Below are 70,865 nucleotides of genomic sequence, written 5' to 3' on the forward strand. Positions count from 1 at the left end.
GAGCTGCTGCGGGCGTCTCAGCAGTTCTCTGACCTCTCCAGGACCATTACATATAAAGGCATTTGGGAGGTGGGAACAAGTGTGTAGCTATGGAGTTAGCTGAGTTTCCAGAGAGCAGGCACTTGCGCAGACCTGTGGGTTATATGAGGTGTGGGCTGTTAGAGGACGTCAGTTACACACCACATTATAACAGAGGAATCTTGTCATAGCTGAGTTTAATATTTTAAAATATTTCCTTTCCTTCCCCAGCCTAAACAGCCTCCCAATTTTTCCCAAAACATCAGAATAATTTCTTTAAAAGTTGACATTACTTTTTGCACATACCCCATGAGGAAACAACACCTCTCTGGATGTGGCAAGAAATTGTTAACAGCCCTGATAGTGTCCCATACTGCCTGACAGGTGGACATTTTACATGGAAAATATGTTACACGTGAGAGCAGAGCTAGGCTGACTCATTTAACTCCATGCCAAAGGCACTGCCAAAACCAAACTCCCCGCTGGAACCGGTGCCCCTGTGGCATCCCTGGCGCTCCAGCTTCAGAGGCTGACAGTGAGGCAGCTGTCAGATGGGGCAGTTACAGTGTCTTTTGTCAAATTTTCTTGTTAAGCAAACACCGATAAAAGGGTGTATCGTGCCTGCTCTAATTAAGGAAAAAAAGTTTAGGAATTCTCCTTCCTGGAAACATTGCAAAAGCTACCAACTTTCCACCTCTGCCTTCCCTCCCACGCTATCTGCAGGCATTAGTGTATAAAACAAAAACAACCAAGACAAAACAGCAAGTAATGAAAGAGAAAAACAGCACAAACAAGAAGCCTGCATCACTGCCAAATTATACAACAGTGATTCCCACTGGGGATAGCTTGGACAACTTGCCTCACTGAGGCCAGCAGGTCTGCTGAGAGCACTCTGAGGCTCCTGCACCAGGACCAGGACCGGGACCGGGACCGGGACCAGGACCAGGACAGGGCAGGCAGCCCCTGCAGGCAGCTCGCCTGCATCCGCTGTAGCTTTCCCCGCCGCTGTGATCCAGCCTCTGGCCACTGCTTCCACCGAAGCTAGTAGGGATGGAGTGATTCCTAGCAGCTCGTAGGATCAAGCCTTTGACTCACTATAACTGAGACAGTCTCAGTTTTCCCACAAATAATTGTCATGGGAGAGAGGGTGGCTTGCCTTTCATTTGCTTGTAAAATAGCACGTGCATCTATGCCATGAAAAATCCTGACTCCTACTGTCGCAGCCTGCAAAGGGCTGCCATGGCTTTTTTTCCTCTCTGCTGTTTCTCCCCACAACTTGCTCACAATTTACAAGAATGAAGCGATGCCACATGTGTGTGCTCAGTACCCTAACTTTAGCTGACACAGCAAACACTTCAAATCCTCCCCTTCAGTGTGCCTTCTCTGTTAAAAACCTGTGCGTATGAGCACCAGAGAGAGGAGGAAAGGGGGGGGGGGGGGGGAGAGAGAGACCCTTTAAGCTAATGGGTAAGGAATGTGCATTGAGCTGTGCGTGGACGTCTGATGTCTCCAACTATTTGTTAAAAGGCAAAAGCAATACTTCCGACAGACGGCCCTCCCCTCGCCTGCAATAGGCTCCCAAGAATAGCAACAGCCTGTGTCACCGCAAAGGGCAAAGCCTTCTGAAATAGCAACAAAGTTGTTCACAAACCACTTTGTGGTTTGCATTTGGTTTCAGCCAGCTTCAGCAACTTGTTGCCATGAGGAGAACAACCTGCGCTCTCCACGCCGGCCAGGGAATGACCGCTGCCCTGTGAAGTGCTCCTGCCCCAAGGTGCAAAGGGGGTGGCGATGGTACCTGGGCAGAGCACGGAGGACCTCGGCCAGCAGAGCCAGACGATGAGAGCAGGGGAGGATGAGGAGAGCAGCCGGGGCAGCCGCCGCAGCAGCCACCGCCACCTCCGCAAGCTCCCGGTTGCAGCAGGTAAAGCCGCAGGAGCTGAATGCCAGCTGTTAGCCAGCAGCAGCGTGCCCGCGTAGCTAATGCTCGGGGCTGGGGATAAACAGGCCCGCAAAGCCAAGGGACTCTCGGGGCACGCTGTCTTCGATTTCTAAAAGTGCGAGAGGGGAAAATGTGAGTAAGGAAGGGAAATGCCAGCTTGAATTTTGAATGAAGGTTTATGTGATACTTTTCCCAAAAGGCCTCAGTCCTACTGTTTGTGCATGTGCTGTCTGTTGTGTAAATCCTTTTCCTTTATGAAGATCAGTCACCTGAAAAATCGGAGAATCCGCTGCCGTCTAAGATAACAACGGTGCTCCAGTCCTTGCATGCTCGGGAGCAATTCAGCCTTTTTCACTGAAGTGGAGGGAGGCCAGGCAAGCATTGCACCTGCTCATGCAGGGGGAAAGTACAGGGCAGGGGGACGGGGACTCCCTCCTGTCTTTTCTCCCCTAGCATTTCAGGAAGAAACAGGGTTTCTGTGCTGATGCCCTGACAAATCAACTGTAGAATTTCTTCTGCAAAAGATTTTTGAGTGCTGAACCTGAATTTTGTAGCTCTTCACCTTTGCTGTCCTACCCAGACAGTTTTTCTAAGTTACAGCATGGTTTTGCATCTTGAGTCTCATTCACTGATGATAAGATCAAGGGGAAAATGACCCACAATCATGACATTTCTCACCCACAAGACAGCTGTACCCAAACAGGAAAGCATGGTTGTAAGCCAGAAATGACTATGTCCCAAGCAGGTTTTGTTCGCTTAAAAATGAATGAACTGACTAACCCATGAATGTTCAGATACCGTAGGCACAAATGCTTTGTTGGAGTGTAATAGAGATCAGTCCAGCAACATCTACTGATACCTGGAAGCAGAGGTTAATCAAGAACAGAAAGCCAGTCGGTGTGCAGATTTATTTAATATTACCTTAGGGTATGGGGGGAGCAATGCAGATGGTTATAAGATGGCATTATCAAAGGGAAGCACAGCAGTTAAAATAAACAGACAGCAAAGTTGTTACTGCAGCACAAAGGCCACCGTTAGAAGAGTATGTGCAAATTACACACTTGGCCTTACCCTCAGAAATTAAAGCAGTAACCTGAGGAATTTATAATTACCTAGCTAGGAATTAAAAGAATTTGTTGATTCTTACTGGAAAATAACAAAACCCAAATCCCATTTAATGTAATGAAGGGCCAGGCTGCCTGTTGACATAATGAAAATACATGGCAGAGCACTAAGAGAAATGGAGAGATAGCCAGGGTGGGTCTGTCCAGGATCTGCATTCCCTGTCTTTCCATCAGTGCCAGGGGGCTTTTGTTTATGAAATTCAAGTATTACTCACACAATACATTCATGAGGCTTGTGCTATACAAAGTATACAATGCTTCCCACCATCGCAAGAATTTAGATGTGTGAAAATGTGCGATGCATTAGTTTCCTTCTGCCTTCTTTTTTAGTTCAATTTACAAAATATTTGTTTTGGGTTTGCCTTTCACACTCGGGTGGGAGGAGTCACATTTGTCAAAAGGTCACGATCTGACATGGCCCTGACACTATTTTTGGGTAAATCTAATATTTTCTGAGATTTTCCAGCTCTGCTTGCAACATAACTTTGTCCCAAAGCCACCATTGGTTTCATCCCATAGGGTCTTGTTGGGTAACTAACTGTTTTAGATCCCATGCTAGACTTCTAGATGGACAGTTAGATCAGATGTATCCTAGCTAATAGGAGAAATGCACCTATTGAGCAGCTACTGGATCTAAAGAAACCTCAGGCTTTAGAATAGATCAACAGGGTAACATATATCTCTTTACACCAGACAACTGGATGAGACAGAGAAAGTGACTGTGACAGTGCAGCAAAGATCTTGATGGCATGAAAATGGGGTAATCACCTTTTACGAGAAGCAAAACCGTGATTTAATTATGCAGCAATTCCCAATACATGCCATTAAATATTTATCCTACAAAACCATGTGATTCACCTCTAAAGACAATTTGGGGAATTTTAAGCACTATTTCCCTGTAAAGGCAAACTTTTTGTATGTCAGACAGCACTCAAATGGAGAAGAAATATGTTGTTAAAGATAGCTTAAAATTTTCAGATACAGATGCTGTAGTTTTAAGATTTATCATGGATAAAAGTAGATAACTTGTTCTATTGAAAAAGGGAGATTCCATACTGTGGATTCATATCTATGCAATGCACTCAATTCATCGTGATTTTCTAACCTGTTCTTATTAATCAAGAGTTGACAGAGCTTGATTTCACCTCCCAAATGTCTAAATAGATCAAAGAATCCCCAAGGATTTAAAGAACATATATTTGACCTTCCAGAAAAATACTTTCCTTCCCTCCCAAATTGAGACATTTCTCACCTCATATTAAATCAAAGTCAACAGAAGAAAACACCATGTTGGAAGAGACTATTGAGTCCCCTCCTGTCAAAATAGATGTATTTGCACAGGTCACATAGAGAAGTAATGTCCCCCCTCACGCCATCCCACTAGTTTTCTGTACGCACACTGGATGTTCTCTTGGGAGAAAGGAAAGAAAAACTACATCACAGAAATCTCAGTGTCTGGACTAATGTGGAGCATAGTAGTGCCAAGGTGAGCTGGAAAGGGCTCCCAGGCACCTTTCCCGTAGCTCTCCTGCACATGAAGTGGGGGAAGAGTGGTGTTTCCAAGCTCAGCCTGCTTACAGATCTTCCCTGGTACAGATCATTTATCTGTAATGCCCATAAAATACATGCACAGACCAAATATTTTGCCTTTGGAAGGACTGTATTTTCCCAAATATGTGCTTGAAAATAAGTAAAGGGGCACACCCTTACTACTTGGCCCCATCCAGTCTCATCAGCAGTACACTGTGCTATACTACAACTGCGTTTGGTCTCCTTTTCAGGAACCAAGCATAAACATTTCCAGCAAATGTTCTTAAAGATAAGTTTGTTTGCCAAGTAGTGCTGGGTTTGACCTGAGTAACAGTTGTGAGAAACCATTTTGTTTACATGGGGAAACTAGAGAATAGACTTCCCGATCACTTGTCACATACCAGCCACACACTCATTAGCCATGGTGTTTGTTGCAGGCAGAAGGAGAAATTTCTCTGGAAGCCATCATTAAAATGTTTTATTCCCCTGGGCTGCACACTGCCATGTATTTTGCAGGCATCTCATAAAAATAAGAGGAATATACATTTTAAGAAGCTTTTTTTAAAAAAAGGAATGCCTAAGAACTGCCAGCAACATCATTAAAAGTGACATTTTAAAGGATTGAGTACAACTACAGCAACATGCTTTATTTGGAAATGTTAAAGCAAAACCTATGCTGAAGTCAGAGGGAATTTTGTCTGGAGGAAGACCATGAAGGAAAACTGAGCAGAGATTTCAGGGTTTAACTCAGCAGGCAGTTCTGAGCAGGCAAGTCTTAGGCACACCAGTTACAACAAAACCTCATAGTGATGTAAGAATGTTTCGCAGCAGAATAGTGCCTGTGAGGGACAAGGGACACCAAGTTAATTGCTGAGTTTGCTGCTGCTAATGCAGAAAGACAATGTGTCTCCCTCTGCATCACATCAGAATCTGCTTTTCATTCAGGGGTCTGCTTTAGTTACAGCCCTCCGCTATTTCTATATGACTGTGAGTGTGTGTCACTGGACACATGAACAAGGATACCAGTTGACCCAGTAAAAACAAACCAAAGAAACATTAAAACATTGGTCAAGCTGCTGTACTTGGAGAAGCAAGAAATACATGGGCTTGAGTGCTTCCGTAGCAACTTCCCAGGTGTCCAAGCTCCACACCCAGCTTGTACAGCCTCTCGGATTAAAAATAAATAATCACCTTGGTTGCTCTGATCTGAGGACCACAGGCTGAGGAGAGCACAGTCTGGATTGTAAAGAACAGTGCTGATGGCGGACTCGGTCAAGATATTTGACTTGGCACTGTCGTTTTGAATCAGAAACTGGAACCATACAAAACTGACAGTCGCACATTTAAAGAATTAAAAGCTGTGCGGGACACAGACCTCAAAGTATCAATAGGAGACACTGCCCACACTGCTGTGTTTCTGCTGGAGAGCCTTAAACTCAGTTTTTGTCCCCCTGTTACTTAACTTTTTTTGTCAATTGCCTGGAAGAAGATAATAACAGATTATTTGCGGGTGATAAAGGTGAGAGGTGATTAATAAGTGGGATATGTCACTGGCTGAATGCAATTCAGATGGCTTGGCCTGCGAGTGAATGTGCTGTCTGGGGTTCCTCTCTGCTAACTTTAGACATCTGCATCTGAGCAAGCCACAGATTCCTTTTATAGGCAATGGAGAGAAATAGGCATCTGACCTACTTCAGACATCTAGAAGTGCCTATTTTTCGCAAGTGGTTACAGAAGAAATCTAGAGATGCTGTAGATCTCTCACAGTTAGGTAAGTTGAACCCATCCTATGTGTTTTAATACAGACAAATGTAAAGTGATTTGTATTCCTAACTAGGATGCAAGAAGGCAAGCCATACTTAAAGGAAAGGCAGTGCCTTGGAAAGAACCCAGTCAGAAAAGAAGTTGGTTGTCCTGGAGGATAACCAGCAGAAGATGAGCTCCTGTACACAGCTGTGACAATCCTTAGACGAGTAGAGGGGGAAATGTCCACCAGGAGTGGGACAATTATGTCAAGTTCCTATCTGGCACTGTGGTTACTGCAGGAGCACTGGGTCCAGCCCAATTTATTGAAGAAGTTGATAATCTGGATAGAGTTCAGAGAACAGGGCTTTGAATACTTAAGGGACTGGTAAACTTGTAAAGCCTCACAGGTTAAGTAGCTTATCAAGGAGAGGTCTGTGGGATGACTCGATGACAGGCTATAATTTTGTACTTAGTGAACACAGTTAAGTGCAGGCAAATGGAGAATGGGATCTGATGGCTGGAAGCTGAAGTTGCAGAAATTAAGTCTAAAAATAATTTACAGATAATTTACAGTGAAAGAAATTAACCATTGGGACAACTTACGACAAAGTCATTGGCTTTCAACAACTAGCAATTTTAAAATCAAAGCTGAATATTTTAAATGGCCTAGTTCAAATAAAATGTCATTTAAATGTGTCTGAAGGGTTATGTTGTGCTGTCCATGCATGTCAGACTGGATGACCACAATGGTCCTTTTTGGCTTCATAATATACAAATTAAAGCAAAACTTTAGGTTAACTTTACATGCCTCAATGACATGAAATACAGAGTTATCCAAGAAAGCACAAATATCAGCACTGAGCAGTAGTTTGGACAGAGAACTGTGATCAGATTAGCAGTGTAGCTTCTGATACCCAAGCTTATTCATTCAGCACAACACTGTGTTGTTACCAGCCCTGATTTCCAGCCAGGATTCATTGGAAGGGTATATTTTCCCCATCTAGTAATATACAGCAAGCAGGCAAATCAAAAGTACAAAGGGGAGGGAGAAATTAGGTTTTGCAATGATAAAACGTATATTGCGTGCATGCATCAGAGGATGGAGCACACAGCAGCTTAACTGGAGTCAGTAGTGCTTCCACTGAAGTGCTGTTCAGTGTGTGAAGGAAGTACAGCAGGACCTTGCCCTAACCCATGCACTAACTTCTGTTTAAAATAAGTGCAATGATCTCGGATACTGCAGACAAAAAGGAAGAAAAGCTTTAGACATAGTACAGACATGGACAACAACAATATAAAAAAAGATTTTTCCATCACCGGAGCATCTTGCAAATGTGTTTCCGACATTTTCTTCAAGCTGTCCCACCTCCATCACAATAAATCTATCATCCACCCCCACCTTCTGAAAGACTTTTCACAATACTCCCATTTCCCCCATGCCCTTACAGCCCATCGTAACAAAACCATGTGTATTTCACCCGTCTCTTGTCTATCTCTGGTTTGCCAGCCACCCGAGCCCAGAGGCAGAGTGGGCTGAGGCGTGCTGGGTGCACTCAATAGCTCCGGGCTGCTGCTGCTTGGCTTCTGCTTGGCTCAAAGAGAGCCAGGTAGGAGAGCTAATAGGCGATACTTATCTTAATAGACTTTAATGGGCTTACACATCTCCCCTGGCCCTGGAGGCACAGCTTACATTCATACAGTTATACTCTGCTACCCTCCAAAATAACCCGATCTCCTGTGGAGTGGCTGCAGGGTGAGATGGTGGGCTTACGCTGTGAGCCAAACTGCCTCTGGGAATTGTTAGGAGAGCGTGAGATGGCTTGGGGCATGACCATGCCAGGGACCATGCCAGCAATTTAGTAGGATACGTGGCCATGTGCCAGGGTCCGGCCCTGGGCTCTGACACTGTTTATTTTAGTAGTGCAGATGTACTGCTAGGGCTGCCCTCCTCCTCTCTTTTCACGATTTGCTTTAGAAATGTAATATCCTCTGTCAAATGGGACTGATCCTCACCGATGTGCTGAGAAGTTATTGGCAGGGAACTCCAGGCAGTCAGCATGATCAAAGAGCCTTAATGCCTTAGAAAAATAAGCTAAAAATAAACAAAGTCTATGTATCATTTTCAATTAGACCATATACCACTTTCCAGCCGGAAAGTGCTTGTTCCAGGAGAATTAACTGAAATACGGACTCTGTTATGCTGCAAAAGCTACCTCTCCTTAGACACGTCCTATCTCTCCAACTAACTGGAAAATCAGAAGTCAATTTACTCTTTTCCTAGTTGTGTGGCAGCCAACATCATGAGAGGAAAATCATGCTGGGAGAAAGAACAAGACCAACAATAACAAACTGATATATTCCTCAAGGTTTAGGGTGCAAAAGGCTTCACAGTTAGTAGAATACGATCAGTCAAATCTATCTTGTAACAATAAACAATGAATCGCAGTTGTATAAAATGAGTTTGTTTTAAAGTGGACTTTCAAAGGCATATAATCTCCATTTGGTTTATGTTTTCACCATCTGTTTTTTTATTCCTGACATTGTGGCTGTCATAAACTATGCGAAATATTTGATCCTGATATACAGAAGAATCTGAGATTACTGATGAGCAAAGCCCAGAAAGTTCATGAATTTGTACCTCAAAGATTGGTTTCCCTAGAATATCCCAGCTATCTGGATCAGCCTGGTGCTCAGTGGATGCGTTTCCATTTGGCAAAATAAAAACAGTGGCACCAGCAGCCTTCATGGCATCCTCAGGTGAAGCAAAGGAATTAGTAAGTGGCAAGGGAAAGCTTGTTACTTATTCAAGTCAAGGTTGAAGCAATTTGGCTGGGAAATTACTGCTTTCCTTGCCCATGGTACACTAGTTGGGTGGACAAGATTTCCTCAATTCAGTACAGGAAAAACACTGAGAAAGTCTCAAGGCAAAAATTGCTTTCTTACCAAAAGGTTGTATTGTCAGTGTTGCCTTTTGCAATGATATGCTGAGGCAGAAGGTTTAATTATTTAGGGCCTGATCAAAACCTTTTTGACTGCTGATCAGGAAAATAAGGAACCCAAAAGCATTAAAATTAAAGAGAGTTTTACTTTTTTTTTCCCCCCCTTTTCAAAAATAGCCTTTTATGTCACTGCTGCTGCTGGGTTTGTATGCACCTAACTGCGTTGTCAAAAAGTTACAAAAAGATTTTTTGGACTGGTATATCAAATAAAGTTATTATTAGTTGTCAGAATGTTGCAGAAGTCACACTTTCAAGTTTTTGTGTTTTTTCTCTTATTTCAGGCTGTGGAACATTTACTTTTCTATCTTCTGCCTTTGCTGCCGTAAGTGGACTTCTGATGGGTTATGAGTTGGGCCTTATCTCTGGAGCTCTTCTTCAGATGAGCAGCATATTAGCACTTTCTTGCAAAGAGCAGGAAATCGTTGTAAGTTCCCTGCTTTTTGGTGCCTTATTTGCATCCCTTACTGGTGGATTCCTGATAGACCGATTTGGAAGGAGACTTGCTATTATTATTGCATCTTCTTTACTTGTGTTGGGGAGTCTGATTTTACTGCCCTATGAATCATATGGGATACTTATTGTGGGACGGATTGCCATAGGTATTTCCATATCATTATCATCAATTGCAACGTGTGTGTATATTGCTGAGATCGCCCCACAGCACAGAAGAGGCCTCCTCGTATCATTAAATGAACTCATGATTGTGACAGGCATTCTCTTTGCCTATATTTCAAATTACGCATTTGCCAGCGTATCTCATGGCTGGAAGTACATGTTTGGCCTTGTGATTCCATTAGGTGCTTTGCAGGCTATTGCCATGTATTTCCTTCCTCCAAGTCCTCGGTTTCTTGTCATGAAAAATAACGATGAAGCTGCAAGAAAAGTCCTGGAGAGGCTACGGGAAACATCAGATGCTACTAAAGAACTTACTGTGATCAAGTCTTCCCTGAAAGATGAACATCAGTATAGTTTCTTGGACCTGTTTCGTTCAAAAAACAACATGAGGGCCCGAATGTTGGTAGGACTCACTCTAGTCTTTTTTGTGCAAACAACTGGGCAACCCAACATTTTATTTTATGCATCGACTGTTTTGAAGTCAGTTGGGTTCCAGAGCAACGAAGCTGCCAGCTTGGCTTCTACTGGAGTTGGAGTGGTTAAAGTAGTCAGCACAGTCCCAGCCACGGTTTTTGTGGATCAAGTTGGAAGTAAAACTTTTCTGTGTATTGGCTCTTCTGTTATGGCAGTATCGTTGGTCACTATGGGCTTAGTGAACCGTAACATACATGTGAATTTCACCAACGTTTGTAGAAGCCAATCTCCAGAGGATTTCTTTCTCCGGAGACCGGGAAACCTCACTGGTGTCACCAATGGGAGTCTCAAGGACCTCTTTGGTAGCATGGCTTCACCAGAGAGATTGTCATTTGATGCACAGAGAAGCCCAGATGTTGCCAGGACAGGAGAACTGAACAGGACTGCCCTGGCAGGAGGCAAAAGCACAACAGGGTCTCACATGGAAAGTGGGGAGGTTCCCGTTGTCCTGAAATGGCTCTCGCTGGCCAGCCTGCTTGTTTATGTTGCTGCATTTTCCATAGGTCTTGGACCAAGTAAGTGTTTCATTTTTCTAACTCTTTGTAATGATTTACTTACAAGTGGATTAAGTGCTGGGATGACATGCCCAGCTTGGCATCAGGCAGTTCTCAAGTTGGGCAAAGCAGTGTTTTCTGCTAATAATGCACTGGTATTGTCACAGACCATCCTGGTGGGCCTGGGGTGTATTTTTTAGGAAGAGGTCCTGCCCATTAAGGTCAATGACTTAATCTCCCTTCAATTCAGTGAAATTAACTGCTCCTCTTCAGTGAAGAACTGCTGTGAGCTTTGTACAACAAAATTATGGGGCCCCTGGCTATCTTTCCTCTTCCTAGTCTCTTGTGTCCTTACATTGGGAAGGTTAAGATGTAGGTATTTGCTGCTGCTAACTCATAAACCCAAGATAATGATAACCTCTAGACCTCTGTACGGTATGACACCATCAAATCCATGAAATGCCAGCATGCCTGAGTCCCACTGAGGATCTGGCCCCCTGACTATATAATAGTCTTCAGATATAGGAAAGACATTCAAGGTATCATAGTTCATGAGCAAACTGTAGTGTCATCGCCACTACCTGTGCTGAACAGCACAAGTGGAAGAACACAAAGGCGTGTCACTGTCAACTGAGGTACTGCCACAGCTGCCATCACACTTGCATGGTTCCCCTTCTCTCCAGAGGAGAACATCTGCCATTCCCAGGGACTAGCAATTAAATCTCTCCATTTTGTTTTGTTTTGTTTTGTTTTGTTTCAATAGCACTTGCATATTATTGTACCTTGAAGGGGCTGATATTTAAGCCACACTGCAAAACCCACATGCACAGAGTCCATTATTTATTAACAGACTTTATGTGCTTTTGTGCCCTGGCTCAAACTTGCCTTGAAAACACACTGTACTCCTGCTGCACTATTATGATAAAAAGCTTGCCACAAGAATACAACCCAACAATTGCACTAACAGCAACTCCCCTGCAGTATTTATTTATTTTAAACATTACTCACTGGGAGAGCAGCGTGAGATAAGCAGTCATTGCCAGGGCAGCGAGATTGACTGTGTTATTGCAGCATTATTCCCTCCCTTGCAGACTGTCTTGGGGCTGGATTCTGCTTTCGATGACACAGGTTCAAAACCAGGGGTGCAGCCCTGAAAAGAAAATGTTACTTGAGCTTTTACTTGGGTGTTTCAAACACACATTTAATGACCCTCAAGGCAGGGGCACGTGTTCAGGCTTGGCCTCCTGTTGAAAGCTGCTTTCCTGTTGACCTGGCTGTAAATGGGTTCCTGGTCATTTGAGTTGGCATAATGTGAAGTTAATGATAACGATGACTACTTCCTTGAGGGCTACAGAAACTGAGGTGTGTTTGCCAGGCTAATCTGAGAAGTCTTTGAGGCTCGTGCTTGTTTTCTGACCTCTTTCTTGGCTAAGAGCACAAACACTCTCAAACAGCAAATGGGAAAGAACAGGCACCGACTCAGCTCCAGCATGTTGATATCATGTATGATAAAGCCACGGTGAGACAATTTAAAAGGCCAGATGTGTTTGCGTAGCAAGTGAAGGCCAGGTCTAGGAGAGATACAGGTATTTCAAATTGCAGATAGGTACTTTCAAGACATTGTCATGCCTTTAAAAGTACACTATTCAGTTAAAATTGACCATGTATAGAAAATGCAAGGGTCAGAGAATAAAGAGATTGTTGGAATCTGCAAAGGATCTATTGTGGTTAAATAGTCTGGGTTGGGAGGCGAGGTTATGATTTGTGTCTTTCATGCAGTCTTCAACATCTGCTGCTTGGAGTCCAAATCTTTGAATGTATTTTAAAAGCCTAGCTTTCTTATCCTCAGTGTGCCTGTCTTAGTGCAAAGAAAAAAAACGAGGGCCTCTGCTTATATAAAGTAAGCGGTTTTAGCATGTTTACGTTATTCATCTCTAAATCTGGTCTGTGGTCTGGACCAGATCGTTAGTCATTGTCTACTCTGCAACCGGAGGGAGGCATCGAGGCTGCACTTGCTGACTGCTGTGGCCAGGCGATGCCTGGGCGCCTGGGGACAGAAGCACTGTAACTCCTGCACCACGGTATTTTCAACGCAAAAATCTCATACTCCACGCGATGTCTGCTCATCCTGCTGGCAAAGTTGAAGGCAGTGTTGGGGATGTGTCTCTTTGTAACCTACAGATCAAATCAGCCTCTTTTGGACAAAGAGCAGAAAGGATCTTCCTCTTTTCCCTCCACCCCACAAGGTCATTTCTGGAACAAATTCACCCACTTTATTTTGAGTCCATGCTGCATTATGTTCTGTGGGGATAAAGGAGAGTCTATGTAGTGCCATTAGGAAAACGGCACACTCTTCACAGGGCAGACCACGCAACCTGAGCTCTATCATCTTTTTTTTAATTACTTTGTCCTTTTTTTCCCCCTTCCTTTTTTGGGATTCTGGTCAAAGAGCTCATTACAGTCCAGATTTGCATAGCAGACATTTATAAATGTTGTATTTTTCCATGATTTCTCTTTTGTCTTCAAATTACATGAGGTAGATGGATTTTTAAATGAACTAAACATATGCTAAATACATTTATTGCCATTTATCAAAGCACCCAGGCAGCACAGTGATGAGCACTCAAAAATAGACAGTGAGAGATAAAAGCCATTTTTGCATTATAAAAGAATTCACAGACTAGCAAGCATCTGCTTAGTCACTTTTTTGATTCTGGGGTGCTCTGTATTTATATCATCAACCCTTAGGCAAGATAAAAGGAGTATTTCTGCTGCTCTGTTTCGGATTAATTATGTTTGATGAACTGCGATTCAACTGCTTGTTCACACTCAATTTCACACAATTATGAGGACATTTTGTAGGTGCAACAAATCAGTGTTGCATCACGTCGCAGAACAGCACATGCTGTCTCTCCAGGGGTGTTTGCAGAGGCGTTTCAAGGCAGTTATTAGCTAAGGGGGCATACTTGACACCCAGCTTTGTCTTGAGTTACCTTTGTCTGTATATCAGAAAGGTCAAATGAGGATCAACCGTTCTTACCAGAGAAAGATGCCTGCAAAGCCCAAGAGAAACCTCTCTCTGGCTGCCACGTGAAGGGTGAGGAGTGCGAGAGGGGCTCTTCATTGTTTTCAGCGCATGTTTGCAAGAAGAGGCATTCGAACCTGCTGTATGTGGAGAGGGGAACAGGAGAAATCTGAGCCTCACAGAAACGTTGCTATGCCTTGCACGGGGAGCAGTGAGTGCAGGCTAATGGTATGAGTGCAGTGTGGAGGTAGATCACCAATTTGTCACCCAAGCTAAAAGCTCAATGTCACCCTGGAAATTAAATTGACACACAGGACACACAGAGAAATTCTAGTCAGGGCCACGACCATGCATGACCATTTACTAAATGACACAGAGTTAACTGAAATAGTTGCAGAGCATCTCATTTGCCAGATGCTCTGTTCAAACCACTTGAGGGGCAAAAAATAGTGGTCCTTTCTTGTCAAGAGGTGTCACCTCCTTCACTCATCACTGTTGTGTGGTACAACATGTTGAGATGCAGGAACCAGGAAAGCCAAACTCCTGGAGTATCAGACTTATTTTCCAAAATAAGGCTGTAAATGTGGGACTCTTGAGGTTGGATGGAGCACGTGCAAGAGAGTTCTCTTCGTTAACAAGTGTAGGGCAGCTCTAGCCTTTCTGAAACGGAGTGGGTGCCCAGAGCCCTGCTGCTTTCCTCACAGACCTGACGAACAAAATTCAGATTCAGGTGTCAAATGGCACCCGTTACCAAAGATCTGCTTCTCTGCCCTGATCATCTCCTTTTGCACCATTTAGGATCAAAGACTAAATAGGGACAACTTCCATCCATATTTTCCTATATATCCCCTGAGTGAGGAGGTGTCACTGGGTGATCTCACCAATCAGTAGCCGAAAGAGAGACAGTAGTACCATACACATTAATACAGGGATGCAGTCTGGTCTGGAGGCAGTCCTCTTTATCGAACAAAAATCAGAGGGGCTCCAACAAGTCCTAGGCTGAGAAGCAAGTAATGCAAACTCAGTCTGGACCCAACAGAGCTTCTGTTTTCCCAGTCTGAATTTGTTCTAGCAAATAAAAAGCAAGTGAGCAAAACAGGACTTGGGCAGTACCTCTTTACACATATTGTGGGAGCGCATTTCAAGGGGATCCATGCACATCACAGGGATTTTTTGCTGTGGAGCAGGGAACACTTTTATTGAGAGGAGGATGTCAAATGTGTGCATTTGGACTGCATGTATGCGATTGGTGCCTTGCACAAAAGAGCTCTTCCTCCTCTGTTAGTCCTTTAAACACGTTTCTGTATAACTGCAAAGGTGTTTAGGCAGTTGGCCAATGAACTTCGGGATAATCCACTGGTGCAAATCACATCAGCTCCGCTGACGTCACGGCAGTTCATGCTGAGTTTGTGGATGCAAATCAACAAAAGCACCTACAAGTGGGACTGAGGGGCACTTTCATGACATGAATCATCCTCAAAACCATTTAGATGCATAAAGTCCGAAGGTATTTATGTCTCTGCCAACCTGGGACTGAAGACATTCTATTACTGCATGTCCTAGAGCAGCTGCCAGCTTTGTGTGGCTCTCCAAAGCCAAGGGCCAAACTCTCAGAGCTCTTCTCTTGGAGGCCATCACAGGCTCCTCTTCAGGGGCACTTCTCGGAGCTGCAGGGATGCCCGGGCCCCAAGCACTCAGAGCCTGCTTGGCACACACAGAGCTGTGGCCACAACACACCTGAGGCAGATCAGTGTCTGCAGCTGGAGAAATGTCTTCTGGGTTTCAGGGCTTGGCACAAAAAATACCATATATACCCATCCATGCAGAAACAAAATCTAAAAAATATTTTTAACATATTTGTCGTTGACAAAGTGCATAACAGGGTGTTGGAGGAGGGGTTTAGAACTTACTGCAAACCTTGCTTTTACACATAGCTGTTACAGTCCCATTGAAGCACACCTCCCGTGAGTGGGTGCTTGTAGGACTGGCAGTACTTTGGTATTTATGAAAACCTGTTAAATAGTGGAATTAAATACCCATAGGAAGACTTCTCAGACTGCGATATTATGCCCTCTGTTGTCATCTGCTAGCCTCAGCCATCAGGTGAATATTTCTGATTGGAAAACTGGAAAAAAATTGCATGCTCATCACTCCATTCACAGCAGTGTTTCCTTTTAACTTCTGAAGTGAGCACGTTACCCACAAACCAAGGGACCAGCTGGCTGTGGGAGCACCTCACCAGTGCCCAGGGCTGCGAAGTCCAGATCTGCAGTGGAGGCAAAGCATGTCTGAGGACCATGTACTGGGGGAGGGTGAGCACAGGACCCACAGAATGAGGGGCAGTTTTGGGGACAGCGGTTCCCCCCAGGGTGTCTCCGCGATGGACTCTCAGCCACTGACTCACAGCCACTTCGGACTAAAGCTCCTCCTGCATTTGGGGACCCCTAACATCTCCCTGCTCTCTCTGTGCGGGTGCAGAGGCACATACAACTGCCTGGCTGCAGTTAGCAGGCAGATTCAAAGCTGTTGGAGCAGGCACAAGAGAGGGACGGACAAATCCCCGCCTGCATCCACATAGATTAACAAACCAGCAGCTTGTGGTCACTACAGTCACTTTCTTCATCAGGAAACCTGGTCTCACAGCCAAGGCTCAGAAAGGAAATGGCTTCCCTTCTGAGTTACCTGTTGCTAAAGACTTTTTTGTCTCTCCTTTCCATTCAGCTTTAACCTGGATGCTTGGGCCCCAGGTTTGAGCACCCATACGATCCTAGTGCAGGGAAGGGTTGCAGGCCACCAAGCCGCCCTTGGGTTACTAGTTTCACACTGATGAAATTCCTCCCACATGACGGACCTGGGATTGTGGCTTCGTGTCCCCCAGGCTGGGTCCCCCCATGAAGGGGCAGTGACTATGCTCTCCAGCAAGCCCTGCTGTGATGCACCATCTCACTGCTGTGGGAGCCCTCTGTGTGGGTTGTCAGCCCTGTGAGGAACAAAACCCATGCAGGGAAGTCAGTGATGGCAAGCCCCTAGTGAGCGCAAATCTTAGGAGCAAATTTTTACTGATGAAAGACTAGTTTGGGATGAGACATGTCGATTTCTAGTTTAAACCTGGGCAGATTTGCCATATTGAGTATATCGGAGTTAAATGTATATCTGCTTGAACAGATGTTTTGAAACTGAGCTAATTTATACCTAAAATGGAACAGATGTTTCAACATGTTTGGAAATTTAACTGATGTGGGAGCCAGATTCCTCAGATAATCAACAGAGGGACATATTCTCCCCACCTAAGGGGGGCTTTCAGACCCCTACTCTGTGACCTCTTCTTTGGCGCAGCCCTCCTTTCCTCACTGGCTATTGAGGGAGTTTAGGGTGATCAGAAAGCTAAATTTGACTGTGTGACAGCATTCCACATATAACATGCTTTAACTTTTGGTCAGCCCTGAAGTGGTCAGGCAATTGGACTACATGATCATTGTAGGTCTCTTCCAACTATTCTATTCTCGTCTAGTCTAGTCTAGTCTATTCCCATGTAAAAAACCACTTGTTTTGTCTACATCTTATTGTGAGTTCTTGAAGTCCTTTAAATTCAGCTTTAAACCCCTGTTGGGGACAGTGAGGAAGATGGAAGAAGGATCAGGCAAGAAGGATCAAGGAGGATGGAAGAAAGCTCAAGGGTTCACAAGAAAAGTGAAATACATGGAGGTTAGGAAGGAAATAAGTCCCTCTCTCAATTCATCTGTGTCCTTCTTATGCAATCTTATGTGGTCTGTGGTGGTGTTTCTTTATGTATTTTATTGGATTAAGCAAGCCAAAACCTAGAGCTGGAACATTTCCCTAAAGCCCAGAGAATTACACTAGAGACAAATTTAGTCCCCTTGACTTTGCTCCTGTGATTCTTAGATTAACTGGCTACCTGAGTTAAAGCATGATTCATTAGCACAGTTAAATGCAGAACCTTTTATGTGTCTTTCACCTCAGTCACTAAATGCATCTGTAACAAATCCCAGAACAGCTGGTTTCACATATGACACTGAACAGCCCAGGGACTCGATCACAGAGGTCATACCTCTTGCCACCTTTATGATCCAGATTGCATAGGACTGCTTTTTCTCTACCCCAAAATGCTCTTGGACTTAATCTTGGCCACCAACTGCTCTACCAGAAACTGGAATATCTTGTGGGAAAGAGAACTGTCAGTGTGGAAATTCTGACCCTTCATGGATTTAGTTGGTTGTTCCTGTGTTTTGAAATATTGTAAGCTGTATGGTCTTGCACTAACTTGGAAAACACTGGTAAAAGATAGGGGTGTCTAGAATTCACATCAATACCTTTGACATTAGAGCAATATTTCAGGCTTTTACAAAATGTGGTTACTGTATTAATTTATAGTGCACATGAATTTGATGTTAACAGGCATTCATGCTCAACATTGCCTTGCATGACATTTGTTTACAATGTTTTATTTTTGAGCTTCTACATTTTGCAGAGCAGCTGTGGCCTGGCCTTAAATTTCACAGAAATGAGCAGCATCAATTTTCTGTTGTTTTGTGGTTTACTCTGGAAAAGGAGATAGTGGTGGGGATTAAATCAAATAGTGAAAAATAAGCAAGTGCTTAAATGCTTTGTTGGATCTGAACCAGGATAATAAACCTTGGAAATGTGCATGTTTCACTGATGATCAGTACAGAAAGTCCTATTTTAGTTAATTAAAAAATGATCTTGGATTCTTTATTTTATGACAAGATTCCTAGCACTGTTCGTTTGTACTGAATCATCTTTTAATGCATGCATCCATGTGGTTTGGTGTCGTGGCTTAACCCCAGCCAGCAGCTAAGCACCACACAGCTGCTCCCTCACTTCCCCCCCACCCTGGCTCCCAGTGGGATGGGGAGGAGGATCAGAAAAAAAAAGGTAAAACTCGTGGGTTGAGATAAGAATGGTTTAATAACTAAAGTAAAAGATAATACTAACAATAATAATAATGAAATATAATAATAATAATAATAATAATGAAAAGGAATATAACAAAAAAAAGAAGAGGGGGGGAAAAAATAGGAAAAAAACACAGTGATGCACAATGCAATTGCTCCCCACCCGCTGACCGATGCCAGAGCTGCGATCCACCCCTCCCAGCCAACTCCCCCCTGTTTATATACTGGGCATGACGTTCCATGGTATGGAATACCCCTTTGGCTAGTTCAGGTCAGCTGCCCCGGCTGTGCTCCCTCCCAGCTTCTTGCACACCTGCTTGCTGGCAGAGCATGGGAAACGGAAAAGTCCTTAACTTAGGATAAGCGCTACTTAGCAACTAAACCATCAGCATGTTATCAACATTATTCTCACACTAAATCCAAAACACAGCACTGTACCAGCTACTAAGAAGAAAATTAACTCTGTCCCAGCCAAAACCAGGCCATTTGGATACGACACTCCTAGTATTTATCCAGTTCCTTATTCCTGTACTATTCAAATGGTGCCTCATGTGGCCTTTGTTTCACACTGCGTCTGTACTACCAAGCTGCAGCAGAAAGACAAGGCATGCCAAAATGAAAAATAAAATAAGGATTGTGAATTGCCCACTTCTCCCTATTTCCTTGCCCCAGACAAGGCTTATCTAAAGCCCCTTGTCAATGTGTCAGCTAACCCAGGAATCGGTTTGCCTTTTCACAGGCTGATTGGTAGTAGTGAAGTGCAAGCCAATTTAAGATATTTGTGGATAGTTGGATGCCGAATTACAGGATTTCAAATTGCAGGAGGTGTTCTCTAAAATACCAGCCAAATAGGTTAATCTTATCTAACTTGATAGAACCTACAAGTTTGGGAGGCTTTTTTAGGTGTGAAAAAGCTCATAATAAGGAAAAAAATGCTTTTGCAGTAATGAGACATGGCAATGTCAGTGGGAACTTCTCCTTAATTATTTTAGGACTCCATTTTGCAAAGAACAGAATAGCCTTGTTCAACTCTGAGACTGAACTTAAACTATATACTGAGATACACACCTGAAATCTGGGATGTCATTTTCACTGACATCTGTGTTCCTGTTCATAACTTTACTTTTAAGTATGTGAATGAGGGGAAGTTTTGGCAGATCAGGCCAAGGGCTTTGCCTTCTGAAAGACAGAGCCCTTGGTACTGTGAAAAGAGGGAGGGACAACATCATGCCCAGCCAATATTCCTGTGTCTCTGCAACGGTTCAATCTCCTGTTGCTGAGCACAAAATTTGGCCCTCCAAGAACTACTTAGAAAAGGTAAGGGACTACCTGTGTTTTGGCATACTATGCTCCACTTAAACAGCGATTTGAGTTAATATTTTGATCTTGGTGCTCTGGATTGTATAAATATCTCTCTACTAATAGTTGTATGTTAATAAACCTATTGACACTGCTTAAGAGGAATGGCTCCTGTGCTTAAAATTAGGCATAGTTTTAAAGTGCGACTCAGGTTAGTTAGTAGCCGCTGGCCAAAATGAAGCATTTTACCTCCAGACCCACTTTATTAAAAAATCTAGAGAATTAATATTGCTGTGATTCTAACTAGTAATTGGGCCTAACAATCCTCTTTTGTTCCATTATCTTCTGTAAAGTGGTGTACTGTCTGAGTCTAGCATACCATCTTGTACAAGCTTTCATATGATAATCAAAGCTGCCTATCATTAGCCAAATTTGCCCTTCTTACTTTGTAGGTCAAGTGTTGCATTTAAGCATTCAGTAAATAATAGCTGCCTCTGATAATAATATCAAGGACAATGAAAGATTTTTACATTCGTTTCCTTGACCTTGTTCTGGGAGAGAAGATCATTGTGACACTGAAATCTGTGAAAAAGTCTATAGGGCATGTGTCAAGCTTCATAAAACCCAGTTTCCTTTGGGAGAGAGGGCTGGGAGGAATTTTTTAGAGGCAAGCTGATCGGGCCAGCTTTGCGCAAAAACTAGAACTGTCAGTAGGACTTCAAGTGCAAAGACAGTATTTTATTTCACTCATAAAGATCATCAAACTAAAACATGTATTATAAAGTATGAGAAAATAGTTATGCCAGAAAGGTAAAAATGTGCAATCATGTAACTTACTGGCACTGCTGAGGAAGGTGCAGACTGGCAGCCAAAGTGCAGAGAGCATGGCCTGATGGTAAGTCAGTGCATGAAGTCAGGAGACTGGTTTCTCCCCGTGGCATCTGAGTTTCTGTGTCACATTGAGCTCTGGGAGGAAAGCCAGGAAGATTTTCAGGAAGGGAAAGGAGACACAGGAGGGCACCCAGCTTCTGTTGCCTTTGAAAATCAACCCTAAGTGCAGAAAACGCTTGTGAAAGAAGGACAACTAAAAGACACTTTGTGGCGGGTGGACCCAGAGCCTTCACACCTTCCTCCCGGCTGCCTCCCTCCAGCAGCAACCAAAGCACAGCATAAGCAGCAGTGACCAGTGAGGGACTTAAAAAAATGGATCACTGCAGGCCTCTCGCTAAATAAGTCACTGTTGTAAAAGGTTGCTTATCCTTTCCACTGGGGGTTTTGTAAAGCATACACACAAATCTCTATTTTGCAAGAGCAAAGGGTTAAATTGCCCCCGATTGCTGTGTCCCAACAGCTCTTTTCTGTTGTGCACCCCCTCAAGGACCAATATTAGCCCTTGCATACTGGAAAAACAGGTTCATTTACCCCACCCAGCTGGGTAATTTCTCCTCTCCATACTTTTTAGAAGTGAAATATGTGATAATCTGAACTAATTCACGCACAACTTCCTCGTGAATTAGAGCCTCTGGCTTCTGCAGTCATTCCTCTGCAAATGCCTCAGAGGATTATCCTGGACTCAATATTCTGAACAAATAAACACCTACAAACAGGAATACACATTTCAGGTTTTAATTAAAAGGCCTTTTTTGGATGGCAGTATGTGATTTATTATAATAAGTACATTCTCCCTTGAAAGCTTGTTTTATTTTTTTCTTTTTCTCTCTCTTTTTTCCTTTTTGCTTGCCCTGCAAGTTGTTCTGTCTTGACGGGACAGTTTGAGTGTCCAGATAACAAAGGATGAGAAAGAGAGACAGTGGCTGTGAAATCCAGTTTCAAACGGAATTGTCATCTCATACATGAGTTCAAATCAACTTCTATTAGGGGACCTGAAAAGAGGTACAGACTATTACATACCTGCCTACAGTAAAGCTGTGATGCATCCTACTGATATATTTGCTGCTGAGTACTGTTATTGGGCAAGATGGGCCACAAATCACATTAACTAAGACAATTCTACCATTCCTAGATCCTTATACATCTATCACTTCTTGCCCAGCAATCCTTCAGATGGGAATCACTGTCTATAAGAAAGTTCTTGTTTGTGACTATTCTTTCAAGCTGAAAATGGATGGTAATTGAAGATCACTGAAAATAGATTTAAGAATATATTGAACAGCTTGCATGAAACAGGAAAACTCATACCAGGCATTAATTTTTTTTCAAGTTCATGGAGATGAAAATTCCAATAGTAAAAAAAAATGTGTTAAAATGCAGGCTCATAGTGGACAGAAGGTTAGGGGAGGAAGGATGGCTGGGGAAAATGAGAGGTGAAGTACATCTCACTGCCCTCCTTCTCAAGTGGCCCAGAAAACAGGGGAAGGAGGTAATGCATTGGTCTCACAGTCTCTTCCCCCAAACCCTCCTGTTTGTCCTAACATATGTTACTTCAAGGAGTCAGCCTAAAGGATTAACCGTTAGAAACAGAAATGTAGTATACCAGAAAAAAAGAAAAAGAATTTAAGATTTGCCACACCACATCAGCTCCTTTTGGATCATCAATGGTATCAGGTATCTTGCAACCAGTAGTCATAAAGCTGCTCGGAGAGAAGTGCCTCAGAAGCTGTAGTATGAGGTACATATTGCCTTCGCCTGCAGAGATCAGGATGCAGCCAGAGGCATGAGATTACCTGAGGCTTCTCCTGACTCCCCTATCTCTCAGCAATAGAGCAATTCCGCTCCTTTTAATGTGCGCACACAGGGTTTGACTTGACCCTTGGCAGGTTGGCGCTCTGCTGGCAGCTTACACGCTCTCCAAAGTAATATAGCCGCTCTGTATTTGCCAGTTATTAATTTTGAGCAGCCACTTCAGTCTCATATTATGTGGCAGAGCCAGAGAGACAAATGGCTCTCATTAAGCAGAGTCATTGATTTTTAACGCCAGTCGTGATCGTCTGCTTTGGCCTCTTGCACAAAACCATGGGCAGAGTTTCAGTCCACTTTTCGTGCGTCATATCTCTTTTACCTGCTTTGGAAGAGGACAAACTCCCTCTCACCCTCTCTTCTTTCCAGCTTAAGCATCCCTTGCTTTTGCCAGCCCCCCAAATCTCCTTCACCGGAGCTGCTGCAAAAGCCTTTGCAGGGGTTGCATTGTGTGGGTGCTGGGAGCAGCGCCGGGACAGTGCTGGTGTGTTACAGCAGCAGGTCCCCTCCGCCCCAAATCCCAGCTCTGCCCCAGCGCTGCGTGCCCTCACGGGTACACGCCTCATCACCATGCACACCGTGAAGGCTTGTGCCGTCCCCTGCAACGTGCCCTTTGAAATCAAGGCAAACCAGCTCTGAAGTTGGCCTTTTGTGAGAAGTAGTTGGCCATCTGGCTGTTTGTGTTAATACCCAGCAGAGCCAGAAACCAGGTAAATCAAAAACCTGTGGGGTTTCATAAGCCTGCAAAAAAATCTGGTCTTGGCAAAGCCAGTCATTAGCCATGTCCTTTGATTTCCTTCCTCTCATGGCAGCTTCGCAGTGGCTTGCTTGCATCCTTCCCCAACACTGATCATTTGTTACACGTTCTTAGATGGTCTGCCTGCATTACTGGTGGGATAATCCCTTTCTTATCTTCCCTTGGACCTCGTGTTGCTAACAACCCATTCCTCCTTTTCAAAGTGTTACATACTTCTGCCTACTTCCTTCCTAAACTGTAAATCCACTTAATCTCTTTCCAGAGTTTATATCTCAGAAACTTGAATTCTTTCAAGTATTGCAACGGCCGCTTTCTAAATCTCACCATAAAGAACTTGATCTCACACAATACAGGTATAGGAAAGGAAAAAATGCTAAGCAGCAGATGAATACCAAGGGAATCTAATATTTCATTAATGAGAGCTGCTGAGCAGCTTCCAATTTGCTTCTGCCTCCTGGCAGGAATAAGGTCAAAACAAAGACATTTTTCATTCATGTACCTCACTTGAATGTTGAGTACCCTCAAGCTCACAGTATTTCTCAGATATTCTCAGATTTTTCTGCTAATCTGATGTAAATCTGTTAATTTTTTAAAATTATTTTTTATTTACTGCATAGCTGTAAAGTAAGGCAGGAAGGAAGAAATCACATGAGGGTTTGAGACATCTCTTTGCTTAGGGCTCAAATATAAAGCTCATTAAGTTGGCCATGTTGGCTCAAACAAAAGGGCCACCAATCAATCTGTTACCCTGCCTCCGACAATAGCCAGTAGCAGATGTTGAGGGAAAATACATAAGAAAAGGCCCATGCAGCATGCACAGCGTGTCCTTCTGCCTATCTGTAGTTTAGGGAACTTTAAGAAAAACCTTGGGGATTTATTTTTGCTATTGTGAACAATAGTTCTTGATGGATCTTTTTCCACACATACAGAGAAATAATGTTTTAACACCCAGCATTTAATCATTTTAACCCACTAATATTTTTCACATCTGAAGCATCTTGTGAAGGTGAGTTCCATACTGGAAATATGCATTGTCGGAAACAGCACATCCTCCTGCCTTGCCTAACTGCTGTCCCTGGTAACTTCACTTGGATTCTCTTGGTTGGTGTCTTTAAAAACGAATGAAAACCTCTCCTCTGTTCTTCTCCACTTCGACTCTGTTTCCCTCTGCTGTATATTAACTAAGCTGAAGAATCCTCGTCTGTTCAATTGCTCTTTGCAGAGCCCATTACACACCTTTCTCCGTGGCTTATCTAGTTCTGAGTTGACCAAATCTGCATGCAACGTGACAGATACAGAGGCACGACAGGCATGCTCAGTGGCATATTCAGTGTTCCCTTCCTAATAATTGCCAAGCTTCTGTTTGCATCCACGACCTCTGCCTCGCAGGAGCTGATGCTGTCCCTGAGCTGCCCACGGAGGCTCCAGCACTTCTGCCCTGAGCAGTGCTGGCATGCTGGTGGGGGTACTGGTGGCTAGTTTTTCTCCCTGCGTGTTACTTTGCATGTGTTGATAAGGAATTTTTTGGGTCATTTTTTCAAAATATTCAATACTTCATGATCCTTTTGCAATTCTTTATGTTCCTTCTTCATTTTTATTACCCTGAATATTCTTCTACCATCAGTAAGTTTTGCACGTGCATTCACCTCCCTTTCCTGAGAGAACTGGAAATAAACTGAGCAGATCTAGTAATCTCCTTCCACTGTGAAAACTGGCCTTGTCCTTTGTTTCCTATTATAAACAGTTATTGATCTATATGAATACCTTCTCTTCTATCCCATGACACTTCACCAAAGCTCTCTGAAACTGAAAAGCACAGTGGCTCATTTGTTTCGATCTCCATGTTACTTAATTCTTTCAAAGAGACATGGCTTTCCTCAGCAAAAACTAGACAACTTTTCCTCAAGACACTGTACATATCCTCCTTTCCTTCTTCCAGCTGAGATTACTTAGCTTTATCCTAGCTCCAGCCAGCGGCTCGGTACAGAAGTCTACCAGGGTGACCCCTTCGTGCATACCCATGGAACATTTTCTTCAATGCTGGCATGTGTCACCTCCTCTGTCCCTGGCCTCTCACCCTCTCAGCCAGCAGACTCTCAAAATACTTGGCTGCCTGATGATGGTATTGCAAGTAACTTTTCAGCAATTATACTGTTTTCTTTGTTTGGACACAGCATACACCTTTACGGAAGGCATATTTCTGTTCCTAACAGCTTTCTTCATTCAGTTGTTTATCTGTGCTGAGCTATTTCTTTTTATTTGGTTGTATGTGTATTTTAAGCCTCTAATCAGGTAAGTTAAACATTCTCCGTAACACCACTGAAGCATTTACCCTGATTGTCCTTTTAGTTTCTTTATAGAAAGCAGGCTTATTCTAATATTGTTCTCCTTTTGAAACAAAATGTGGTAGGCTCTTGGCTCTTCCATTTCTACAAGAATATTGAATTTGAAATTATAACCAATATAACAGAGCATCTTTGTGACAGTTACATCTTGAACTACCCATGCTCAGCACTGAAGCAAGATTTGCTTTTTTTTCTATTATTAAGTATCAGGCAAAATGCTAAAAGAAACCATCATCTATGGTATCTAAAATGTAGTCCCAGCACTGTGCTCCATTATGCAATTTATTCAGCCTTAATGGGAACAGCTGAAATCTTCCATTATTCTTCTGTTTTCTGCCTTTACAGCCCCGTGACTTTGTTTAGAGGTGAATGTCACCATCCTGGTCAAGGGGTTGTTTGTATACCTGAATCCTCTGCTTTTCCTACTTGGGCAAGGAATGTCAGGGCATTGAGTTTCTGTGATATTTAATGAAACAGTTAAGCTTTCTGATCCAATGCAATATTTTCTTCTGCATTTGCAATGGGTGTTCTTTTGTCTAGATTGTACCATAATAAAAGACCATTCAACTGTACAATTTTTCTTAACTGCTGTCAACCTACAACGCACTGCAGGCCACCAAACGTGAGTTATTACCTGCAGCCACTGCATGAACAAATCCCGCAGTTGTTGAATCTAGCACAGAGACTCATGCTGAGCCCTTAGCCTCATCTCTTACCCACATCTGACCTGGAGAGCACCAGCTCTTTTCCCATCTGTACCACGAACACCAGCCAACGGTGGCCGGAGCAGACACTGAAAACTATTGAGTGTGCAATGTGGTTACTATCACAGCATCCTTTTGAAATAATGTTATTATTTCAGCAGATGGAGGGGGGGGGGGGGGGCGTTATTTGGACCCTCTTTTCAAGGATAGGCTGATTTCCCCTGTAAAATGCCACTGCTTAGGCTGGTGAAGGCAGAGCACATTGTTGACTTTGCAGTGACTTTGGGAGCGTGCAGGTTAAATTTCTGCAGCCCCGCGTGCACACAGTGCACAAGGTAGCAGCAGTCATGATGAATGGGAGCCCGAACCTAGTTACTGGCTCCCCAAGAGAAAGCCACATCCCCGCCGTACCTACAGCAGCTGCTGCTTTTTGGCAAAGGTACAAAAAGTAAAAACAATCCCAGAGAGGTGCTAAAAGCAAAGAATCGATCGTTATCGCTGCCTCAGCTTGGGGAAAGGGATAAACAGACTGTAATAAGTGTCAGATTTCTACAACTGCTCTTTCTCCGCGGGGAATAAGCCTATCCACTCCTCGCCAGCTAATAAGAGGTCAGGGCCATGCCAGAGGAAGTAGCTACCATTAGCAGACATGAAGAACAGATCTGGTGTGTCGGTGGGATCTGTCTGAACTAAATGACTGTTTGAAATAAGAGCAGCTAACCACTATTGCGGCTGATGCAGATCCTCAAGTATTTTGGTTTCTTAACAGGAAAACGATATGTTTCAAACCTCCAGACAAATTGTAGTTAGCCTGAAAGGGCCAGCCTGTCCTTGGAAAAATGCATGGTATTGGAGCTGCCGCAGTGCCACACATTTCAGCTGTGGCATGAGCCGTCCCCCAGTGCCCATAACGCTGCTGAAGCTCATCTAGCTCAGGGCTCGCCCAGCCTGGCGGGGCTGCCGTGTCAGTGCACGGGACTTGATCCTCCTCGCTCGGTGCCCCTCTGAGCAGCCACTGCAAGTTGCATGAACGCAAGAAGTTTCTAGAAGAAGCAAATACAGACCAAAGTACCCACAGAAAAAGTTTATTCCTGGAGGTTGGTTTATGCCCAGCAGAAAGTGGGTTTGAATTCTTTCAAACTTCATTTTAATCCTGTCTAATGTGACTATGAATATCCTCTTTGCCAGTCGCGGTATATAATCATTTTTCCAGCCAAGCTTGGGTTCTGGCTGCCAGGCCATCCGATGGAGACGAACTCCACGGGCTGTGCACGCACCGCTCAGAAGGGCTCCTTTGCGTCTCACTTACTTGCTGCTTGGCATTTCGGCTAGCACTCCCTGTCGTGACATGTTGTATTAGCTGTGACTAACGATACTGGTTTCAACAGTCCTGATGCTGAGGAGAAGCAAAATACAATCATGAGAACCCCATGCATTGGCAGGGCCTGGTTTTGCTCAGGCGCAGGGCTAGATGGCTTGGCAGGGAAAAACACTTGCTTGAGAAGCCGGTTCTCTTATTCTTTGCTCCCCTATCATGCGTAGACACCCCACAGAACATGCTCAGGGCAGTTCTTTAGAGCGACATTTGTCTTGTCAGCAGTGAGTGTATTAAACGTTGCTGTGATCCAAGTCAGAAAAAAAAGAAAAAAAGCCTCTCTATGGCTGCTGTTAGACGCGGTGGCTGTGTTATGACTGTGTGCCACTTGACTATGCATAACAGTGTTAGACCATTACGTGGTGTAGTTTTGATTCTCCGGAATAAAATCACCACTCCACCAGGTCACTCCCACTGTGGGAGTGAAGCTCCTTATATTTTTCCTTAAAAAACAAACAAACAAACAAACAAAAAAACCCTGGGCCAGCTTCAGAAAACATTATTGAATTCAAATCTGTGGTACAAAGAAATTTAGAGTTTGTTCAAATCTGTTCTATTGACTCAAGGCTCAGGGTTTTTTTTCCCCTTTCAGTTGGTCCTTTCTAGTCTCCTTGCACAGCACTTTTTTCTTTTCTACCTTTACCAGTACTGTCACACAGGAATCCTACAAGCGTCCGAAGGGATATTGTGGTGTGACACATACTCACACGTACAGGAGCCTATTTTTAAAATGTAACTTTAAGACTGCCCAGTGCAAGTGTCCTGAGGAAACTCCCATCTGTCATTTTGCAGAAACAACATCACAGAGGAGTAATTTATAATGGCCATGTCCAAAGGTCTGAAGACACTGTTCATCCACCTGTACCTCTCTGCTCTTGTGCTGGTCACCTGCTAACACACAGCCTCTCCACACAGCAACCTCTTGCTAATGCATCTTGCTTATGAACAAAAGGAGGGTGGAGGGTTTTTTTGGCTTTTTGGTTTTCTAATAACTAGGAATGGTACAGAAATCTGGTGTCTTTTGTTTTTCTTTTTTTTTTCCTCTTGCTATCAAAGTGGTTACACAGCCAGCTTTTCATGTCTAATTTGTTTTTGTGGGCTAGCAACACCAGCATTTAGATCACCTGTGGAGTGGTGTGATATGAAGGAGCCAAAAATCAGGCCCTCTCTCTTCATTTATACGTCAGCAATTCTCTCATTCATATGGCGCGGAGAGCTGGAATAGCAAACCTGCTTCAGTGTGGCAGGTTGATTTATAAGGTGGCATAAACACACAGTGCCGCTCTGAGGCTGAAGATTACTTTGGTTTGCTGCCCTACTTCCATTAGCGTTATGTCACTTGAGAGATATTTAGTCAGAGCTCCCTTTCATACCCAGATGTGCAGTCAGAGCTCACTTCCCTGGTTCCATGTGCGCTGGCGCTGCCAGTCGGTGCCACCCGCTGCTTGCTCGGGCGCCGGGCAGGGATGAGGCCCCGGGGTGATGCTGACTGCGGCGCACGCTGCTTGCAGAGCATGGGTGGTCCTCCGGGGCTTGGACCCACACAAACCTAATGTCCCTGAAAATCACCTTATTCTTTCAGCTGACATCACCTGAGTTCATGGACTACCTAAATTTACAGCAAGGAAAGCCATCATTTCGAAGGCAACATCTTTTTGGTTTTTTTTCTTCTATTTCAGTGTCCTGGCTGGTCCTGAGTGAAATTTTCCCTGGTGGGATCAGAGGACGGGCCATGGCTTTGACATCTAGCATGAACTGGGGCATAAATCTCCTCATCTCCTTGACATTTTTGACTGTAACTGGTAAGATTTCTCTGTGTCCTTCCAAATTGATATTCTCCTAGTGGGCAAAATGAATCTTTCCTATACAAACAATATTGCTAAAATTGCAGCCGTGATGCCCTAGGAGTCAAATTCAGATCTCCGTTCAGGTGCTGTTTGTTAGTGTAACTAACTTCACCGTTTCCACCACATCTTTCTAAGTTTGTGCTAGTAATTACAGCCTCACGGTGCTGGCTATCAGAGCAGCTTGCACATCAACTCCATAGGCTGTGAACCCCAGCTCTTAAAAACACCATTGCCTTAGTAGGTTGAAAATACATAATATTTAGGATTTAGTCCTGCATCTTCTGAAGTCAGTGGAAGTTCTGCTCTAGATCAGACCGCAGATTTTCTGATCAAACATTTTTAAAGACAATCCCATTGAAATAATTCCTTTTCACAGGAATGTCCTGGCTTTGAGAAAATGACCTTTAGAAAAAGGTGTCTTTGTAAGGTAAAAATGTTTCATGTTTTAATGCGAGAAAGTAGACTACCATATAGGAACTTATAATGTGACGATAAACAAGGGAAAAGGCTAAATGCTGATGTTGAAATTCATTGATTGGCAAATATTTTTTTCTAATTTTATTTCATAAGAAGTTTTGCAACTTTTAGTTTTCAGTCTTATTCTGAGGAAAGTATGTGCTGAAAATCAAAATATGTAAGGGAACAGAAATTCCAGGTTTCCTTTAACTCTACATTACTCTCCACTGGAGGCAGGCAATTAACTCACAAAAAGTCGAGGTGGTTTTCATCCTGTTAGATGCATTTTGAGATGGATTTGAAAATGAGTGTGATCTGTGACTAAAATGGGTTTCACGTTGGTGTTTTCTTTTCTTTTTAAAAAAAAAAAGAGAGAGAGAAAAAACCCTGAGTACTATCCTGATTAAAACTAGGAAAAATATGCCAGGTCAAACTCATTGTGTCCATACTAGCACTTCAGTTAGATCAAGGGTCCTCTTCAGAAACAAATAATCCAGTTGTCCCCACTCACTGTGCTTTGGTTTGCATCACAGAACTGCACTCCTGAACTACACAAGCTTTAGGACAAAACCAAACCAGAAAATGCACAGTGAATGCACTCCAGCTGCCAACACTTGCTCAGTCCTTGGACCAGACTACAGCTATTCCTAAGGAAATGTCCCTGAAAATAGATAGTGCAGACCTCAGGTCCTCAGCATCAACTGTTTCACCTGAAGGTCCCCTCCTATCATGCAGCATTACTTGTTAATGCACACCTAGCCGTTATTCTGGTCTCAGTTTCAATGAATGTAAAGCCACAGTAACTCTATTGGCTTAGCTGGGTCTAATCTGGATTTATGAAAATGTAACTACAAGCAAATATGCATTCCTAGTCTACAGCAGAAAGGCAGAATTGGAAATTCTGTCTTCAGATGAATACATATGGAGGTCACAGTGGCCAGCAGCACCTGCACTTAGGTATCATCTGATGCAGAAGATACTGGCTGAATTACCAGCTTCAAGCTGCAATTTTTAGCTCATGACACAACTGACAAATGTCTCAACTGTCTGGCTTAGTTTTAGCAGGGAAAAGGGCTAAGGGGGTTGCAGCAGCCTGTTGGGTTTGTGTATGCTTTACTTTCCAGGGGTTGCAGAGTGCATCTGTGGTGGGTTGACCCTGGCTGGATGCCAGGTGCCCACCAAAGCCGCTCCATCACTCTCCTCCTCAGCTGGACAGGGGAGAGAAAATATAACAAAAAGCTCATGGGTCAAGATAAGGACAGGGAGATCACTCACCAATTACCATCACAGGCAAAACAGACTCCACTTGGGGAAAAAAATTAATTTAATTTATTACCAGTCAAATCAGAGCAGGTTAATGAGAAATAAAAACAGATCTTAAAAACACCTTCCCCCCACCTCTCCCTTCTTCCCGGGCTTAACTTTACTCCTGATTTTCTCTACCTCCTCTCCCGGAGCGGCACAGGGGGACGGGGAATGGGGGTTTCGGTCAGTTCATCACACGGTTTGTTTCTGCCACTCCTTCCTCCTCGGGGGGAGGACTCCTCGCACTCCTCCCCTGCTCCAGCGTGGGGTCCCTCCCATGGGAGACAGTCCTCCACAAACTTCTCCAACCTGAGTCCTTCCCACGGGCTGCAGATCTTCACAAACTGCTCCAGCATGGGTCCCATCCACAGGGTGCAGTCCCTCAGGAACAGACTGCTCCAGAGTGGGTCCCCTGTGGGATCACAAGTCCTGCCAGCAAACCTGCTCCAGTGTGGGCTCCTCTCTCCACGGGTCCACAGGTCCTGCCAGGAGCTTGCTCCAGTGCGGGCTTCCCACAGAGTCACAGCATCCTTCGGGCATCCACCTGCTCCAGCGTGGGGTCCTCCATGGGCTGCAGGTGGATATCTGCTCCACCGTGACCTCCATGGGCTGCAGGGGGACAGCCTGCCTCACCATGGTCTTCACCACGGGCTGCAGGGGAATCTCTGCTCTGGCGCCTGGAGCACCTCCTCCCCCTCCTTCTTCACTGGCCTTGGTGTCTGCAGAGTTGTTTCTCTCACATCTTCTCACTCCTCTCTCTGGCTGCAATTGCTGCTGCGCAGTAACTTCTTCCCTTTCTTAAATATGTTCTCCCAGAGGCGCTACGACCGTCGCTGATGGGCTCGGCCTTGGCCAGCGGCAGGTCCGTCTTGGAGCCGGCTGGCACTGGCTCCATCGGACATGGGGGAAGCTTCTGGCAGCTTCTCACAGACACCTCCCCTATAGCCCCCCTTCTACCAAAACCTTGCCACGCAAACCCAATACAGCATCCCTCAGCCTGAGGACCTACCTGCCCCTGGACTGTAGGCTCAGAAAACCACTAGTTCTTGGCTGGCTCCATTAGGATTTCACTCCTGGATCCCTTTCTGGTGCAGGACTCGTGACTTGCAGTGGAAAAGCTGGGAACTGACAGGTGGGGAGGATTAGCTGGAGACAACTGCAACAGTGTGAAAAATGCTTGGTTTTGCTCCATGAAAGAATATGCAACAAAACCAGACACAGGTAGAAATTTGAGGCGCTTGTGACACCCGGTGCCTTCACACAAACCAGTAACAATGGCTACTCACGGTTTTCATCCAGAGTGACCGCAAGCAAAATAAATCAATAGGTTCATGCTAAATGGGTCAATATGGCCTCATCAATTCTTTCATAAGGAGTATTATAAAAAGCAAAACCACTCCTTTTTCAAATTATGGGCACGCACAATAAGTGAGCCAAGAATAACAGCCTAGCTTCTTTCTAACTTCTCCAGTGCATTAGGGGCTCTATCCTGTAAAAACATGGCAACAGAAAAGAATTATAATATTTGAAAATTAAAAAAGACATGTTTTCTTCCTTTGCAGAGCTCATTGGCTTGTCCTGGGTGTGCTTCATTTACACGATAATGAGCCTAGCATCCCTGGCTTTTGTTATTGTGTTTATACCAGAGACAAAAGGATGCTCTTTGGAGCAAATATCCATGGAACTAGCTAAACAGTAAGTACCGAGCGAGCCTGTGACCACATCCCCCAAGTGCCAGAGGGACAAAGCCTTTCAATGCCGCATGCTAAAAAAAAGGAAACGGCATTGTTTTCTTCTGGAAAAATCAGATTCTGTCAAGGCTTGAGCTTGTACATGTTGATCTCAGTGGCCAAGCAAACATTTTGCTGGTGCTGAAGGACTGGCCGTAAAGGGATGGTGGTTTCCAGCACCCCTGTGAGGAACATCTGCAGCCCGACCTGGGTCCCTACCACTTTTGCTGACTGGCATTCCCGGAGAGGAGGGCAACTGTTCTCACATTTAGGGCTGTGTGTCTTGGCTTGCATGCAGAAAAAGGGAAGGAGAGAGGCCCTGTCTCAAATACTTCAAGGCTCCATGTGAGTTTTGATAGCTCTTCTAGATGGGCATTTTTTTGTGCAGTTACTGAGTCTGTGGCTCTAGTAGACTCTATGAGCTCATATGCAAAAAAGGTTCTTCCAGCATGAGTTTTGTGTCCCCACCTCACCACATAAAAAGGGTAGAAGAGCAATGAGAGGGAGTGTTGGTGACGTGAATGTCATGTGCCTGCTCCTTTAGTATGACACATTCTGACTGGTTTTGTGTCTTTGACTCTACCTGTCTCTTCTCAACCCGCAGCAGTAGAGTGTTCCTCGGAGTTACGTATGTTCAACAAAAGTAGCACGTCAATTTGGAGAACAGAATTAAACAGTCTGCTGATACACATGCTGTTTACTTACAATCTCCAAAAGCTCGTGTCATTGACCATAAATTAACTGGCAATTTTTACTACCAATTTGCTACTGCCCCCATTATTTTCAGGTTTTTTTGGCCATAAAAAATTGTAGAAAAAACTAAGCAGCCCTGGTTTTTAAAATGCAACACTCTCCTGATCTGTTCAAAGAGCTGCTCTACAGCAGCTACTTGCTTTTTTGGACTCTTCTCAGAAGTTATCAGCATACTGAATAAAAGGATAAAGAAATGATAGGGAAAACGATTTAGTGGACAAAATTTTTGCAGGGCTGATGGCTTGGGGTGAGAGTCAGGCCTCAGCACAGCTGGTGGCATGCTGCTGCAGGCAAGGCAGCATCCCCCAGTTCATCCGCACACCCAGGCTTGACAGGGCAATGCAGACTCCTTCACTCTCTCCCTGCTGACAGCTCGGCAAGACGAATGACACCCAGAGAAAGAGGCTTGAAGGCAAAGGTAGAAATATTCAAACTGAAAATGAGACACATATACTTTCTGACAGTGGAGGCAGCTAACGTGTGAACAGCCTAGTGCAATGGGTCATCCTGTCTTCGGGATTTTTAGATTACCAGAGAGTATTTTTTCTAAAGGGTACGCTGCAACTCAGCCAGGCTCGAAGGAGGTTGTTTATGGGCTAACTAAGAGCAGTTAACCCAGTGCAGAAAGCCCGGATCGAACTGTGCGGCCGGAGACCCCGGGCTCTCCCCGGCAGCGGTCACTGCTTCACGGACTGAGAAGTTGGCGTTTCTGGTCCGCCCTGCGCTGCCTCCCCCCGCCCGCCCTCCCCTCCCTCCTCTGTGAGGAAAGGCACAAAATCCACGCGGGAGCCGGCGGCGGGGGGAGCCGGAACCGGAGCCGGAGCCGGAGCGGGGGAGCCGGCGGCGGCGGGGGGAGGCGGCGGCGGCCGCCCCGGGAGGCGCGTGCGGCGGGGCCGCCCCGCGCGGGCAGGCGGGGAAGCACCGCGGGCCGCCGGAGCATCCCCGGGGCCGGGGGCGTTCTGGTGGTTTGCCGGGGTGCGCTCAGCCTGCAGAGCCGTCCTGCCGGACACCCGTGCCCTTAGCGGCAGGCGTCTGTAGCAGGGAGAGCGCTCTGCCAGCCGTGTTCAATGGCAAACCTCTGTGGTGGGTTTTTGGTTTTTTTTTTTTTGCTCCTCCAGGAAATACGTGAAGACCCCCTTGTGCTGGATGAGCCAGCGCAGAGAGAAACTGGTGCCAGTGGAACTTGTCAAGAGAGAGAAAGAGCAGCTCTACTAGACTCAGGGCAATCAAAGCAGCCTTCACCAAAAGACTGATTAAAAAAAAAAAAAATTCAGCGATGCTCACACTCTGATGGGACACATGGTATCTTTATTATACACACGATATTCTCTCTTTCATTTCTTAGTAGAGCTTCTTTCAGTGGCAGTTTACAGCCAACATTAAAGATTGTTGTAGTTTATAACTCACTGGAAATCTAGGCTCCGTCTGTTTCAAACAACCATCCCTCACCTCCCCTGAGGTTACTCACCTCTTACATACAGGAGGTGAATGGAAACTGGAACATTGTGCACAATTCTAGTTATCCACATTCAACAAGAGTTCAGCCTGGAAGAGGTGCAAAGAACAACTGGGGTGCCAAGGAGAAGGAAGAGTCTCACAGGAGGAGCCCACCAAAGAAAGGTCTGTTTAGCCTAGCAAAAAAGGGGCTGAAAAGGGTTAACACATCTCTGTCAGTACGTTAGGGAAGACAACACTATGGAGCAAAAATGGACAACTATGGAGTGTAAAGGGTGATGTTAGAGCAGAACAACTGGGTATGAACTGTTAACGAATTAATTTAGGCTTCAGCTTAACAAGACTTGAAAAAGGATCTTGTTCATCAGAACTTATTTATTTATAACACAGAGCATGCGCAGCATATAAGAGGAACTTTACATACAGTTTCCTGGGAGGGCCAGGATTCAGTGACCTAGGAAATACTCCTCAGAAAACACAGTCAAATTGTTTAATGGGGGGACATTTGCATAATCAATTACTCTAGATTGACAATGGCCTTACAGAGGAGAAGATAGGATTTCTTTGGCTTCCCAGTCCCAGGAAAGTCGGAAGCTGGAGGTACCAGAGTTGATGCCAAAATAATTTTATTTCTCAACACAGGGCACACTAGACTTTGACTTTGGGATTCAGAAAGCGAGAATTGTGTGGTACAGGGCAGCACAAAGGGAGTTCAGAAACCATAATCACTGCAAATCATAAATTACGTCCAATTCTTGGTTATTGCCTAGCAAGTGTATCCTGAAGTACTCAACAAGCCTCTACAAATGGTTATCTATATGGCTCCCATAAAAGAACATAGGTCTTTTTTTTTCTTAGAAGGTTAATAGATTTTGTTAGAATCATCAGTAGATAAATATTTATTAACAGATTAATAAATGGTTCTTTGTTTAAAGAAAAAAGCATGCTTTAAAAGCACGCTGGCTGTCTCAGCAGCCACACAGTGGCATTTCTTCCAGCATTTAATTGAGGAAGCAAGACTGACACTGTCAGCTGGAGTGCAGATACTACTTTGAACTAAGCACATGATCCCACTTTATTTGCTGTCTCATAGCATTAAAACCACCTGACTGTGTCCTGCACTGAAGGAACAGTAACTTACTGATCTAGGTAAAGTTTTACTTCTGAGCAGAGCGGATCAGTTCTGATCAGATTCTCACATGGTCACACTTCTAGATACTGACATCGTAAATTTATAGGAGCACGTCTATTCAGACAGTGAGCATGTCTTCAAAAACTGAAAAGAAACTATTGAAGCCAAGGACATGATTTGCCAGAAGCCACTGGAAATTTAGCTGCCTCAAGATGGGAACCTACTGGCCACATCTGTACCACAACTTTCCTGCATGGTAAGCTTTAAGGGAACCGATATCAAAACCCTGTTGGACTTTTGGTACAAAGGTCAGGTAAATAGTTACCACAATGCAGGATTTTTAACTATGCAGATCCCATGTCATCTAGAACAAGTGAAAATCTGAATTGCTAGGCCAGTGGCTAGCTGGTCAGCTTATGTCTGCCTTACTTTTTCTGTCCTGACCCTAGAGCCAGCAGTCCTCACAATAACCTCATGGGTGCCATGAGACCAGGCTGCTTTCAGGGATGCTTATGATGGTATGCATAAGGCTCAGCAAGATGCAGTTTTTGGCATACACAACGTACCAAAGATTAAGTAAAATCTTCTCATAAGGGTCCATGTGAGCCCTTTTGATGTAGTCGATAAGCAACGAGAGACCAAGCACACCCAGGACACATGGACAGACAGCGGGGCTGTGCATCTGAGACGTAGGTGACTCAGACCGACGGCCCCATCAGAAGCAGTAAGCTCAAAAGCCTTTTGCTCTCATTCCCTACGGGGAATCGGCAGGTTCCCATCCCAAGCTAAAATTCCACCCTGGATCTCAAGTGCTTCCACCTTTCCCACAGACATGGAAAACTTTGGTCCTGTTACTTCAAATTTTCCAATAAAAATTGAAGACCTGCTTAGAATTTTGTTTGAGGTCTACAGTTCCAATATCGACCACAAGAGGCTAGGAGAAAGGGTCCCTTTGCCCCTGCATGGGAGAGAGCCCATAGCAAAGAGCCTCTTTGCGTTTCCCTGACCTCAGCAGTAACAGTTTACTCCACGCTGCAGCAGCAGGAATTGGCAAAGGTAAGAGTATCCCTGTACCTTCTACAAGTAGTCAGAAAAAGGATGCAAAATGCATTAGAGCTCAGCCACGTAAAAGTTTCATAGCAGTGTGAAACGGGGAGAGCTGGAGAGCTGGGTTTGGAGCAGTGGGAGAGAAGCCATGGATGAGGAGGGTACAGGAAATGCCAGGGGAGATGAAGTCAGAGATTGACTCCGGCGGTGGGGGGAAAGGGGTAACTGAAGTTTTTAAGCATAGATGTTTCATGCATAGAAGGTTGAATTTTTTACCTTAAATTTTCACAATTAACTTGGAGGTGTGAGGAATTCAAGAACCAGAACGTGGCCAAAACCTACAAGATTTGGTGGGTTTTATTTGGTTTTTGGTTTTGTTTTGTTGGGTTTTTTTAATTTGGAATGCTCAGTTCAGCATCCCTATTTTTGCACTTTTGGGATCAGCTCACATTGTGATACATAGCCTGAATTTCATTTTTTTTTAACCATAGTATGCTCAAGCAAAGAATAGTTTTGAAAAATATCAATGCCTTCTTGCTAGACAAAACAACACATTCGATTACTGAAATGAAAAGAATAAAAAAATATGGGATACATGATCAGTGCCACATGTTGCCTAATAAGTATATGTCAAGCCTGGAAGCCTGGCAAGCATTTATGGGAGAAAAGCAAAAGATCAAGAAGAACTCTCAAGCACCAGCAAAGGGCTGCAGGCTGGACCTGCTAATACTGTAAAGCTTTTTTCTTAGGTCAACAGTGATACTTTCTTTTTATAAAACCTACAAATTCCACTGTCAGTTCTGAACACTTGTAAAATGATCTTGTCAACAGAGTCTGAACCCACCATTTTCTGGGTTTCCGCATGTTAGTACCTTCCCCAGTTTTTTAGGATTGATGTCTACTGAAATCTCTCCACTTGCTTCATATTTAGGCTGGAGGACGGTTATCAGTATCATGTGTTCTACTAAATCAGCTTCAGAACAAGAAATATTAAGGTGACTCTGGGTAGTCTTCCAAATATGTTGTTAGTTTATCAACATCATTCTTATACTAACAAGTGCCGGACATGAAATCAAGTAATATAATGTATTTTTAGTAAGACTATATTGCAGGAAATTCATCCATTTCCTCATCTGTGACTTTACCAGATAGTGGATTACCCACATTTCCAATAGGATCCCCATTTGCTCTGGCTGGTACTGCTTTCTGATAGTAGCCTCTAGATAGCAGACCTTTGCACGTGCAATCCAAGCCCATACCGGCTTATAATTTCTATTACATCACGTTTAGTGAAAGGGGCTTCTGCAAAATCGTTCTCAGCATCGCAGCTTCCCAAACAAACCCCTGCTGTAACAAATTTTGTGAATGTTCCTACAAAAATAAATTTAACTCAGAAAATACCATAGAAATTGTCTCCCCACCTTACAGGTTTTGGGTTCATTGCGAGCTTTTCTAAACTTTCCCCATGCACACTTATTTAGTGCAAAAACAAGTAAGTAAAAATACCATCTTTCTGAAGAAGGCATAGTTCCAACACTGGTTTAACTGCAGAGACCCTAATAGCTTCAGATATCTCCAAATGGTGATGATGCTGTAGTCAAGGGCTTTTTAAATCATTATAGCTATAGTCTTAATTGTAGTCCTACAGACTTAGCTCTGTATAGCCCTATAAATGTAGCCCTAATTGTACTGGTCATTATAACAAAGCGTGCACATCTGATGACACAGAACTGGCAGTCACAGCCTCATCAACTATGAAAATACAAGGGAAAAAAGGGACACGTCTTAGAAATCACATCCCTGGGTCTCTGAAGCACTCCACAAAAAAAATTGTCCCAGATCTAAAATTATTCAGTATCTTCATTAATGGACTGGATTACAGAACAGAATATGCTTATTAAATTTGCAGGCAATACTAAACTGGCAGAGACTGCGTTGGAATTCAGAGCTTCACAAATCCATGAGAAAGGTCTGAAAAAAGCAGGACACAATTCTGAAAGCGTAAGTGCAGATTTCTCTGGTAACGCTAATTGCAAGTCAGAGAATGATAAAATGGAGCTAGAGACTGCAGGAAAAGATCTAGTGGCTATGACAACTTACAAGCTAGCAATGAGTCAGAGTTATCATTCTACTGCAAAAAGGAGCCCTTAGTAGGTTGTATAAATAGAACCAACCCTTCTCTCTAAGGAACGCGAAATAAACTTTTCATGGCGCTGCTAGTGCCACAGCTGAGTACTGTGCGGAGTCTTGCATGGGATCCACCCGGAGAATCCAGGGACAGATGAACAGTGCTCTAGAAAACATGGCCATTGAGGAAGAGCTGATTGATTGACAGGTAAGTTTACTCCAAAGCACTGCTCCTGACACAGCAGGCGAGAGCTAGCACGCTGGGGCGTGCCGTCTGGCCTAGTGTCCATGACTGCAGGAGTCGATAGCGAGAGCCAAGGTGGAGGCAGCACAACACGGCAAAGGAAAACAAAGACTAACTCGTGAAGATGGGGGGCGGGGGGGTGTATATGCATGCATGCAGAAGGCAGCAGCAGCAGCAGCAGCAGCAAGGCTTATTCCAGACTGAGGCAGGGACCTACTGATTCAGAGCAGCGATGGGAAAGAGAACGATATCCCTGAGCATCGGTGTACACTGCCAAACGCCCTTCATCATCAGAGGTTTTAAAGCACATTTGTCACAAACAGTTTGGGGCTCCCTTGGAGCTAGAAGGACAGGTGAGCGCACATTTCAAGGAATCTTGTATTTGCTATTATTGTCTTTCTCAATACTACCCTGCAAGTTTAGTAGTGTGCTTTTCGGCTCCCTTATGGATTCTTACGAAGGCCTCAAACCGCTAGCATGGATCTAAGCAGCACTTCAAAAGAAACAGTTCCCATTTTAATACATTGCAGCTTATTATTACCTTCCATTTTTGTTCTAACAGGCAGATTTCATACTACGTGACAGTGCTAACAAAAAAGCAAAGCGTTCCTCTTTCTCTGTAGATAAATTTCGCAGACACATATGCTTCATAAAAGCTCCAGAATTTCACTGGTAGCACTCAAGTGCTTTGTAATTTGATCCAAAAGAAGAAGAGGCATGCCTAATCTAAGACAGCTATTGTAGTTATAATGGCCAAATCCTCATTCATCAGTTTAGGACTACACTTTGTTCCTGGAAAACCCATTACAATTTTGTTCATTGTTCAAATACCTTCTGCTTTTTCTTTTTTAAATTGTTATAATAATACACTAGTGTTCCCTAATGGTAGTTTGTCCATTGCTCTCTATGACTTTTCACAAAATCCTCATTAGTGTCAGGAGTGCTGAGGTCCACATACTCTTCTATACAAACTGGAAAGCTTGCAAATAGCAAGCATCCCTTTCCCTGCTCTTTACCATGAATTCCGTGACTGTTGAACTCAACTTGGTAATTTCGTGGTTGTAAGTCCTCTCTTTCCTGCCTACACTGAGCTTAAAAGAGCTTTTATGAATATATCACTTAAGGCTTGCAGCAAATTGTTGCTTCTTTCTTCTTGTTCCGAGGGGTTTGGTTGAGCATTTCCCATACTATTCCTTCCCTTCCATAGTTTCTGCATGCATTCACTATGGACAGCCCCAACTTCTATACCATGCCCTCAGACAGATTAAATACATTATGCTAGGCATTTGCTTCTTCAGGATGTTCTTCCACCTTTCTTTCGCAACTGTGACTTCTGGTACAGTAACAGCTCATGGTTTACTATTTTTAGCACCCACTAAGACTGTATATTACCTGCAGCAGACAACAGTAGCGTTACATTTCTCTTCAGTGAGATAGGGAAAAAAGACATACATACATTTATACATATTTATTGTATCTTTTTAAAAGTAGCATTTGCAGTTACTTTTAAGCATTCACCTCTCTTCTGCTTCAAATGTGCACTTATTGAGAGAAACATCTACTGGCTTCCAAGTCCAAGATTAATACCAATAATAATACATGCCAGAATCAAGCTTCATTGCTTGTTGGCAGCTCCTGTCATGAAAATATTATACAGTAAGAAGAGTGTAGAAAAGGTCTGTGTTAATCATTCAGCAATAGGCTGGGGCTGGATTAGCGTGACCATGCCATCTTCTCGAGTTGAAGCACAACAACGCTTTCCTGAAAACCGAAGCTCACACAGTAACTTTTTTCCTTTTGCATCCAGTAGGTGGACAAGGCAGTTGGTTTTTCTACAGTAGCTTCTTTAGTTGGTAAGTTTTCCTCATCATCTATAGGAAAACACTTGCTGTAGACCTTTATATTTAGAAATGTCTTCTCTTCATGTAACAGCAAGAAAATACTTAAAGTCTGGCATGTAGCTAAGAGAACTGGGAACAAACCAAATTTCATCCTCGGATAAACACACGTAACTACTATAGATTTCAATCTAACCCACGCACAAAGTTTTACACATACTACAAATAGAAACAGAAGGTATCAGCAAAAGACTATTCTTACATTGTTTCAAATCAATTTGCAACTATACAATTTTAACTGTAATAGAAAAAGGGAAAGGAATATAACAGAACAGGTATGAAGAGAAATATTTTCCAAACTTTTATTTGTGCACATTCATCAGGTGAAAAAGATAACTTTTACAGCTTCTTTGGTGCCCAATAGTCAGCATACAAAAATGTAAAAGACTATTCACAAATAAAACACAAGCTCAAACTAAAAAAAAAAAAAAATAATGTTTTAAAGGTAGTGCACATCGTGACAGCTTTGCTTATGAATACACAGAAATTACTGCAAAAATAAATAGAATGTCTTTTTAAAAGCAGCAATTTCATATCTTGTAAACTTCCATTTTTACAATACAGCACTGTTAAGAGTAAAATCCAAAAGAACTGGAGTTTATACTGTGGCCATGAGCAAATAAAAGAGTCTGTATTTCTCTGCTATGGTTGGTCCAGTTTTCCTTTTTGCTTTTAGTCCAATGTGCAGCAGTCTTTAAAGGTGCTTGGTTAGGGAACCTAACCGTCAAGTGGTGAATTATAAAATTTATTTCCTGCTTTCAAACACGAATGGGTAAATCTGTTCCACAGCACTGGCAACAGCCTTTACGTTTGGCCCTGAGATATATTTAAAAAAAAAAAAAAAAAGAGCAGTAGGAATAGAAAAATCAGGGAATTGGAAATTAAAACAACAATAGTATCTTTAAAATAACCTTAATATTTTTAGCTACTACAACTTTATACTGTAGACAAAACTCATTTCTCCCCCATTTCTCCCAACTTAAGAAGGTATTCCTCTGATCACTTTTCCTTACAAGAATAGACTCTCACATGAAATCTGCAAGATGTTCTACACTAGTCAATGGCTAGACTACAAATAAGTAATACTGTCATCTAATTTCGTAACAACTTGGGTGCTTTTCGATTTACTGACTTAAACAGTCAGCCCAGAGAAGAAGGCAGAGGCTGAGTGGCAGAGGTAAAAGAAATACTTTTACTTATGCTAATCGTCTAGGAATTTGTATTACTCAAAGCCTAGCCACTTTTATATCTTCTTTTAAAATCCTACCAACAAAAACTACTGCTAAATAATGCTGGATTTAACCCAAGTATGTTTCAAGCAAGGTCATTTTATGTTTGAAAATTATATACTATTACTTTCTAGTCTGGATTTTGCAAATAGCTCCACCATTGATCTCAGGACAAAACCTGTAAGCCAGGGAATGGTTATTGTCTCAAGATGAAGCATATGAAGGTTATCTAACACGATCTATGAGCATTTGAGGAAAGAAAAGGAAGAATGAACTAGTGACGCTTTCTAATGGTAGTAGACCATTTTATGCAATGAACAATTAAGACTGCAAACAAGTGAGCAGTAACATGCCACAAGAAATTCATCCCGGATAGAAGTTTGGTGATGCAGACAGATGAAAACAGCAATTTCTCACATGCCTTGATGACTGTGAACTCAGGGGTTTTTTACCTCACTTTAGACTTCAAAAGTTTCTTGCAAGTATAGAGAACTGTTCAAAATGGTTCCCAAAAATAATAAGTAACTTATTTAAGTTATAAATTGCTTATTTAAGTAATTATGGAAATATTGTTTTAATTTACATGCTCAGTCAGAAAGAAAATGGAATGGAATAGGATTCTTCCTGTATTTTCAAACTTGTCAAGTTGAGTTAAGCACTCACCTAAAACAAGCATGGTGAAAGATACCCACCTTCTGGGCAGATACTGCACCTTCCTTAAATTTGTCTGCTATTATAGAAATGCAAGTTCTAATAATTCTTATTAAAAAATGCTATTCCCTGTAGGGTTGAAGAGATGTAAAAACTGGATCATCATTGCAGGGAATATAAGAGAAGGAAAAAAACCAAAACAAAACCCCAAAACAATCCCCTCATGCTCATTTTGGAGGAAGAAAACTTAATACTTCTTCCTGTTACATATCAGTTCTTTTTATTTTCTTTTCTCAATGTAACTCCAAATCTTTTTATACTTGTCCCATTAAAAAAAATGCACCTTCCTGTTTTTTTACAACATTTCTAATTATGTATCTCAAATAAAATCCTTTGAGTTAGTGGCATGACAAGTACTAGTACTACAGAAACATGAATGGTCAAAAGGAACCTCATCTGAACACACTTGAGAGGGAGTACAGTAAGGCTTAAAAGTAATTTAAAACATTTTTAGAACAAGAAGTGTAAGGCTGTGGACATTTTTTTCCCCTAGAAGAAAGGCCTATGCAAAACAGAAGCCTTCAAAACCAACAGAGGTCTGAGGTATTTCAAACTCACTGTAACAAGTAAACCAGAAGGAAGTAAAACTTTGAAGTTTACCATATTTGCCTTCATATTTAAAAGGACAATTCTGGAAATATGAAAGTGATTTTGTCCCATATATGGAGTAATAAGAATCTTACAGATAGGCTAAGTCTCATTAGGAGGCTGACAAGACACGCTGGGAGCCTTTTATTACTGCAGTGATACTCAAGCTTCTTATTTATTTTAAATTTAGTTTCTAGTTTTGGCTAGACTAGTTGCTCTGTTCAGAACATATACTGCAATCTTGAAATACTTCTTAGCCCTATATTTTCAGAGTACCAAATATGATGGAGTTTGTCTTCTTTAAAAAACACTTCTCCCGATATCTTGTGAGAAATGTTCCCCATAAAGCCTAGGTATTTGTTAAGGAATTAAGATGTGAAAATAAAAATCGCTACCCAATTTCTGAACCAGTAGCTGAGCTTTAACAACCACAAGACAGAATTCCTGCTAAAGTGATATAAAGTGATGTTTTTTGGTTCTGTACCATTTTAACAGGTATTCTCTAAAAAAACCTGACTACTTGTATCTGGAAATCTGTGGTGGTCACCTCACAAGCAAATATAACAATGAACGGAAAATGAGAATTAGGATGAGAGAGGAAAAAACATGACATGGCATCTTCAAGACCCAGGACAATCACGTGTCTGATTACATGGGAAAAATCACTGATGCCTGTGATTCAGGTGGCGGTTCTCTCTCAGTTGAGCTTTAAGAGAAGAGAGCACAAGTCTGAAGAACTGCAAGTATTGGTCAGCTTCAGTTATGACAAAATGCTATGCTATCCTATAAGTTTCCATAAATCTCCAGTTTAGAAACATGTATTTATGAAAGGGATGTTAATGCTACATGCAGCGTAGTTTACAGCACTATGAAGACGGAAAAAAGGAAGAAAATTTAAATATTTAAATAAACAATAAATACCTGTATTCTAAGTCCTATCTCACTTTTGTTTTTATAAAAACCAGACTATGTACATTCAAAGTAATTTTTGAGCCTACCAATAATAATACTTTCTCTATAACTCTTCTGGCACTTTCACTCAAAAACAAACTAGGTGCTAGCACTTGGAAACAAAATCCCTTCAACATATCTTTTGACTGTTTTAAATGTCTTCCTACTGGCCCTAAAGTTAAATATTCCCAACAAGTTAAATATTTATTTTTGACATCAAAATACCTGTAACTGTGATACTGCCTGTGGAAAAAATCTGTAAGGTAGCTCTGAGAGTTTTTATTCTGTAACACACGGCAGGATGAAGTTCTGGTTCATAACTAGAAAACAAAATAAAAGGTAAAAAAGATAGATCTAGAACTGAAAAAGAAAAGCTTAAGAAGTATACCAAGACCATAATTCTTTAAAATCCTACCGTACCTCGCATGAGGTCTGTTATTCTTCGTAAATTCTGGCAATCTGATCTCAAAGGGCATGTTGCACACTGCTAAAACATTCACAACTTTAAAATCTGTGAAAATTACCTTTTCAAAAGAGAGGAAAAAAAGACATTAGAAATTCAGTTTACAGCGAGGCGGACGTATGGGTTGCAAAAAAAAAAGTTAGAAGAGTACTAATGAGAATATTTTGATGAGATTTCAAAATTAAAACCTTGTGATTGATGCATTTCTAACAGGAATCTAAACAGTACTTAATGCACTCAAATAGCTTACTTTATCCTTCTATGGTATAGTAACTGTTGAAATAGATACTTCACAGTTGTATTATATGGTTATAGTACAGTTTAAGAATGAGACATAGAAACAACTCATATTGCTGTACTAAACACCTCCAAACTGAAAATAAACTAAACTAAACAGCTCATGGAACATCAAAATAAGCAGAGAAAAAGCTTAAATTTCATTGTTACAAGAATCTTATGCAATCTGAAAACTTCTTTAATGCCTTGTTGCTATACACCATTTTTATTAAGGCTAAGAATAAGAAAAAAAGGTAAAAACAGTTTTGTTTCAAATCTCCAGTGGCCAGTATGGCAGGCTGTTTTTCTACGCTGTTACTTTCTGAAACCCAGCTCAAACTACTGGCTTGCAGTTATTCTTTACCACAGCCATTTTAGAGGACGATAAAATAGCCAACAGACAATTCCTAAACAAACAAGTGCACTGCTGAGAAGTCAGTGTTGGCAATATCACTGAAGAAACTTCTGTTCATTTTCTGAGATTGCCTAAACTTAAAATGACCATTCCTCAGTCAGAACTTTTTAGAAGGATACTACCAGTAGAAGCAACTTATCCTTATAAAAGGTTAACGATGAATTTAATCTTCAAAATATATTCCACTTAAACTGCTCACTTTATAATAAAACTTGGTGCGTCCACCCTGGAAGCACTGTTCACCTCACTGATTTCATGTTCCATTCCAACTTTAAGAGGCTGGGTCTAATGTATGCATTCGTAACAGTAAGAGTGTGTCTAACTTCTGCTTGGGTCTGATGCAGCATTACGGGGATAGCCTGTCACCATTGCCTTTATGTACTACATTCAAAAGTAGCCTGTCCCTGCCAAAGGACAGTCACTGTGTCTATTTAGTTGTCTGTCCGTAAACTGAAACTGGGTAAACAGCACAAATGACTACCAGGAAGTTTTAGAGTACTAAAACATGTCATTTTAAGTCATTCACATTGCTGTTTTTCAACCTTTACTATGAAATACAAGTGGTGTTTTTGACTGGTAATGTTAAGCCAAACCCAGAAAAAAAGAGGGGTTTCATGTCCTAAGTATTTTATTTGGCTTATTTCCTGCTATGCAACCTGACAGCGCAGAAGCACTTTTTTCCCCCCTCTTTAATTAGAGTGTCTCAAACTTGCCCTTAAGAAGATGGACATGTATCTGCTATTCCATCAGAAAAGAGGGAAAATTATGTTCAGATGACAGTTAGGTTTATACTCTTCAGTACTCCTTCCAAATAAATCTTTCAAGATATTGTAAATTCTATCCAAGAAACATCTGTGGGTGGTTCATTTATTAAACAAATTTTGTTGTTCATTAGCCAGTGAGGAAGCACTACTCTGAGCTGCCAAATGAAACTCAAATCCACAAAATAAAACAGCTTCTCTTTAACCAGCATCTGGAAAACGTATGCCGACACAAAAGGGGCTTCTGAGTGAAAACATGCTCACTGCTGAATTGTTATGCTCCCCCATTTTTGTTTCTTTCTAAAAAAATGGACTACCAGCATCACTTGAGTCATACAAGTCCTTTTTCATTAGGAATTACCTGAAAACCTAGTTTCTGTAGACTACGAGCTAATCGTCTGGCACCAAATTTAGCTTCTTCTTCACTATAATGGAGAAAGAAAAGAATCTAGCATTAACAGAAATAGAGCATATATTTGTGTGCACACATACCACAATAGCTACTCAGACTACAAAATGAACCGTTACATCATGTAGTGCATGAACCATGATCACATGGACGGCTTTCATTTTATCCTACTGTATGTATTACATTTTAACTATCTATATTCAAATGGAGTCCTTTATGCCCTGTTTGAAGAATATCTTGCCACTTGGCTCCAGCTAAGTGGGAGGTGTATTTTGATCATACATGATACTAAATATTCTTAAGAGACACGGGTAGTCTGGAGTTAACATCCTGAACAATCATCCTCCATTTTGAGACAGAGATCATATACAGAAAGTATGCAAATTTACTATCATACCTTATCCTTACTCCACAATACAGACATATCTTAAAGGAATTCAGCTGTTAAGAGCTTAGCAAATCTCAGATGTATTTGAACTAAGAGTCTGCTTTTGCTTCTTTCCAGTCCCTCAACATTGTATAACTTGATTAAATTCAGACGGGTTTTCATGAAAGAGTAAGAGATATCCCTCAAAAAAGGTCATCCCTTCCCAAGTTTCAAGTTCTGGCTAAAAACATAGAATTCTTAGAGTTCTCAAATGAAATCTCTAGGATTTTCTTCATAAAGTAGTTTTCCCTGCTGCTCTCCCAGAAGGCTGAACTGATGTTGCTTAAGATTTCAACTCAGTCTGAGGCAGACACTTCACATAGAAAACTTCCTCCCAAATATGTAGCTTGGCAAGGATCTACATGTGATCCAGTGTAAGTGAATCTTAACAGTGGCAAGTACTGCCTCTTGCCATCTTCTTCATTTACAACATTATATTTTAAAATACACAAGAATTTACAGCTAGAGAAAGAATCTCCATGAACTCACCTTGTGGCTCCTGTGCAAATAACTTTTCCTGAGGACCAAATAGTGGCCGTAATCCTAGGTTTCCTAAGCTTCATTAATACTTTCTAAAAAGAAAAATAAAAGTGGAAGAATTGGGAATTAGTGGTAGTTCAATTTCATACTGGGGGGGGGATATATCAACTGTTAGACAAATCAACTGTTACACTAATAATACTTGCTTTATTTTTTATAGCCTTGAACTGTTCCTTCATCTCTTTCAGTAATAAAAAACCCAGCTCCTGAGAAGAGCAAAATAAGCGTCGAATATCTCAGCCAGTGATTCAGTGTTCACAAAACAGATTAAATGAAGGTATTTTCCTCTGAATAAAAAGCTGAAAGCTATGGGCATTGTGCTAGTTTTTTTTATTAGTGACTCCCACATTGCTGGCTCCTTGTCAGGATGTCTTCTTCACAAAACCATCAAATTTTGGGAGGCAAAATGGACCCTGAGGTGTAAGAGGTCTCATCACATACCTTATACCCACTATTCACCTCACTAGTTGCAGTCTTCTGAGACAATATTTACCCACTCCCCTTACTGTATGTTTAGCGTATGACAGACTAAATGCTTATCAAGACAGAAATACAGAAATAAAACTATGCTTTTCTCTATCCACCATACACAGATATCAGACACAAGAATGTTTAGCTTAAGGAACATTCGTAAAAACAGGTAATTGAGGTATGCTGAATCTCTTACCCCAACATCACGCTTGTATATCACATTTGCTCCCTCTAATGCGATCTTCCTCAAGTTTAAATGACATCTTGTTCTAAAAACACACACTACGTTTGTGATTAAAATGTCCAATGCAACATCACTGTCCGCATCCATTGGGGTGATTTACAACTCAGTTTTCCCACCAGCTCACCATGAAGATCACATCCTGAGAAACAAAAATGACAAAATTAAACATACCAGTAGAAAATTGCCTATTAATGCCATTGTATACATCCGTCCCTTAAATGAGACAAGAAGCAGAAGTGACTACACTCTGACTCATTTAAGTTAACTCTGTGTGGGGCGGGGGGGGTGGGGGTGTCTGCATCCTGTGTTCTAGAAAATAGGAGGTTACTTGTTTGAAGCCACATTGCCAGACTTAACAGAAATAAAGTGTGTATACATATACAATATTTAAACTTGCCAGTTAAATATGTTACAACCCTTACCAACTATATTAGGATACAGTAAAGATTACTGAAACTTCTTCCATAGCTCCAGTGGATAATCTTTCCTCAGCTCATTTGAGGATGTCATTAGACACCTCAGGAAAATGCACTTCTCTGACTGCTAAAGTTGGTAATTCTGAACAGCTTGATGTTTGTGTTGGAATGGATGAGCCTGCTGAATAACTTTGAACTAACATGGGTTACACAAACTGCAGCCTGTAGACAGCCTGCTACCACAGCCTTCATCCAGCACTCTTGGCCCATCTCTCCCAACATAACAGCATAACGCAAACTATACAAAATGTCCTGGTGGCAGCAACAGCCTGGGCTGAGCCACAGTGGCCTCACCCCCTTCTGCACTGCCCACAGGAAACCGCATAGAATGAACGTATTGTACGTGCAGAGTAAAATCGAGTGTTTCTGAGGAAAAGCATGAGTAACTGTGAAGGCACAGGATGGCCGCCCAGTGCACGTACAGCAAACCTAAGGCAGCCAGGAAGCATCCAGTCTGCCCGTGCACATTGCAGGTGACACTCCTAACACACACCTCAACTGGGGGAGAAGGATCACAAGACAGGGCGTTTGGCTGCCACTCAGCCCAGCCCAAGACTGCCTGACATCTCTTCTGTAAGCATACCAAAGCCAAGACAGCGGACATCTCAAATAAATCTCAGGTGAAGTATTTGGGGAAAGGAGAGGGGGAAAAGAGCAAGAACACTGGTATATAGTGAAAAGGACTTATATCAAAATACTGTAGTTCATTAAGGAATTTTCCTTTGTAGAAGAATGTAAAAATCTTCGTTTTACTCCAGAAGAAGTAGCTTAAGTAGAGCATAGCCTAAGAGATAGAGGCAATATTATCTTGATCCATTCAACTAAAATTTTAATAGTATTTCATCCAAAATGAGCACAACAGAAAGCAAAGAGCAAAATCAAAGAAAAATAGTCAGATATATGAAACGCTTTACGTGATCATTGCCATGGAAGAAGCAGGAGACTATGCATCAAGAACAACAATATACATAACAGACTGTAATGCATTTATATCACTTTAAATGTTTTGGCCTTACGTTCTATATCAGAAATCTTCAAGATACAAAATTAACATTATCATCAGTATTTTCATCTGACCATGGCTTCCTAGACATCATGCCATAGTCTCTAATCGAGAGCTCACTCAAGGTGCATCTTTGACTACAACTCACTGACAATACAGAAGTAATAAACTACAAGGCAGATGTGCATAATGTACTGGGTCAACTGCTGGGACGGTTGCTGCTTCTGCTGTGCAGCTTGTTCCCGGCTGAAAGAATTATTCTGTAATTGTTGGCTTGTCCAAGATAAGAAAAGGCAAGACAGGTGGTAACACAGAAAAGAGGTGAAGAAACAGCAAGAGAAAACCAGAAAAAGCAAAGGCGCTGTGTGTGTGTTGGGGGCGAGGAGAGGGGGGAAGCAGGCAAGGAAGAGAACAAACAGTAACTGATTAGTATTCCCGGATCTCTTTTTTTTTTTAAAACCAAAAATTATATGAATCCTCAAAGTTAAAAATGACTTACCCCATCTGGTTTTGATGGACTACTACAGATTGGGTTAGCAATTTATGGCACCAGATCCAAAGATAGCACATGTGCAGATTTTGAATGGCATGCAGGCAGGGCCAGCACAGAGCAAGGAGCTGGAACCCGTGGCATCTTCAGAGAGGCATTTGTTTTCCACCTTGGCTCCAACTCCTCGCTCTCGCTGAGTTCACTTACTGGAACCCAGGAATGATTGCCGTATAAGAAAACAAGATATCTCCAATCAGCAGCGTCTCCCAATTATCAGCAAGCTTCTACTAGCACCCTCAATCTCTGCATCCTGAAAGAATAAGTGTCATGCATAACACCCTTGAAAGGTTGCTGATCTCTAAGCAAACCATAATACTGTACGATAATGTCTCCATAAAACTCTGATGGCTTCTCTTAAACAGATCCAGGGACAAAAGTCACGTGTTCATGCAGAACAAAGGAAAAAGTGATTGGAAGAGAGGAAAATTACAATTTAAAAGGAAAAGATCTATCATTAAAGGGGGATCTACAGGAAAAAAGAACATTAATATGCTGTGGAGCTGTCAGTAAGGATGTTTTCAGCAATTATGGTGTATCTTGGTTAAAGTACAATCTACTTGCATAGATTTTAATGGGAAAAAATTTACACAACATTACAGTAGTGTGCCCCCATTTTCATTAGCCATGTTCTGAAAGTTCAAGACAACAGATATTTAGCGAGGAGCTTTTTAATTTGAAATTTAATTTGAGCTGTAGCTAATATTCTAGACTACGTTCTGTGACATTCAGTTAAAAAGGGACATAATTTGTTATAGAAGCAGTATCTGAATACAGCATAAAAATACTGAAAACTGTCTTTATTCTACTTTAATGTTACTTGATCTAACAGAAGCATTTCATTGTTAAACTTTTCACTCAAATACTGAACATTTCAAATATTAATTACCAAGTTTTCCTCATTTGTATTAAGAAAACTCTTTATTTGCTGCTGCTAAATACTACCTGTGTTCTTTGAGAACCTGAATCTAAGTGTCAACAATTTTGACTACACCCATTCCCATTTAGTATACAAATACGTTAACCTCTTCCAAGGCATGATTTAGAAATATGGGTAAACCAAAATGTTTCTAGACTTGGATACTTCTGCCCAAGCAGTGAGCAAGCATAACTTATTACAACCTCTGCCTTAAGCGTTCATTTTAATGTCTCGCACTGTACTGACAGCAAAGAAAAAAATCTAGAGAAGAAATGTCCTCCTACCTTTCTTTGGGAAGTCTCAAAGAAATCAGAATTCATAGGAACCATGTGAACAGAAGCAAGCTAAACATTTTTAAAAAATAGTAATACATGCACTATATTAAAAAAAAATCTGAAGAAGAAAAGGAAGGAAAGAAAAAAAAAAAAAAGGAAGGAAAGAAAAAGGAAGGAAAGAAAAAAAAAAAAAAAAAAAAGGAAAAAAAAGGAAGGAAAGAAAAAGGAAGGAAAAAAAAAAAAAAAAAAAAAAAAAAAAAAAAAAAAAAAAAAAAGGAAGGAAAGAAAAAGGAAGGAAAGAAAAAGGAAGGAAAGAAAAAGGAAGGAAAGAAAAAGGAAGGAAAGAAAAAGGAAGGAAAGAAAAAGGAAGGAAAGAAAAAGGAAGGAAAGAAAAAGGAAGGAAAGAAAAAGGAAGGAAAGAAAAAGGAAGGGAAAGAAAAAAGGAAGGAAAGAAAAAGGAAGGAAAGAAAAAGGAAGGAAAGAAAAAGGAAGGAAAGAAAAAGGAAGGAAAGAAAAAGGAAGGAAAGAAAAAGGAAGGAAAGAAAAAGGAAGGAAAGAAAAAGGAAGGAAAGAAAAAGGAAGGAAAGAAAAAAGGAAGGAAAGAAAAAGGAAGGAAAGAAAAAGGAAGGAAAGAAAAAAAAAAAAAAAAAAAAAAAAAAAAAAAAAAAAAAAAAAAAAAAAAAAAAAAAAAAAAAAAAAAGAAAAAGGAAGGAAAGAAAAAGGAAGGAAAGAAAAAGGAAGGAAAGAAAAAGGAAGAAAGAAAAAGGAAGGAAAGAAAAAGGAAGAAAGAAAAAGGAAGGAAAGAAAAAGGAAGGAAAGAAAAAGGAAGGAAAGAAAAAGGAAGGAAAGAAAAAGGAAGGAAAGAAAAAGGAAGGAAAGAAAAAGGAAGGAAAGAAAAAGGAAGGAAAGAAAAAGGAAGGAAAGAAAAAGGAAGGAAAGAAAAAGGAAGGAAAGAAAAAGGAAGGAAAGAAAAAGGAAGGAAAGAAAAAGGAAGGAAAGAAAAAGGAAGGAAAGAAAAAGGAAGGAAAGAAAAAGGAAGGAAAGAAAAAGGAAGGAAAGAAAAAGGAAGGAAAGAAAAAGGAAGGAAAGAAAAAGGAAGGAAAGAAAAAGGAAGGAAAGAAAAAGGAAGGAAAGAAAAAGGAAGGAAAGAAAAAGGAAGGAAAGAAAAGGAAGGAAAGAAAAAGGAAGGAAAGAAAAAGGAAGGAAAGAAAAAGGAAGGAAAGAAAAAGGAAGGAAAGAAAAAGGAAGGAAAGAAAAAGGAAGGAAAGAAAAAGGAAGGAAAGAAAAGAGAGAGAGTTGTTCTTATTTATATGTATCTCCAGTAGCATGACTAGCTGGAACACAGGAGTCCTAAACAACATTCTGATCCTCCTCTTCCCCAGTTTTCTTGTCTTCTGTGCTGTTGATACACACCACTATTGTATCCCTGCCATGTAGCCCTGACCCATTATGTTATTTTCCAAAACCTGAATTTCTGCATTTCTGTCTCCTATCTGCAAAATGGGGAAAATAATGCTCCCATGCTTTTACAAATACATTTTGAGATCAAGCAACAACCTTACATATAAGCCTGTTGTTATTCCATATTTATGCAGTTACACTTGCAGAACAGAGAGACTGAGTAGAAATCAAACATCTGGTTCTTTCCAGTTCTGGATTTGCAAATGCCCAAGTTGATTTTATTGAGCTCAGCTTAGGTTTTGTTGATTAATTTTGCCCAAAGGTTCTCTCATCTGAACCTCAGAATTTTGGCATCTTAAATCTCATTTCTAAAATTATGTTTTGCCAGTTAATGCTAATTTAATAATAGGCTAAAATTGAAAATAAAATCATTGACTTGCCTATATGTGCAGCATTTCTTTTAAATTATGTACTTCATTCAGCTTTCTCCAGTGCAAGAAACTAGACAACTTTGATTTCAAGTTCTCTTGCACCAGCGTAACACAACCTACCCTGACAGAGAAAAAAAGCTTAAATACATCTCTGCAGAAGTTTGTATTATTTTATTTAATCAAGGAAATTTTAAAAGTTTGTTCTCTTTTCAACATAGATTTCAGGGATACATCTGGAATATTACCGTAAGAAGAAAAAAAGAAGAAGGAAAAAGAAAGTAGATAGGTAAAGCATGATAACGAACATAAAAATAAAAACAACAACAAAAGCTAACTCAAGGACATTTGACACTGTAAAGTAACGTACTCTACACTGAAACTAGAGAAACTTCCCAGAATAAGAAATACTTTGGAGGAAGGAATGAGCACTCAAGTTCTTAAACAAAGCATTACCCATACATCCCCAGTTAGGACCATGGCCATACTATTTTAGATACTATATAAACACACATGAAGACAAACACCCTGCACTGAAATCTTACAATCTAAAAAAAGCCAGCTCTCTCTGCCTTCAAAAAGTTCCAAACCAAACCAACCACACCATCATCATCAAAGACAGAGGAAAGGCACTTGGGATGGGGTATATAAACAAAGTATTATTTTAAGCTTTTGGCTACCTTTGATCCGAGAAACTCAGTTATAAAGGTAGATGGGGGGGTATCTAACAATGGTTACGTTAATGTCAGAACAGTTTAATAAACACTTTTTTCACCAGCAGCATAAGTATAAGCGACTTCTACTGGTTATTTTTAACGTTGCTCCAAAGCAGTTCACCAACTGACCAACTCCACAAACAGTTCCAACAGCCCAGCTAAAGGGATATGCCACTACTGCACCCGTAGGCATTCATCAAACTAATGCTTGAAAAGCATTTTTGAAGAAGTTAACAGGAACCTCCATATGAGGTTTCCATATGAGAACAGAGAATCCACAAAACAAAGCCCATCGGGAATGAGGAGAGTCGATTACATTCTTCCACTGAAGGGGCATTTTTTAAGATTTGTGTTCAGCCCCTCAGGAAACAGGTCCATATGAAACGCTGGAGGTGACAGACCTCTGAAATCTGCTTGAATTCTTAGATACGATACAGTCATGGTGGCAGGTGAACAACTCCCCAGAACCGAGAGCAACATAGCTACTACTGTCTGTGTAGAAAATCCTCTGGTCCGAACAACTTCCTTAGTTACAGCCACTGAGCTAGTGGGGCATGCTTTTACTTTTTGTTGCCTCTAGCGTCCCTAAAGCAAAAGGCCATCTTGAAGCTAATATTCTCATCTTTCAAGATTTGCACAGTCATGATTACTTCCTACAGAATGAAACAAATATATTTTAGAGAAGGAGAAAATTTCCAAATATGCATAAAACCAGTGTCAAAGTAGGGATTTGTCCAATTAGACCAAGGCACAGAATGATGATACCAGCTATACCATAAGCAAGTAGGACACAAATGCCCAATCCTGCTGTCAAATCTCTTGGATAAGCCTACTGCATCCCCATGGACCTGGGGTCTTCCAACACAAATCCAGTTGCAGGAATAAAGCCAAACAGCTTATAGAACAAGACCAGGAAGCATATTTTTAAATAATTCATAACAGGCCATTTTCCTCAAATCTTTCTCATCAAAAAGGTCCATTTATATTCAAAGCAAGATTCACTTATATCCAGTTTTGTGCCATCTTTCCCTTATAACATCCAGTAGTAGTCGAATGCCAAGCATTAAGAACAATCCTTTAGCTCTTTATGATATGTGGAAAATTGTCATGACAAAAGTCTGAACCGACAGGTTAGGTAGCCATTCCAACTTGACAAACGTTTCAAGAAAAATAAAAATCTGTTTTGCTGTTACAAAATATTTTAACACAAGAGGTAAGGCTCTCATCCCCCTCCCAGTTGAACACTGACCATTTGCACGTCTCAACTGAGGAAACAGAAGTACTTTTCCTATTCACACTGGTGGGAATCTCACTCAAAGCCCTACACGTAGCAGTATCACAACACTCAGGTTAACAAATAATAATTTTTTCTTTTTTCCCCGCCTTCAGCCCCAGCCGAAAACTTCTCCGGCAAGCCCAGCAGAAACAAAGCGCAGGCAGAAGGCGGCCTAGCCACGCCGGTCGCCGCCGCTCGGTAGCGCTGGGTTATGCCTGGGCTTCGTTACCTGGAGCGGCGCCGGCCGCCGCTGCGGGGGACGGCGCTGGTACAAAGCCCTCGGGGCCGGGCACGCTATTTCGGGGACTGGGGCGCGGGGCAGCCGGTGCCCCTTGAGAAAGCCTCGCCGGTTGCCGGGGAACGGGCCGTTTCCCCTGGAGAATGCTCTGCCCCCTCCCTGACACGGCGGCCCCAACCGCGCACCGCGTCGCCGTCCCGCCCCCCCCCCCCAGCCCGCCCGCCCCAGGGGGAAACGGCACCGCGGCGGGAGGAGGCGGCCGGGCCGCGGCGCGGCGGGGGAGCGGCGGGAGGCCGCACGCCGCCTCCCTCACCTCAGCTGGGAAGGGACGAGGGGAGCAGCGGGGAGGGGGGGGGGAGGGCACGCGGGGGCCCAACGGCCCCCCCCGGCGCGCGAAAGCGGCAGGGCTGCGTCCCCCCGGGCAGGGGCTGCAGGTCCCGCCGGGCCGGGCCCGCCGAGCCGCGGCCCCCTGAGGCGGCGGCGGCGAGGAGGAGGAGGAGCGCGGCCCGTCGGCGGGCGGCAGCCGTTACCGTGCGGGCGGGCGGCTGGCGGCGGTCGGGGCGGGGCGGAGCGGGGTGCCGGTTGCTAGGCGCCCCGCCGCTGGCGCCCGGCGGCGTTCCGGGTCCTGGGCCGACTCCCCGCAACAATAAACATCCCCCAGCGCCGCGGGCATAGACACGGCGCCGGCTAGAGCGGCCGCCGGAAGTCACGGCGGCGGGAGGGGCGGAAGGGGGGGCCGCGCTAGCAGCGCACTTCCGCTTTCGTCTGCCGCCCCCTGAGGCGCGGCGGGCTGAGCGTGGCGGCACCGCCCGGGGCGGGGGAAGGCGGGAGGGCAGCGGCGGCGGGCCGTCCCGCTGTGGCCTCATCGGGCGGTTACCGCGCCGGCCCTCGCTCCCCGGCGCTGGGGCCCGCTAATGCCTGCTGCCTGTTGTAGTGTTGGCGCTGCCTCAGCGCCCCAGGCCGGGCTTTTACCCTCAGCTGCGCCAGGGCGCCCATCGTGAAACGCCCCTGAGCAGCCGCGTTGCTTCAGAGCTCTCTAGGGAGCCGCCGAGGCCGCGCAGCAGGCGGGGAGTTTTTCTGGGGATTTTTTCCCAGCTGTGCAGCAGGAGGGCTGGCCCTGGGCCACCCTAGAAGCGCCTGCCGGCATGCCTGCTGCCGGTGGGCCCGTGGTGCACGGCTTTTGGCCGGCTGATACGGGCTTGATCCCAACCACGTCGTCTGAGGTAGCACCTTTGCCAGCAAACCGGCAGGAGATCTGATCCAGTTTGCAGGTGAGATGGTGTGAACGCTTGTGGCCCGAACCTGGTGTTTCTGGGAGGCTGCTTATCCTCAGACCTCTTCCACTTGTGTCGTGGTTTAACCCCAGCCGGCAACCAAGCACCACGCAGCCGCTCACTCGCTCCCCCCACCCAGTGGGATGGGAGAGAGAATCAGAAAAAAAAAACCCCTCGTGGGTTAAGATAAAGACAGTTTAATAGGACACGAAGGAAAAATAATATGACAATGGTAATACTAAAAGAATTAGACTATACAAAACAAGTGATGCACAATGCAATTGCTCACCACTCGCCAAACGATGCCCAGTTAGTTCCCGAGCCGCGATCCACCCCTCCCAGCCAACTCCCCCCCAGTTTATATACTGGGCATGACGACATAGGGTATGGAATATCCCTTTGGCCAGTTTGGGTCAGCTGTCCTGGCTGTGTCCCCTCCCAGCTTCTTGTGCCCCTCCAGCCTTCTTGCTGGCTGGGCATGAGAAGCTGAAAAATCCTTGACTTAGCAACACTACTTAGCAACAACTAAAAACATCAGTGTGTTATAGACATTATTTCCCTACTAAATCCAAAACACTGCACTACACCACCTACTAGGAAGAAAATTATCCTAGCCAAAACCAGGACAGCGTGCTACACACACCTTGATCGCTGGCTTGGCTGCTCCGTGCGTGCTCTCTGACCGAACCGAGTGGTCAGCGCTGGTCTTGACACAACCTAGCAATCATTAGTTAGGACCCACAGCAACAACATGCTGCCACTATTGCTGCTGCATACATGCATGTTGCACTGCAGCAGGATTCTGGTCACTGCCTCTTGTCTTACAAATGCTTTAAAGATTTTTTTTAAATTCAAAGCAACGTTGTTTGGTACTGAAGGGATAATCCACAGCAGTAAACTGTGGTACCTTGATGCGTGAGCAGACTACTGACCCCAAGTGAAACAAAGATATGAGCAGGTGACAGAGAAGCCTCAAATATTCCCAAGTCCCCTGAGGACTGTGTGGCCCTCAGCATTTTTTTGTGGTTTTAATGTTAAAATGACTAAAGTAAGACTGCTGCTTTGCACTCTTCCAATATGCAGCTTGTTTAATCTTTGCAAAGTGGGCATATGGTGCACGCTTTGAGGAGAGACGGAAGGGGACATGAGGACACAGTGGGGGTGGCTGGGATGGCACTGGTTCTTTCTGTCCAGGACAGTCCTCCAAATTTGGCACTGTCCCACCTATGCTGTCTGTTGGGAGCAGAGCCTGTGATGCACTGCCTTTCAGCTATACTTACATTTTCTCTTGGAAGAGCTGTTTGTTTTGCTTCACTTGGGAACCCAGGAACAAATGAGTGTGGCTGCAGCGTGGCCAATTAAGGACCCACCACCCAGACTGAAGAATGAAATAAAGTTGTCGGGTCGCCTTTAGGTTTATAAAGACACATCAATCTCTATATGAAAAGTATATATATGTATATTTGTATGTGTGTAGTGCAGAGTATTCACTGTATTGACAATTTTCTGAAATTGAGGTTCTGTAATGTACTTTCCGTTTGTGAAGTGACAGCAGAATAGCTATAATTAGGACAGAGGGAACAGCATGAAATTTGAATTTTTGAATTCTTCAGAATTGGGATGTTTTCCTCTGCTAGATTCAATTTAATCCCTGAAATGCATTACTAGGTTCACTTGTCAAGAATACTTATTTCAGATTCTCACTTCAAATCCGCTGCAAATACATCAGTGGCAGTATTTGCTTGTTAATGCCGGTTTTGGTTCCCTGTTAGCAGGCTGGCTTCACAGCAGCGTGCGGCAGCGCTGCCACCCTGCGGCTTGTTACCGGAACGGAGCCGCTGCATCTAGGTGAAGACGGTCAAGCAAAGCGAGCTTTTGGAGACAGGGATTCTGAATTTAGAGCGACTGTTACCACAAACAGTTCAGTAACTCTGCACGGGATCTCCAGCATTTTTATGGAGTGCCTTAAGGTTGTTTTAATTCTTTATGGGCTTCAGCCGAAAGGCTCTGAGTCATTACAATTAACACTGCTAATGTGGGGTAGATTGTTGTGATGTCTTCTCCCTGACAGTTCTTTCGAGGTTCTATATAGCTGTATCATAACAGATGCTGATTTTTTTTTTTCTGAATAGCTGATCGCATAGGCAAGTCATGAAGAAAAGCTTTATAAACCCTGATTTTGCTTGAATTCTGACTGAGCTGCTGGTCTTTTAGCATACTCATAGAGGTCTACATAAATTTGACACAAAATGTCTTCTAGAAAATACACATCCGTTGTCTATCTCCACATGCTTGCTCTTTTCAGGATATAGCTTTTTCTAGCCGGTGTTCCACAGAAATGTGTAGTCATCACCAGACATTAAGAAAATTTTTTTTACTGATGAAGAGACGAACCCTTACCATTTCAAAGTTTTGGCTGCTTTGTCAGGCTGAGCTTTTCCTGTTTAGACTAGGACATGTCTGAAGATTGCATCTTTAAATACGTATTTGCAAAATGTGCCAATGTATGCAAGTAGTTATGATCACATGAACATGGAATGCAAATAAGGTGATTGGGCACCTACCTAATTTGACATGTAAGTTTATCAGTTGTGCCTGCAATTTTATTCCACACCTATATAGTTACAAAACTGGTAATCCTGTCCTTATGTTCTCCCCCTCCTGGTCTCCATCCCTCCGTGCAACTCTAATTTGGCTCTGTGAATTCCTCCACTAGCATGACTGAGATGCTAAGGATTTCCCACCTGCAGGAACTGTGTCCTCATCTGCCTCTTGCTATGGCTTGTTCTAACTTACCAGATACTGTACTGATATCAAACGGGGAAGGCACAGAGGCCATTTCTGACACTGTCGCTTCCTTACTATGTGATTTCATTTTCCTATGCCTTTGTTTCTCAATCCATTGTTTGGGAAGTACAGAAGAGATGGAGGTGCGGGGAGGCTGTTTCCTGTGCTTGGACATTCTGCAGAGTGGGACCATCGGTACTAGCACAGTAAAAATAAAGATAACCGAACTTTAGGACACTGCACATATTTTTGTTCTGTAATTACCGCAGTGAGAGTGAACAAAGACATAATTTTATGATGTTATTCAGCTCTTAAATGCAGGTTTCTGTCAAAAAATCAGTCGTCAAACTGAAGCAAATGCTTGGTTAACTGGATTTTTGCATTTTTACAGGATTCATTTTCAGTCAGATAAGATCCAGTGCAAGGTAGACTGTGGGAAAGTGTAGGGGAGAGAGAAAATGGGGGCCCCTTGAGGCAGTCCACAGTGAAGACTAGATGAAGAGTTTTATACAGCTGCATCTTAAGTACTGTGGGCTCTGTGCAGAAGACCGTATTGAAGTATTTGTGTTCGAAGAGGAGGTACCTAGGAGCAACCCGTATCTCGCACATTCCATAGAAATGACATTTTGCGGAATGGTTGTCAGCTACACGCATATGATACTGCAGGTTAATTATGAGACATCTCCCAAGCTGGCAGCTAGCAGGGAACGAGCTTAAACCTGTGGCAGGAGATCAGTCAGGGAGGGAATCCTTCACTCCAGGGCTTAGTTTATCAGGTGAAACTGTAAACTCAAATGTGCCTTCTCACACTTCTCTGATGATGTACAGTATGATAACTCATGCCAGCACTGTTAAACTGTTAGCTGCCTGCTGTAAGTGGTACTTCAACCGGCTCCACAATATTAAAACATTCTGCTTAATGTTACAATATATATTATTTTATATGTTTGTATTTATATAAAAAAATAAATATAGGTACTATTAACATGAAGCTGCTTGGCAATGGTGAGAAAGATACTCTGAGGGCATATGTCAAATTTTGGCGTCAGGGAACTCACAACTCGGGTAGAAAAGGTACTGCAGAGCTTAGTAGAGTTGGGCAACTAATGAACAGCGGTTTTCAATGTCATAATTTAGGATATAATGTTCAAATCTCATGTTATGTTTGTTCTTGAACTTGGCCTCTTGCTTCTAGTGACCTCTAGTCTTAATATATTAGTTATGAGATACAAATAGCAAAGAGGGTCCCCACTAAGAATTTTTGGCCCATTAAAGAAGATAGCAGGTTGATCTAGAAAACAGGCGAGAAGAGCGCAAGGCTGGGGTGAGACAAAGGCATCAAGTACCTTTATCGCTCTAGCTTCTAAGGCTGCAGTGACACTGATAAATAGAACAGGGCCAAGGCTTATTTTTCATAGGGCTTGGTTGTTAGCAGGGTCCTTGGCATGTCTTTGGCCTGTCTGACTAACTTTCTCCCAGAAGGCGTCCAAGCACGGTTTGGGAATAGTGTGTGCCAGGGACTGTTCTTACCCTTTGGTGAGAATGGAATAAAATGCAGGTATGTGTGGATGTGACCCCGGCCGCAGCACTGGCTGTCGGAGCCAGAGAATGGTCTATAGCCTGTTTTATCTATACTAGCAAGTGTAGATATAGATAGACAGCCTGAGAGAGAGGATCCTTCCCTACACCCTTCTCATTCCTATCTTTATACTGAATTCAAAGAGCAAAGATCCCAGGTGATTTCAGCGTGCCTACGAGAACAGGTCATAAGTTTGTGCACCAGAAGAGCTGGCGCCGTAAGCCTATACCAAGCTTACGTGTGAACCTTCAGCCAGTCAGTTGTTAGCTCTGCGCCTCTTTTTCTTCCCATCTGTATAATGGTAACGACCTCCTATAGAAAAACATTTGGTCATGAAGTGACAGCAAATGCTCCAGGGTAACTGCCATCTTCTGTTTAATTTCTGCATTGACTCTGAGGTGCCAGCGGTACAAAAGTCCCTATGGAAGAACAAAACGACATGTTATCGGTGCGGAAGAACTGTTCGCGTTCTGGTCAGCTCGGCCATCAAAAAGCACCACAAGAAACAGGATGCTGAAGCAAGAGGCCGCGCTGACGCTTGGATTGCTTGTCGCACACGATGGTCTTTGCCTCATCCCTGATGGGGGAGGGAAGTGCCGCTGCAGCAGCCTGGGAAGCCATCCAGTGGGACAGTTATCTGTGTGAGCGCATCCCTGGGAACACTCGCTGCCTGTGCCCACTCCTCCTCCCCTGCTGCTGCTGCGCAGGATTTTGCAGATGTTCCTCCCAGAGAAGGCAGCTGCAGCTCTCAACCTCCTGGTTTCCATCTCCCCGGTGGTCTGGCTCCACCCGGCTGTGATGGAGCTGCTGATAGTTCCTCCCTTCCCCAGCCTGTCCTTTCACAAGGACTGAGCAGTACCCCCTTTCCTCTTGTCTCCTGGCTGTGTAGCTGTACCCTTCCCTTTTTTCCCTAGTGTTTCTGATCTCTGTTTCTTAAACAGCATGTAAACAACCGAGAGAAAACTCAAGTGTGTAGATAATCCATATTTACAGTCGGATATGGTCTTACAGTTTACACAGCAGCCTGAGATGTAAATAAGGGTTGGGGTTTTTCTCCTTGCTTAAGTAAAATGGCCTGTTAGAATTTAAAGTGAAGGAAGGATTTGCATTGGTTTTTATTCTCCTGCTTTTGTTATGATCGTTTTTTTCCTTGCAAGGAGGTCTGGATCTCTCCACTCCCCATGCAAGGATGGTGTGGCTGTGTGCACGCATGCGCATTGGCTTGAAAACGCATTTTGTCTGTTTACAAGTTTCAGTTTAAGGGCAAAACCCTAAGGCAAGAAAATGCGTCATCTCAGGACTGTTGTGACCCTAGGGTATGTCCATGCCGCATTTGGGAAATGCGATGACTGCATGCCTAGGCCTACTCAAAGTCGTTTTTATACAGCTAGCTCAGATACACCAGTGTCTGAAGTGAACTGAAGACACATCAGTTACTTGCAGAACTTTGCTGGGTTTGGAGTCTGCCGGCAGCAGTCCTCGCCAAGGTAACACATGTTTTTTTCCCATCCCTCCCGGAGCGTAAGTTTTAGGTCAGACCAATGACATCTTCTCAGGGTTGCAGAAATTCACCAAGCCATAACACTCCAGTAGCTTTGCAGCACTAGAGATGAACAAAGCCATTATTACTGGTTGTGCCACTTCCCATCCATAAAGCACGCCGGGCTGAAGAGCATGAAGCAATCTGCGGCTGAATAGCGAGCACAAAGTTGTATTTACCCTGCGGGCCTGCATTTGGCAGCACAGCCTTAATACGGGAGTAGTCAGTGCTACACGGGCCAGCAATGAACATGGACAATTTGAATCACTGGCTGTTGGGAGAAATTCTGTATGGAGGTTTTTCTAGGTGTGTAAATACATGGAAATTACAGAACGCTCTGTTGTTTGCTGCCACAAATTTCAATTTCATTGAAACTGAATTTCATTTCAAAGTCATTGAAATTTCTTTTGAAAACCTGTCTGTTTTGGGAGACTATGAGTGGTAATCTACATTCAGGTATCCAGACAGAAATTAGAAATACCCTGCACTTTTATCAGATTATACCCTCCACTTGTACACCAGATATATGTGAGTTTTGTTCTCTTTTAGACAGCTTATTACCTGCAGTTAGCTAATGTCTTTTGCATATTTTATTTTTTTTTTACTACAAATAATAATGAATGGCAATGACACTGGGGTTTCGGGAAAGATTACCTTTTGAAAAATATATGCGATTCATTTACAGGGAAGCATGTTTTTCCAGGCAGACACAACTGTGGGGTTACCAATACAAATGCTTCAAACAAACCTGTGCTTGTGATCCTGTCATTATATCCGGGATTCAAACCAGCTTCCCTACAGAAGAAACTACACAGATTTTCTATGTCTTTTAATTTCTGAGGTGAGCTGGGAATTTCAGCCTTGGAGGCACTTTAAAGAATAAGCTATCTAGCATATGTTCTCCTTGTGCACCTTGCAGCTTGGGGGCACGACCGTCACCGTGGCCTCGCTGCCCCAGTCAGCGCCCAGGACAGCAAGGCATTGTGCAGGTGTCTGCGAAGTGGCTTTCTTGCTATGCTGATGTGTTTCAGGCTGGCAGATTTCCATCCCAGCGAGAGGATAAGATAAGCCTAAAATGTATTCTCTGTAAGGGATGAAAAAATGCTTGCTCCTAAAGACCTTAACGGACTGTGAAAACTGCTAAGCCGTACAATGTGAGCACCAAACCCAGGAGCCCAAGCACTGAGTGCAGCTCTGCAAATAAAGGCTTTTTCTAGTCTCTAGCTGAATTGAAAAATGGTCGTGAAGAAGTTGGGTGAACGGGTTTCCTTCCAAAAAAAAAAAGAGTAATAGTATTAAAATCAGATGGGACTAGACTATTTTTAGAGACTTCTTATCTTAAAACACATAGGTCCATAAACAGGTTTTCTACGAACTTGTATCCTGTGATTAAAGCAGCGTTTGAAGCTGCATCTACAGCTGACACTCTGCTCTGTATGCTCTGATATCTGATAAGGGCTGAGTTCATGTTGAAACCTTTCCCTGAGTTGCAGAATTTAAAGATTTTTTCTTTTCTCTACTCAGCTGCCTGTTTTCACGAAAAAAAAATTATAGCAATTTAGTTATCTTTGAGACCTCTGTCAAATTCAGTTGAAATCAGGCAACAAGTTCAAACATTATTAGGAGGAAATGTATACAGACACTCAAGCAGCTGCATCTACATCCATGTAGATACAGAAAGATAAATCAAGTCAGCTTTATTTCCACATGGAGAAGGGGTATATTTCAGTAAATATTAAAATGCATCACTTTGTACAGAAATGCAAGAAAGCAAACAAATTATTTTCTTTAAAATCATTGACATAAATATTTAAATGGGTCCCTGTTTTCCCTTAGCACATTTGCGAGTTCCTTTCAAAATCATCAATTGCTTCAGTCAGACTAAACATACATTTTCTGTTTGCAAATATTTTTCTATAAAATTGCACTCAGCAGCGGGGAAGAATGATTGCACTCATTGTTCTCCTGAGATACGGGGTAGGACTCTTAATTCATTTAAGAAACTTGGGCCGTTGAAGCCAACTGCCAATACGGTCAGGGCTGTGTCCTTACAGAAGAAGTCAGTGGACCAAGGGTTCCCAGCCTCTGGAAAATATGTTTGTTGTCTTCAAAATGGAGATAAAGCTGCTAATTGTTTTACGGTCAGAGCAAAGCCGTTATTTACCTTTCTGTGTACTGCTGGTTGCCTTTGTTTATTGCTTGTTGCTTTTTGCCGTTTTGTTTGTTGCTGAACTGTTGCTCAGAGGCAAGGACTGAGGAAGGTGGAGGATGCTTGAGGAATAGTTTAGTGCCCAAGAGGCTTGCAATCTAGACCGCTAGATAAAGTGAATAGCAGCACGAGAAATAACAGTGTCTACAGCCTCCTCTTACCGTTCCGCTTACATTGCAGCTTTTGGCTCGTGGTTACGGCTGTGTTCCTCACATTTCACAGGGGACTATTGCATTTCTCCCTTCTCTTTTCCATGCTGTGTTTCAGGTGGCAAACGAACACTGAGCATGGCTAACTCAAAAGGGTGGGAAGGATGCCGAGTGCATTGCAAAGCAGGGTGGCAAAGAAGCGCGTGTGAGAATATTCAGAATTTAACTCTTAAATTTTATGCTCTCTCAGATGCCTATCAATTTCTGCTTTCTCGAAGGAAAACAACACCTTGCTATGAGTCTCGAGCAGGCAATAGTTAGTATGGATTTAAGTCGAGATTTTGAGTGGTTAAATCCAACGGTTAATTTCAATTCAGCGGGTAAACGCAGTGGTTAAAGTGGTGTTTGTGCATTTGCTCTATCAGTCATTTGCACTTTGCTTAAGGTCGGAGGGCTCTATTCTGTCTCCCTTTAAGAGAACAGCAGTGCCCACTGAATTTCCCGATGCCTGGGGCGAAGAGATCAGCCCTTTCAGCTGTGCTTACCAGAGGTGCTCATCTCTTCAGCAAGAGCTGTGGCTGTTCAAGGTGATGTGTCTGGCAGCAAAGTCAGTCAAGCCCGTGTGTGTAACTGCGTGTCCCGACCGGCGCAGCCCCGCTCACGATAGTGAAGTTGCGCATGGTTAGGCCAGGCGAGGAGGCCTGCTTTTAATTGTGCGGGATGGAGATAAAGCTGTGAAAAAGTGAAATTAAACAGCTCTCCCCTTCAAAACCATTAGGACGATACAGCAGGCCCTGGCCCTTTCCATAACGAGGGCTGGGATGTTTGCACAGCCCTCGGCTCACAGCGAGCTGCTTTAATTAAACCTAGCCCACGCATGAACCCGACTGGTGAATTTGGGTCGCCTGGAGGACGCGCTACCTCACCCCGTTATCTCGGGGGGAAGCGGGGCATGAGAAGAAACATAATCCAGCCTGCACGGCTGCCTGGGGCGGCTCAGCGCCCGCCTGCGGGGGTGCCTGGGGGGAGGCAGCCCCCGGGAAGGTCCGTGGCCCCCGCGCTGCCTGTGACCGCGCCCCGGCCCCCGCCGCCGCCCCCCGCAACCCGGCCGGGACGGAGGGCTTGGGCCGGGGGGCGGTCGCGATGCCTCCCGGCCCCGGGGCGGCCCTGCAGCCCCCGCTGCCCCCGGGCAGGGCGCTGCCCCTCTCCGGCGGTGCCTGCTTTCGGCCAGAAAGTACCCAGGTATCAAACGGAACCGAGGGACGGTATTGAAAGAGCAAGTGAAGCGGAAATTTAAAGCCCCTCTGCTAATAATAACAGTATAAATAACCGAAGACGTCTTGTAAACAGTGCGGTCATAACCCTGAAACATTAAACAGCGCGGTGGGATCTGGCGCATCAGCTGCCGGCGGCCGCTGCCGGTGCAGGGGGAGCGCCCCGCACTCCTGTTTATCTCAGCCTCATCTCCCACGGGCGCGCTGATCGATAGAGGGGAGATGTTTAAGTTAAAAATTCCCGGCACCGAGGACCGGGGCCAGAGGGAGATCCTCCGTCCGACTGTACTTCATCAATAGCTAACTGCTCCCGTCCCCGCGGAGCGGAGCGGGGCGGCGGGGGCGGCTTCCGCAGCGCCCGGGCGCCGGGCTGCGGGGCCGGGCCGGGCTCCCGCGGCGAGGACAGGTCCTGGCCCAGCCACCCCCTCCCCCAGGGTTTTGCTCCAAATCTTTAGCTCCGGGAAAACAGCCCTCCCGCGGCCCGGGGCGGAGAGGCGCGTTGCCCGCAGCGCGCTGGGCGAGCGCGGCCGGCGGCCGGCGGAGGCGCGGTCCTTCCGCCGGCGAGCCCGAGAGTCGGAAACGAACATTACACCGCTCTGTGTTCAGTAGAAAGGAAGGTTTATTCACAGAAATAGAGCAAAACCTGCTTGAAGAAAATATATCTATATATCTTTAGGGTGAATTACTTCATAGAGATGACTGTCAAAGTCAGTTTTTCTAGGCATCTACATATTTCACAGGTCTCAGACAAAAGATACACGCGTGGTAGGTTTTGTTTGATCTCTGTCTTTTCTCTAGTAGCGCTTGAACCAGCAAGGCTCTTGTTGCAGGACACTCGACTGTACACGCATTTAATAAAGTTAAATAGAGTCGGGATCTCTCGGGGTGGAGTCTTTGCTAGGGCACATTTGGTCTCCTCTGTGCCGGGAGAGCGGCTCTCCCCGTCGCTCTGCCCGGGGCCCGGGGCAGCGGCGGGGCCGCGGCGTGTCCCTGCCCGCCCCGCCGCCCGCTCCCCGGCCGCGCCGGGACGCTGCTGGCCCGGCCGCCGGGGCTCAGGATGCCGTCGGGCCGCACAAGCGGTTTGTGTTCACCACTTCTTTCAGGTCACTCTCGGGTTTGCCGGCTACCATAAAAGGCCAAGTCTGTAGCCAGGAAAAGACACGGGTGGGAAGGGGGTTACATACGGAAAAATGCACATTGCAACGCTTGTTTCGCCAGCGGGTCCAGCTCGGGAGCGCCCCGGGGGATCGAGCCCGCCATCCACCGCCCGAGCCCGCTTCTGGCAGCGCTCAGCGGGGCTCGGGCCGGGGCAGTCGCCGCCGGCTTCGGCGAGGACCCCTTTGCCTTTCGCCGGCGGCTGATGCCGCTTCGCCTCCCAGCCGCGGCGGGCTCCCCCCGGGCGTCCTCAGGGCGGCGGAGCCCGTCTGATCCGCGGCGGCAGGGAGGGAGGAGGGAGGGAGGGAGAGAGGGAGGGAGGAGGGGGGCCGCGCCGGCTCCGGCACATCCGCGTCCCCCCGGCACAGCCGCCGCGGGCACCCCGCCGCAGCCGCGCCGCCCCCCGCGTTTGGTCGTGACCGGCGTGGGGGCTCTTCCCGGCGGGAGCCGCCTCGCTCCCCGCCGCCGCCGCCGCCGCGCTGCCCGGGCGCAGGAGCCGCCCGGAACCCTCGGCATCCCCCGGCCACTCTCCCTGGCCTCCCGCGGCTCGGGGGACAAGTTTTGGTGTGCCTCTGTGCGGGGGCGGGGGGGTTATATCTGGATTGGGTGTTGGTTTTGTTTTACATTTTTTTTTTCCCATGTTGCTGGGCTGAGGATTTTGGGTTTAGCCAAAAAAATATCTCCCAGGCCCTTATCAGCTGACACAGCGGGTAACGTACTTTCCCCCAGAGTCCAGAGCTCAAAAGGCAGAGCCGGACCCCAGTGAAACGTCCCCACAGATCCTCTCTGCCATCCTTTTATCCGGCGGGGTCTGCACGTGCAGGCAATGTAAAGGCTGGATGTTTAAAAAGAGCCCATGTGGATCTCACCCACCCCTGGTTTCCATCAGTTGCACATATTTTTAGAGTTGGAAACTAGGTGTTCCTGGTGGCCAGGGATGGCAGGGAGACCCTGGGCTGCTGGGGAAAACTTTCTGTCGGTGGTGGGAGCAGCAGGAGGAACACCGTGCAGCCCAGGGAGGCTTTGCGGAGTGTGCCTGGGGCAGACACCCCCCATGGAGAGTCCACACTGGTCTTTATTTCTCCTTTGCCAGTTTACACTGATAGGAGAAACGTCCTGGACCCAGCAATTCTGAGCGGCTGAGCGCAGAGCCCCAAGAGCTCTGTCTTTAAAAAGCTAGGGCTTGAGCAGACTATTATGGCAAGAAACATTAGGGTAGAGAGGAGGGATAAGAATAAATCCTGGGTCCTTGGCTTCGGTCCTTCCTAAAACATACCTTTCTCTACCCAAATTCCTATACAAGTAGAAAGCTGCCATCAACCTGCTGAGGTTTCTGAGGCATTTCTGGTGTGGTAAAGCCTGTCCCTGCCTATCTGTGGCCAGCGTGGCCCCTGTTTGTCCCCTGGAGGGGATTGCCCCTGAGGGGCACAGGGTGGGAGGGCAGCTGGGAGCCTGTCCCTTCACACAGTACCCCTTGCCACCCCACTGGCACCAGACTGTCTGTGAGAAGCACAGCGAAGGTTTCTCCCCACACATGCCCCATCCCAGCTCCTCGCCCGCCTCTCCCCATGCACATGCACGCAGAATGCCTGGCCCCGGTGGGCCGTGACTTACCAGGTTGACCGGGTGGATGTAGCCATTTTCGTACTTGTCATTGGCCAGGATCTGCCTCAGGTGAGCGATGTAGCTGGAGGCCAACCTCAAGGTGTCCAGTTTGGAAAGCTTGGTGTCTGGGGGCACCCAGGGCAGGGTGGTCTTAAGCCTGGAGAAGGCTTTGCTAAGGACCCTCATCCTTGCCCTCTCCCTGGCGTTGGCAGCATTTCTCTGGACCTGCTTTCCCTCCTGGCCCACTCCGTTTAAAGGGCTCTTCTTGGGGGGACCTTTTTTCCTCTTGCCCGAGGCCCCTCTCCCCTTCTGAGGGGAGCCATTCTCGCCATTGGATCCCTCCTCGTTGCTCTCGGTGGATGCCCCAAACTCTTTGTTAGTATCCATTTTCAGGCCATCGCACTCCAGCATCTCCACCTCCTGCAGATCTTCCACATCACTGAGGGACCCAGTGGAC

The 70,865-nt window shown here is 43.9% G+C and overlaps 3 protein-coding genes across 4 annotated transcripts in view; 1 reads left to right on the forward strand and 2 right to left on the reverse strand.

Moving 5' to 3' along the window:
* The first annotated feature begins 1,803 nt into the window (after positions 1–1,803).
* Positions 1,804–35,384, forward strand: SLC2A12 (solute carrier family 2 member 12). Its single transcript, XM_050894738.1, has 5 exons — positions 1,804–1,942; positions 9,641–10,963; positions 29,758–29,880; positions 33,249–33,381; positions 35,288–35,384. The coding sequence occupies exons 1-5, from the start codon at positions 1,810–1,812 to the stop codon at positions 35,382–35,384; spliced, it is 1,809 nt and encodes a 602-aa protein (XP_050750695.1). The 5' UTR covers positions 1,804–1,809.
* Positions 35,385–42,360: 6,976 nt separating this feature from the next.
* On the reverse strand, positions 42,361–57,444 carry TBPL1 (TATA-box binding protein like 1). 2 transcript variants are annotated; one of them, XM_050894848.1, is made up of 7 exons: positions 57,367–57,444; positions 49,510–49,696; positions 48,792–48,874; positions 47,828–47,891; positions 45,972–46,075; positions 45,777–45,871; positions 42,361–42,888 (listed from the first exon to the last, which is right to left on the reverse strand). In XM_050894848.1, exons 2-7 carry the CDS (start codon positions 49,642–49,644, stop codon positions 42,818–42,820), a joined length of 552 nt encoding a protein of 183 aa, XP_050750805.1. In that variant the 5' UTR covers positions 49,645–49,696; positions 57,367–57,444; the 3' UTR covers positions 42,361–42,817. The 2 variants fall into 2 exon arrangements, with proteins under 2 accessions (XP_050750805.1, XP_050750806.1); XM_050894849.1 differs by lacking the exon at positions 57,367–57,444 and adding an exon at positions 51,536–51,556.
* An 11,256-nt stretch (positions 57,445–68,700) lies between these two features.
* TCF21 (transcription factor 21) overlaps positions 68,701–70,865 on the reverse strand; it is a 2,190-nt gene continuing 25 nt past the window's right edge. Inside the window, exons 1-2 of the mRNA XM_050894818.1 lie at positions 70,418–70,865; positions 68,701–68,790 (exon numbers count right to left, since the gene is read on the reverse strand). The exon at positions 70,418–70,865 is cut by the window's right edge and continues 25 nt beyond it. Coding sequence (XP_050750775.1) covers positions 68,701–68,790; positions 70,418–70,865 — 538 coding nt within the window. The remainder of the gene's footprint in view (positions 68,791–70,417) is intronic.

This window comes from Gymnogyps californianus, chromosome 3, assembly GCF_018139145.2.
Source record: "Gymnogyps californianus isolate 813 chromosome 3, ASM1813914v2, whole genome shotgun sequence".
NCBI classification, from domain to species: domain Eukaryota; kingdom Metazoa; phylum Chordata; class Aves; order Accipitriformes; family Cathartidae; genus Gymnogyps; species Gymnogyps californianus.

Excerpts from the sequence above, each read along its gene's own strand:
- TBPL1 (XM_050894848.1), bottom strand. The coding sequence starts at position 49,644 with ATGGATGCGGACAGTGATGTTGCATTGGACATTTTAATCACAAACGTA. Across the intron at positions 46,076-47,827 it reads TACAGAAACTAGGTTTTCAG|GTAATTTTCACAGATTTTAA; the intron begins GTAATTCCTAAT and ends TCTTTTGAAAAG. Across the intron at positions 45,872-45,971 it reads AATAACAGACCTCATGCGAG|TTATGAACCAGAACTTCATC; the intron begins GTACGGTAGGAT and ends TTTGTTTTCTAG.
- SLC2A12 (XM_050894738.1), top strand. The coding sequence starts at position 1,810 with ATGGTACCTGGGCAGAGCACGGAGGACCTCGGCCAGCAGAGCCAGACG. Across the intron at positions 1,943-9,640 it reads CAAGCTCCCGGTTGCAGCAG|GCTGTGGAACATTTACTTTT; the intron begins GTAAAGCCGCAG and ends CTCTTATTTCAG. Across the intron at positions 10,964-29,757 it reads TTCCATAGGTCTTGGACCAA|TGTCCTGGCTGGTCCTGAGT; the intron begins GTAAGTGTTTCA and ends CTTCTATTTCAG.